The sequence below is a fragment of the Triticum aestivum genome, chromosome 5D (assembly GCF_018294505.1).
Source record: "Triticum aestivum cultivar Chinese Spring chromosome 5D, IWGSC CS RefSeq v2.1, whole genome shotgun sequence".
NCBI lineage: Eukaryota > Viridiplantae > Streptophyta > Magnoliopsida > Poales > Poaceae > Triticum > Triticum aestivum.
Window position 1 is genome coordinate 477,522,350 of NC_057808.1, and position 72,089 is coordinate 477,594,438.

General features: G+C 45.1%; 1 protein-coding gene across 1 annotated transcript; it reads left to right on the plus strand.

Annotated features, from left to right (window-relative positions):
* The first annotated feature begins 18,196 nt into the window (after positions 1 to 18,196).
* Positions 18,197 to 20,408, plus strand: LOC123125593 (probable N-acetyltransferase HLS1). The gene is made up of 3 exons (XM_044546068.1): positions 18,197 to 18,767; positions 18,969 to 19,138; positions 19,260 to 20,408. Exons 1-3 carry the CDS (start codon positions 18,552 to 18,554, stop codon positions 20,152 to 20,154), a joined length of 1,281 nt encoding a protein of 426 aa, XP_044402003.1. The 5' UTR covers positions 18,197 to 18,551; the 3' UTR covers positions 20,155 to 20,408.
* The last annotated feature ends 51,681 nt before the right edge of the window (positions 20,409 to 72,089 follow it).

Below are 72,089 nucleotides of genomic sequence, written 5' to 3' on the forward strand. Positions count from 1 at the left end.
TTTGGCACAATATGATCACTGTAAATTCTAATTACTCCATTTCGTCTTTGGAACTTGTAACTTGCACCATGTTTCTTTTGTACTAAATGTTGTTTTTGCGTAATCCATGTTTGAGCATTTATTTGAGTTATCTATAGCCATGGCCAGAAATAAGCAATTCCACATCAAACAGTCTCCTCCCTTTGATTTGCTAGGTGGCCTTTATGATGGTAAGTTTAATGAATTCCCATTTTTGCTAGATAGTACATTACTTAGTTGGTAACTTGGGTGCTTTGTGCTGGCCAAATAGTCGAGGGCAATTACAATTTTGCATCTATTTTGTGTTACGGCTATTCCGATGTGTTGTGAAGATCCTATTTTCATGGTCGGTGGATGGTGTGTGAGGGGATTGGTGGGGATTTGAGAGGATTACGTGAAGGGGAAGGATTCACCAAATCCCCTCCAAATCCCAACCCCTTGGGGGTTTAAAAACCCCTCATGCGAAACAAAACCTAAAGACTTCCTCAATATCCTTCATTTCCAAAAATGGATATTTGTACCTTTTTTTTTACTTCCTCATACCCAATCTTGTCGCTAAATGTATTTCATATTTATATCCATACACCTTTTATATATATTTGTGTAATATTTTTCTAGGTGTAAAAAGAAAATTTAGCAACGCAACAAAGTTTATGTATATTAAATACATATTTTCATCATTATTAATATATTTTATGTGCCAACATAAAATTATACTTTTGGCAAAAACATTTTTAAGGAAATAGGTAAGTGAAACCCCTGGAGTGTCTTTTTAAATAATAAGAACTCAAACTCATGTGTGTGAGGACTAGAATTTAGGTGATTGGGTCGTACATCAACTCCTCTAACTAAATGCAGTAGAGCTTACTTCTTATGTCAAAAACAATTATCTTTTGTATTTGTTTGTGGATGTGAGCAAAAAATTGTTTTATAGGCATTGGATTTTACCCTAAACAAGTAAATAATAAGCATCACATTGCTAAACAAAGTATTTTCTAACCCTTAAGGTTCTTTATTATTTATATGTGTCATTACCCACAATATACCTCAAAATATATAGAACTTGGTAGAGTCTTCGGAGTGTAAGAATCAAGCAACTAACTCGACATTGATTTCGAAAGCACAAGAGTATCAAGATTAATTTAACTAAATAAACATTTCTTGAGTATATGACCTGTCAATTAGTACATATAAGTTAAAGATACCCTGAATCCAAATATGCATTTAAGAGCGTAGGAAAAATATCAACGATCCACTTTATTATGTGTAAAACTTTCGTTGTTTTCCTTCTAGGTAAATACGTAGGCATAAGCTAAATTCATAATGAGGAGGTAAATATGAGCAATATAAGAAAATGTGCATCAAGTGAAAGTTTAGGAAGACTTGCATTATTTTGAGCATAGTTATAATAACATAAATTTTGGTTTGGTAAAATCTTGGTCATAAATTTTGAGCCATTGGACGGCACACATCTCGGTCCGGATGTTTGCGAGCGATTTGAGGGCCAGCCTTGGAGATGTGCCCTTATTATCTAGAGAAACTCCGGCCAAAGACAAGGAGTTAGAAAGGATGCGGAGAGGCATTTGGAGTGCTCCAAACCAGTTTTGCAGTTGTTTGAGTACCTGCAAAAATATGTGAGCCAGAGATCTTGTGGGAGGTGATCATGCACAATATGATCGTGAAGGATGAGGGTGAAGATGCTACTGGAGGTCTGAAATTTAAGAACATGAGTGATCCTATCAGATTTCCAAATCAGAATCTGACCACGTTTGATGAGTTTGTGCAAATGCATCAACAAATTCGATATCGAACAACTCATGACCAATTTAACAAAGATTTGATTTGACATCTATGGACACTTAAAGTGGACAACTATAACATATGTGCGAGTTGTATTCAAGTTTGAAGTGTTTTATTTTAAAACTTAGTTGGATTGTAATATTACATTTGAAATAGCGTGCAATTGAAATTTTCACTAATCAAAGATTCTATATGCTATTATTTTAGGTGTTGCGTACTTTAAATAAATATAGGTGCGAAAAATTTAGGGATAGGGTCGGCTCCCGTATCCTTGTCACGGACGAGTCCAAATTAGTCCACAGACATATAATGTGTCTGTTTTAAGGGTCAATGTTGGAGATGCCCAACAGCGACCCTCAAACCACTCGCATACGTCTGGATCGCGATGTCCGGACCGCAGAAGTCATCCAACGTGGCCGTGTATCGGTCGCATGGCGGTCTGGACGTCCTTTTTCTCGCAAACCAGAGACAAATGTGGGGGGCCTTTACGGGCGTCCGGACCGCTTCCATGTCCATCTGACCGCCCTGCCCCATCCAAACCCTCCACCCGCCCCTCCCGCACTTTCCATCCCACGCGCCGCTTGCCGTGCCACATTCATGCCGGCCCAGAGCATGCAGCGTCCAAAATTGATACGCAATTTGACCGGACGGGAGGGCGGCGTAGACGGACGCGACATGTCACTGTCGGCATTGAAGCGGGGTGCCAACCAGAGAGCGCAGCCCGTTGCTCACCCGGCTGAACACGCCTCCTCGCCGCATTCAAACGGCCACAGACTGCCCGCCTTCCTCCACTAAAACTCGTGCTTGTATCAAGAAACCTACTCCGGCCACACATCTATTCGCGAGCCGCCCGTCATTAAGCACAATGCCGGTTGACTCCGGCTGTCCACCCGCTATTTAAACGATGCCATACACCGGGCAAAAATCGCACCACACTCCGCTCCCATCTCCTTGCACACCATTTTCTCCACAAGCTCCATGGCATCCGACGAGCAGGAAGCCGAGTTCTCCGGCATACAAGCTAGCTAGATGGTCCGTCGAGCCCGCCGGATACGAGCCAGACAACTCTTTGATCCGCCTCAGCCGACGGTCCAGGAGGCTGCAGGCCAGCTCGCGGAGGCAGAAGCTCCAAGCCGGCATGTCGTACAGCAACTCGTCGCTCCAAGCTTGGTCGCCGAGGAGTGGCGTGTTACTCCAGGCTGGCAAGCGGTGGACCATGGCGGCACAGGCATCGTGGCTGACGTGGATGACGCCGTGTTGCACCGCTCCTCCCGTGCCTGCGACCGTGCCATCCGCCGTCAATGTGTCTACGACCGCGCCCTGCCGGCGGAGGTCAGCGACGCGGCGTCCAGCACGTCCGCGCCCGCCAAGGTCATTGAGGAGAAGTCGAACACGGTAGGCGGCCGCCGCTTGGGTCCCATGAAGGCCGCCGCCGAGGCTACGCCGATGTACACAACAGTTGTCTTGCATGGTCGCATGCCATCGTCTTCCCCTTCACCTCCGGCTGAAGCACATCACGACGGTTCCACTCCGATGACCGGCGTTGCCGAACATGGGGAAGCGGGCTGCCCTTCGCGCTAAAGCATATACCTCCGGGGCTCATGGCAGTCCGACGAGCGGACTTTCGGATATGGGGAAGACAAAAGGATCCGCCGCGGCCGGCTGTAGACTAGTGCAGTGTATTCGTGCCGTGGAAATGGAGCTGCGGGCGGCCGGACGTGCACCTAGTTTTTGCTATTTTAGCTAAAATATGTTCAAAATGTAATGAATTTCGTCCGTTTATATGAAATCTGCTGTGTTTACATAAATTTCATCTGGTTTGTTGAAAAAAATTGTTTGAAATGTATGCGGTCAGTGTTGCATGGCGGCCTTCCGGATCCGTGTCCGCGGACTGGTCCCATGTCCGCGGACGGATACGGGAGGGAATTTGCAGGTCGCCATTGGAGATGCCCTAAAATACATAATCTGTTCAGCATCACACCAGGCATCAAAAATATACTAAAGCAACGTATATTATCCTTTTTCTCTAGCGCAAACATCAAATTAAGGTCGTTCAGGGAAAACGATGAGATACGACAATGAGAGAAAATCTCATATCTTGCTACCAGTGACCCTTTTCTCTCTTCCTCCCCACAAATCCAGACCGAAACTGGGCCTCCCTTTTTTGAGAGATCACAAAAGCTTACGTGCAAGGGTGAACGAAAGAGACGGCAGTGATTGCCATCGACCCATGGAATTATCGATCAGCCACAGCGCCTCGTACATACCCACTAGAAAGCAAAAGCAAGCACCTCTCACCGTCTCGTTATGCACTGTACAAAACATAACAAGAAAATACGAACAAAAACCCTAGCGCATGCGCCCTATCCAGAGACTATACGACAAGACAGTCAGACATGATATCTACTACTCCATAACCATATGGAGATGATGCCAATAGTGTATCCATCGTAAGCCAGGCTTCTATGTCGGTCAAAAGATAATCTCGAATAGTAGTAGCAATGTAGCAGTGGCTAGTTGCTACAGGATTGGATGAAGTCCAAGTGCACCGGAAGCAAATCCATAGCGCCGCTGTATATCCCTATTAGTCAGTCTCAGAAATTAACGGGAGTTCCATCATATGAATAGGATGGAGATTTAAGACACTATACTGCTATTCAGTATCGATCATTATCAAGTCCCGCTCAAGAAAGCAAACTTGCCGAAACCCACCAGAGTCCTGCAAACAATATTGTCGAGTTAGTTTAATAAAAGATTTTGAAAACCTTAGGCCTCATTTGGTTCTAAGGGATCCCCCGGATCCGTTCCTTTTCCTCTTTGGTAACCCACGGGTTGAGTTGGCCCTGGGCAAGCAAACCATCCTATTTGGTTGCATGTGAGGGAGGAATATCCCTGGCCTTTCCACGGCCCACCCCCGGGTAGATCTTCATGTGTCGACAGCTCGGGGAGAAAACCCTCGACTTGTTTGTTCGCTCGTGAGTAGTGGCCCTCCAGCCTCTGTCTGCGTGATGCCCCCGCCCCTACCCCCTTCCCTCCCCTCTCGCCAGTCGTCCAAACTGAGCTGGTGTTCTCCCCATGGTGGGAGGGGATCCTCAATGACCATTGAAATTACCCCGAGGTGGATTAGCGCCCTGGGAAATATTACTCTTCCAACCAAATTAGGCCTTATTGTACTGACGTTCGCTAGAAAGCATGACAAACTAAATTGTTTTTATGGCCAAATCCTTTAACAAGCATGGCAAATCGGATCGATTTGTCATGAAAAGAAATTTGCCGTCATCACGACTACATAATTTGCCATGTCCTCCCAGCGGATGTTCGCTGGTTATCGAACTCCAAAATTATTGTGTTCATTAACAGCAACATTAAAAAAAACTTGGGGCGTAGCATACCGTGAGGCAACAACTTTGCTTTCGTCACCAGTGTATGGCTGCTGCACGTTACTATTGGCCACTTTCGTCTACAGTCATTTATATTTCAGTTACTAGGAGTAGTACTGAAGGCACCTTTGATGAGAGAATGAGTGGAAAGGAATATTGAAGGCCTGAAGTGATGCTGTGATTAGAAGGTGGGGTGATAAATTTCTGTGAGCGCATCATATCATGCATTAAATCGTGACGGCAATGGGTCGGAGAGGAACGGCGGATGAGAATGACGGCGCTGTGCTCTTGTTTACTGCGCATATCTACCCCAACGGCATCTCGTCCTCAACCGACTGGTCGTGCTGGCCCACGTGTCTCAGGTCATCTGTACACATTTTTAAAATTTCATTTTTAAATATTGAAAAGAAATGCTCTCTCTCTGTTCTAGAAAGTTGTTTTGGATTTATTTGCCGATTGAGTTAAATCGTCTATCTTTTTCAGTTTTTAATTTCAGCCCCATGCACCAATGCTCGTTCCCATCTGGCAGTACAGAGAACATCAGAAATATAAAAATATAGAATCAAATATATATATTTGTCCTTGGTAATTATAGCCTGCGGGGGTGTTTCTAAAATGAAATCGTTCTGCTTATAATGGTTTTTTGTCCAACATTCATACAACAAATACAGTAAACAGATGATTCATGATATGGCCCACAAACTGAATTTCAGTTTTGGATAGAAATTTGATGTATGCATAGCTTTGACGTTCCTAATGTTGAGATAAAGCATGTAGCCAATACGCCTTTCTTTGGCCATGCACGGCGTAGGGCACTGGCTGTAGTTAAACACGAGAAAGCTCAAGAGCATCATAACACGCAGACCGCGATATTTTTGAACACCCTTGTTTAACTTGCGTAGCGTAACTCTAATTATGAGCATATACTTATTGAAAAGGGCGCAATGTTGCATGTCAGTTACTCTTATTGATCCCTTTTCAAAGGGTCAACTACATTTTAGTAAATTTCACTTTCCGAGTCCATACTCCTTAGTAGGAACACCCCCTTGATGTTTCGGTTTCGGCTAACTAATGCCAAGTGAACATGAGATTCGACAATGAAAATACTATGTCTGGAGAGATTCGACAATGACAACAACGATAGATTCGACAATGACAACAACAAGAACAAAATATTGTTTTCCCTACATGCAAGGACAAAACCTAAATTCAAAGTAAAACAAATTTGTTGTCTTTTGATTTTATAATGAAAATGAATATACAACTAAAAAACATTTTTACCTTGAATTGTAGAGCAATGATTGCGTGATATGTTCTCAAATATCTTTCAAATATGTATTGATCAAAATTAAATAAAAATTGCTTGACAACGCGGTATTGACAAAAACAAATTACATATCACTTTTTCCCATTAAATAATCATTCATTCTCTTTCTCTCCCGTCCATCTGAACACATTTTCTACTTAACACCTAAAGATAAGGTTTGCGGTACATTGTAATGCCCTAAGCATAGAGCTGCCATGAACCTTAACCCTTACATACAAACACTATTAAAGTCAAGCACATATTTGGATTACTTCCTAACTTTTAACATAGGATGGTAGAAACTATGAGCAAAAGTTTGTTTAAAAATCTTTACATAGTATACTTGGAAAATCATACACATGATTATCTTAACAAATAAGTATGCAATAAATATTTTATTTGAATTTTTAGGTCACAGGGGACACACGTTCTTTCAGACTTAAAAGTTATACACCTGCCTATAAGACGATATGATAGGAACGAATCTAGTGGAGGAGTTTGTGCCCAAGGGTGGTTCAATCTTGACATTAGGATCAAATATGGGAGGCTACCTAGCCGCAATCAACTGATGTAACTAGTTGGATGCGACCCGTACATTGGGAAGGCAATCTGAAGTTGAAAAAACTTTGACACGTTATTCAAATGAGGACTAACCCACACAAACGACTGGAGTCGTAAAACCCAAATTATGGGGGACTAGAGGTTCCATCTCACGAATTTGGATGAACTTTGTCCCATTTGGCTGATTATTTGAATGACTTCATTGGGGAATAAGTTGTCAAAATATAAAGTTATTGAAGATCTTCTTGAATTTTGGCAACACCTTTAACATTCTGGATACCTCTCACTAAACTAGTCATTATTTTTTCTCCACAACCACAAACAATGCAAGGTGGTTAAGTTGGGAAATACATTTGAAGGGGCTTCTACAAAAGGAAATATGCCCTAGAGGCAATAATAAAGTTGTTATTTATATTTCCTTATATCATGATAAATGTTTATTATTCATGCTAGAATTGTATTAACCGGAAACTTAGTATATGTGTGAATACATAGACAAACAGAATGTCACTAGTATGCCTCTACTTGACTAGCTCGTTGAATCAAAGATGGTTATGTTTCCTAGCCATAGACATGAGTTGTCATTTGATTAACGGGGTCACATCATTAGAGAATGATGTGATTGACTTGACCCATTCCGTTAGCTTAGCACTTGATCGTTTAGTATATTGCTATTGCTTTCTTCATGACTTATACATGTTCCTATGACTATGAGATTATGCAACTCCCGAATACTGGAGGAACACTTTGTGTGCTACCAAACGTCACAACGTAACTGGGTGATTATAAAGGTGCTCTACAAGTGTCTCCGATGGTACTTGTTGAGTTGGCATAAATCGAGATTAGGATTTGTCACTCCGATTGTCGGAGAGGTATCTCTGGGCCCTCTCAGTAATGCACATCACTATAAGCCTTGCAAGCAATGTAACTAATGAGTTAGTTGCGGGATGATGCATTACGGAACGAATAAAGAGACTTGCCAGTAACGAGATTGAACTAGGTATCGAGATACCGACGATTGAATCTCGAGCAAGTAACATACCGATGACAAAGGGAACAACGTATGTTGTTATGCGGTTTGACCAATAAAGATCTTCGTAGAATATGTGGGAGCCAATATGAACATCCGGGTTCCGCTATTGGTTATTGACCGGAGACGTGTCTCGGTCATGTCTACATAGTTCTCGAACCCATAGGGTCCGCACGCTTAACATTCGGTGACAATCGGTATTATGAGTTTATGTGTTTTGATGTACCGAAGATAGTTCGGAGTCCCGGATATGATCACGGACATGACGAGGAGTCTCGAAATGGTCGAGACATAAAGATTGATATATTGGACGACTATATTCGGACACCGGAAGTGTTCCGGGGGTCACCGGATAATTATCGGAGTGCCGGGGGGTTATCGGAACCCCGGGGGGAACTAATGGGCCAACATGGGCCTTGTGAGAGAGAGAGGAGGGAGCCATGGGCTGGCCGCCCCCCCCCCCTGAGTCTGAATTGGACAAGGAGGGGGGCGGCGCCCCCTCTTTCCTCCCTCTCTCCCTCTCCTTCCTTCCCCCTTCCCCCTTCCTAGTTGGACTAGGAAAAGGGGAGTCCTACTCCTACTAGGAGGACGACTCCCCCCTCTCCTTGGCGCACCCCAAGAGCCGGCCGGCCTCCCCCTTGCTCCTTTATATACGGGGGCAGGGGCACCCTATACACAACAGACATTGTTCATAGCCGTGTGCGGTGCCCCCCTCCACCATAATCCACCTCGGTCATATCGTTGCAGTGCTTAGGCGAAGCCCTGCGCCGGTAGCTTCATCGTCACCGTCATCACGCCGTCGTGCTGACGAAGCTCTCCCTCGACACTCTGCTGGATCGTGAGTTCGTGGGACGTCACCGAGCCAAACGTGTGCAGATCACGGAGGTGTCGTACTTTCGGTGCTAGGATCGGTAAATCGTGAAGACGTACGACTACATCAACCGCGTTGTCATAACACTTCCGCTTACGGTCTACGAGGGTACGTAGACAACACTCTCCCCTCTCGTTGCTATGCATCACCATGATCTTGCGTGTGCGTAGGAATTTTTTTTAAATTACTACGTTCCCCAACAGTGACATCCGAGCCAGGTTTATGCGTAGATGTTATATGCACGAGTAGAACACAAGTGAGTTGTGGGCGATAATAGTCATACTACTTACCAGCATGTCATACTTTGATTCGGCGGCATTGTTGGATGAAGCAGCACGGACCGACATTACGCGTACGCTTACGCGAGACTTGTTCTGTCGACGTGCTTCGCACACAGGTGGCTGGCGGGTGTCAGTTTCTCCAACTTTAGTTGAATCGAGTGTGGCTACGCCCGGTCCTTGTTGAAGGTTAAAATAGCACATACTTGACGAAAAATCGTTGTGGTTTTGATGCGTAGGTAAGAACGGTTCTTGCTCAACCCGTAGCAACCACGTAAAACTTGCAACAACAAAGTAGAGGACGTCTAACTTGTTTTTGTAGGGCATGTTGTGATGTGATATGGTCAAGACATTATGCTAAATTTTATTGTATGAGATGATCATGTTTTGTAACGGAGTTATCGGCAACTGGCAGGAGCCATATGGTTGTCACTTTATTGTATGAAATGCAATCGCCATGTAATTGCTTTTCTTTATCACTAAGCGGTAGCGATAGCCGTAGAAGCAATAGTTGGCGAGACGACAACGATGCTACGATGGAGATCAAGGTGTCGCGCCGGTGACGATGGTGATCATGACGGTGCTTTGGAGATGGAGATCAAAGGCACAAGATGATGATGGCCATATCATATCACTTATATTGATTGCATGTGATGTTTATCCTTTATGTATCTTATTTTTCTTAGTTCGACGATAGCATTATAAGATGATCTCTCACTAAATTTCAAGGTACAAGTATTCTTCCTGAGTATGCACCGTTGAGAAAGTTCGTCGTGCCGAGACACCACGTGATGATCGAGTGTGATAAGCTCTACGTTCACATACAACGGGTACAAGCCAGTTTTGCACACGCAGAATACTTGTGTTAAACTTGATGAGCCTAGCATATGCAGATATGGCCTCGGGACACTGAGACCGAAAGGTCGAGCGTGAATCATATAGTAGATATGATCAACATAATGATGTTCACAATTGAAAACTACTCCATCTCACGTGATGATCGGACATGGTTTAGTTGATATGGATCACGTGATCACTTAGATGATTAGAGGGATGTCTATCTAAGTGGGAGTTCTTTAGTAATATGATTAATTGAACTTTAATTTATCATGAACTTAGTACCTGATAGTATTTTGCATGTCTATGTTGTTGTAGATAGATGGCCCGTGCTGTTGTTTCGTTGAATTTTAATGCGTTCGTAGAGAAAGCTAAGTTGAAAGATGATGGTAGCAACTACGCGGACTGGGTCCGTAACTTGAGGATTATCCTCATTGCTGCACAGAAGAATTACGTCCTGGAAGCACCGCTAGGTGCCAAACCCGCTGCAGGAGCAACGCCAGATATTATGAATGTCTGGCAGAGCAAAGCTGATGACTACTCGATAGTTCAGTGGGCCATGCTTTACGACTTAGAACCGGGACTTCAACGACGTTTTGAACGTCATGGAGCATATGAGATGTTCCAGGAGTTGAAGTTAATATTTCAAGCAAATGCCCGGATTGAGAGATATGAAGTCTCCAATAAGTTCTACAGCTGCAAGCTGGAGGAGAATAGTTCTTTCAGTGAGCATATACTCAAAATGTTTGGGTATAACAATCACTTGATTCAACTGGGAGTTAATCTTCCTGATGGTAGTGTCATTGACAGAATTCTTCAATCACTGCCACCAAGATACAAGAGCTTCGTGATGAACTATAACATGCAAGGGATGGATAAGACAGTTTCCGAGCTCTTCGCAATGCTAAAGGCTGCGGAGGTAGAAATCAAGAAGGAGCATCAAGTGTTGATGGTCAACAAGACCACCAGTTTCAAGAAAAAGGGTAAAGGGAAGAAAGGGAACTTCAAGAAGAATGGCAAGCAAGTTGCTGCTCAAGTGAAGAAGCCCAAGTCTGGACCTAAGCCTGACACTGAGTGCTTCTACTTCAAAGGGACTGGTCACTGGAAGCGGAACTGCCCCAAGTATTTGGCGTATAAGAAGGATGGCAAGGTGAACAAAGGTATATGTGATATACATGTTATTGATGTGTACTTTACTAATGATCGCAGTAGCACCTGGGTATTTGATATTGGTTCTGTTGCTAATATTTGCAACTCGAAACATGGACTACGGATTAAGCGAAGATTGGCTAAGGACGAGGTGATGATGCGCGTGGGAAATGGTTCCGAAGTCGATGTGATCGCGGTCGGCACGCTACCTCTACAACTACCTTCGGGATTAGTTTTAGACCTGAATAATTGTTATTTGGTGCCAGCGTTAAGCATGAACGTTATATCTGGATCTTGTTTGATGCGAGACGGTTATTCATTTAAATCAGAGAATAATGGTTGTTCTATTTATATGAGTAATATCTTTTATGGTCATGCATCCTTGAAGAGTGGTCTATTTTTGTTGAACCTCGATAGTAGTGACACACATATTCATAATATTGAAGCCAAAAGATGCAGAGTTGATAATGACAGTGCAACTTATTTGTGGCACTGCCATTTGGGTCATATTGGTATAAAGCGCATGAAGAAACTCCATTCTGATGGACTTTTGGAATCACTTGATTATGAATCACTTGGTACTTGCGAACCATGCCTCATGGGCAAGATGACTAAAACTCCGTTCTCCGGAACAATGGAGCGAGCAACAGATTTGTTGGAAATCATACATACTGATGTATGGGGTCCGATGAATGTTGAGGCTCACGGCGGGTATCATTATTTTCTCACCTTCACAGATGATTTGAGCAGATATGGTTATATCTACTTAATGAAACATAAGTCTGAAACATTTGAAAAGTTCAAAGAATTTTAGAGTGAAGTGGAAAATCATCGTAACAAGAAAATAAAGTTTCTACGATCTGATCGTGGAGGAGAATATTTGAGTTACGAGTTTGGTCTTCATATGAAACAATGCGGAATAGTTTCACAACTCACGCCACCCGGAACACCATAACGTAATGGTGTGTCCGAACGTCGTAATCGTACTTTACTGGATATGGTGCGATCTATGATGTCTCTTACTGATTTACCGCTATCATTTTGGGGTTATGCTTTAGAGACGGCTGCATTCGCGTTAAATAGGGCACCATCTAAATCCGTTGAGACGACACCTTATGAACTGTGGTTTGGCAAGAAACCCAAGTTGTCGTTTCTTAAAGTTTGGGGCTGTGATGCTTATGTGAAAAAGCTTCAACCTGATAAGCTCGAACCCAAATCGGCGAAATATGTCTTCATAGGATACCCAAAGGGGACTGTTGGGTACACCTTCTATCACAGATCCGAAGGCAAGACATTCGTTGCTAAGAATGGATCCTTTCTAGAGAAGGAGTTTCTCTCAAAGAAGTGAGTGGGAGGAAAGTAGAACTTGATGAGGTAACTGTACCTGCTCCCTTATTGGAAAGTAGTTCATCACAGAAATCTGTTCATGTGACTCCTACACCAATTAGTGAGGAAGCTAATGATGATGATCATGTAACTTCAGATCAAGTTACTACCGAACCTCGTAGGTCAACCAGAGTAAGATCCGCACCAGAGTGGTACGGTAATCCTGTTCTGGAGGTCATGTTACTTGACCATGACGAACCTACGAACTATGAGGAAGCGATGATGAGCCCAGATTCCGCGAAATGGCTTGAGGCCATGAAATCTGAGATGGGATCCATGTATGAGAACAAAGTGTGGACTTTGGTTGACTTGCCCGATGATCGGCAAGCCATCGAGAATAAATGGATCTTCAAGAAGAAGACTGACGCTGACGGTAATGTTACTGTCTACAAAGCTCGACTTGTTGCGAAAGGTTTTCGACAAGTTCAAGGAGTTGACTATGATGAGACCTTCTCACCCGTAGCGATGCTTAAGTCCGTCCGAATCATGTTAGCAATTGCTGCATTTTATGATTATGAAATTTGGCAAATGGATGTAAAGACTGCATTCCTGAATGGATTTCTGGAAGAAGAGTTGTATATGATGCAACCTGAAGGTTTTATCGATCCAAAGGATGCTAACAAAGTGTGCAAGCTCCAGCGATCCATTTATGGACTGGTGCAAGCATCTCGGAGTTGGAATAAACGTTTTGATAGTGTGATCAAAGCATATGGTTTTATACAGACTTTTGGAGAAGCATGTATTTACAAGAAAGTGAGTGGGAGCTCTGTAGCATTTCTAATATTATATGTGGATGACATATTGTTGATTGGAAATGATATAGAATTTCTGGATAGAATAAAAGGATACTTGAACAAGAGTTTTTCAATGAAAGACCTCGGTGAAGCTGCTTATATATTGGGCATCAAGATCTATAGAGATAGATCAAGACGCTTAATTGGACTTTCACAAAGCACATACCTTGATAAAGTTTTGAAGAAGTTCAAAACGGAGCAAGCAAAGAAAGGGTTCTTGCCTGTGTTACAAGGTGTGAAGTTGAGTTAGACTCGATGCCCGACCACTGCAGAGGATAGAGAGAAAATGAAAAGTTTTCCCTATGCTTCAGCCATAGGCTCTATCATGTATGCAATGCTGTGTACCAGACCTGATGTGTGCCTTGCTATCAGTTTTGCAGGGAGGTACCAAAGTAATCCAGGAGTGGATCACTGGACAACGGTCAAGAACATCCTGAAATACCTGAAAAGGACTAAGGATATGTTTCTCGTTTATGGAGGTGACAGAGAGCTCGTCGTAAATGGTTACGTCAGTGAAAGCTTTGACACTAATCCGGATGACTCTAAGTCACAAACCGGATACGTGTTTATATTGAACGGTGGAGCTATCAGTTGGTACAGTTCTAAGCAAAGCGTCGTGGCGGGATCTACACGTGAAGCAGAGTACATAGCTGCTTCGAAAGCAGCAAATGAAGGAGTCTGGATGAAGGAGTTCATATCCGATCTAGGTGTCATACCTAGTGCATCGGGTCCAATAAAAATCTTTTGTGACAATACTGGTGCAATTGCCTTGGCAAAGGAATCCAGATTTCACAAAAGAACCAAGCACATCAAGAGATGCTTCAATTCCATCCGCGATCAAGTCAAGGAGGGAGACATAGAGATTTGCAAGATACATACGGATCTGAATGTTGCAGACCCGTTGACTAAGCCTCTCTCACGAGCAAAACATGATCAGCACCAAGACTCCATGGGTGTTAGAATCATTACTGTGTAATCTAGATTATTGACTCTAGTGCAAGTGGGAGACTGAAGGAAATATGCCCTAGAGGCAATAATAAAGTTGTTATTTATATTTCCTTATATCATGATAAATGTTTATTATTCATGCTAGAATTGTATTAACCGGAAACTTAGTACATGTGTGAATACATAGACAAACAGAATGTCACTAGTATGCCTCGACTTGACTAGCTCGTTGAATCAAAGATGGTTAAGTTTCCTAGCCATAGACATGAGTTGTCATTTGATTAACGGGATCACATCATTAGAGAATGATGTGATTGACTTGACCCATTCCGTTAGCTTAGCACTTGATCGTTTAGTATATTGCTATTGCTTTCTTCATGGCTTATACATGTTCCTGTGACTATGAGATTATGTAACTCCCGAATACCGGAGGAACACTTTGTGTGCTACCAAACGTCACAACGTAACTGAGTGATTATGGAGGTGCTCTACAGGTGTCTCCGATGGTACTTGTTGAGTTGGCATAGATCGAGATTAGGATTTGTCACTCCGATTGTCAGAGAGGTATCTCTGGGCCCTCTCGGTAATGCACATCACTATAAGCCTTCCAAGCAATGTAACTAATGAGTTAGTTGCGGGATGATGCATTACCAAACGAGTAAAGAGACTTGCCCGTAACGAGATTGAACTAGGTATTGAGATACCGACGATCGAATCTCGGGCAAGTAACATACCGATGACAAAGGGAATAACGTATGTTGTTATGCGGTTTGACCGATAAAGATCTGCGTAGAATATGTGGGAGCCAATATGAACATCCGGGTTTCGCTATTGGTTATTGACCGGAGACGTGTCTCGGTCATGTCTACATAGTTCTCGAACCTGCAGGGTCCGCACGCTTAACGTTCGGTGACGATCGGTATTATGAGTTTATGTGTTTTGATGTACCGAAGATAGTTCAGAGTCCCGGATATGATCACGGACATGACGAGGAGTCTCAAAATGGTTGAGACATAAAGATTGATATATTGAACGACTATATTCGGACACCGGAAGTGTTCCGGGGGTCACCGGATAATTATCGGAGTGCCGGGGGGTTATCGGAACCCCGGGGGAACTAATGGGCCAACATGGGCCTTGTGAGAGAGAGAGGAGGGAGCCATGGGCTGGCCGCCCCCCCCCCCCCTTGGGAGTCTGGATTGGACAAGGAGGGGGGCGGCGCCCCCTCTTTCCTCCCTCTCTCCCTCTCCTTCCTTCCCCTTCCCCTTCCTAGTTGGACTAGGAAAAGGGGAGTCCTACTCCTACTAGGAGGAGGACTCCCCCCTCTCCTTGGCGCGCCCCAAGGGCCGGCCGGCCTCCCCCTTGCTCCTTTATATACGGGGGCAGGGGGCACCCTAAACACACTACAGACATTGTTCTTAGCCGTGTGCGGTGCCCCCCTCCAACATAATCCACCTCGGTCATATCGTTGCAATGCTTAGGCGAAGTCCTGCGCCGGTAGCTTCATCATCACCGTCATCACGCCGTCGTGCAGACGAAGCTCTCCCTCGACACTCTGCTGGATCGTGAGTTCATGGGACGTCACCGAGACGAATGTGTGCAGATCGCAGAAGTGCCGTACTTTTGGTGCTAGGATCGGTAAATCGTGAAGACGTACGACTACATCAACCGCGTTGTCATAACGCTTCCTCTTACGGTCTACGAGGGTACGTAGACAACACTCTCCCCTCTCATTGCTATGCATCATCATGATCTTGCGTGTGCGTAGGAATTTTTTTTAAATTACTATGTTCCCCAACATTTACTGGTTCACCCCATTGTCAAGTTGCACTTCTAGCATAGTGATGAAACAACAAAGTATACGTTAAAAGCATAGCAATATTACCATAAGACGTCACATGCAGATGTTTTTTATTGGCTAGGCTTAGTAATTCTTTCCAACTAATTTGTGCGCCTTGCTGAAATGTGAGGTGTGTTGTATCCATGTGCTCTTCAAATTACTTTACTTAACTTAGAGGTTGTTGAGAGTATCCACGGTACATGTAAGTGGGTGGCAGCAATCTCGTGTCGGTCTCAACCGTCGGTAGTAAATTAGATGGTTCGTATGTATGAGTTATGGGAAGTGAACCATCACCACTAGCTTGACTGTTTATAGGAGTGAAGATATTACACTACAAAAATTAGTGATCAAAGTTGGATATGAAAATCGTGTCGATATTCAAATCAAAAAACCTTTCAAGCGTGAGATGGAGTAAATAAACTAATCATGTTTTAGTAGCTAAAGTGACTAACGGGTTCCGAATGAAGCTAAGTGGCTAGTGTTTTTTATTGGATATTCGTCAACATCGAGCACCCAAACCCCCCTACAACGCCACAGGCGCCTGTGCGGGAGCTACCACTTGGTAACCATGGATACTAGAGTACTAAGAAATACTACAATAGAAACATTCGTTGTGGTGAAAATATAGAAAAAACAACTTAATCAAATTGGGGATTATGTGCGTGGATATTTCCAGTTTCCACCGACTAGTTACAAAACTTACAAACACATGTAAGTTTGTTGTTTTGGACCAGAAAAAAAGGTTTATTGTTTTTCAGAAGAATATCAATGGAGTTATGGAAATGTTAAAAATTTGATCTTAGATTTTTAACATTTCCCAGCTAACGCCCATATTTGCCATGCGAAAACAGATAAATTTGCCATGTTTGTGTATAAGGATTTGCCATGTTCTAAAGTGAAAATTGTCATACAGTGTAAAAATTTGTCAGAAAATTATCATGCCGTCGCGAGTAATTGCCATGCGCTCGATCGGAATCCGACGTACCTAAGGGAGTCAACCCTAAAAATATGACATCGGGTGTATATTGGAGTCCTATATAAAGTTACAAAACTTAGACCGACAAGTTACAAAACGTAAAAAATGATCTGGATGGTGCATCTCCAATCCGATGATAAAGTTGTTTTTTTCTTTTCTTTCACCACAAATGATGCTCTTACTCTCATCGTCACTAGGGTAGTAGTGAGGGTTCGTTTAGCTCACATATCCCTTTCCGCGGTGCCCCCAACTCCGTGGTCGATCGAGGATAAAATCTCTGTTATAAGTAGCAGCCCTGTCAGAGCGGCAACTTGGCCGCTTGCTCGCCTCCTTGGAGGCAGCTTGTCCTGGGTCTGGCAAGGCGATTGGCTGCTTCCTAGCGGAAGAGGTTTCTACGGGCACAATAAAGAAAAGGAAGATGGCTCTCAGGACCATAGCACGAAGAGTGACGCCATTGATAAGGCGTCAGTGGCTGCTTAATGGAGGGTACTCAGTCCCATCGTCCTCCATGTGTGTCTGGCTCATCTCCATGGATTTGGTGGCGTCCTATGTATTCAACCTTAATTTTGTTGAGGGTTTCTTTGAGACATTGAAGTGCGAGGGTTCGTGGTTGTTACATATTATGTATGTTTGTCGGGTTAACCGTGAGGTCATGGAGTTTGTTTCTTAGCAAGTACTAATTAAAATACAAAAGATAATTGTTTTAGAGAGTAGTCCACGTGTGTTCTATATGTATCGTTTTTTGTCTGGTTTTCTGTTAATTAAGTGGGTAATTCTCTTCTTCTTAATTACTAATTGATGCTTTTGCGTCCTTTTCCAATAAAAACAAACAACCAGTAGGCAGCATCGGAGCACTGAAGCAGTGTGGCCACCCAGCCACACTCCCGCTCGTCCTTTTTGCGCTTCCTGTGGCCAGATCGCTACTCTGATCCATCTAGTCGTAGCTGCCCTTCCTCCTCGTCGCCAATTAAAAGGCCTACGGCCCCGGAGGGCCTCGCTCCGAGCTCCACAGCCTTTATTCCCCAATTAAACCCTTCGCTTCCCAAGCTTTTAAGATGCGACTAGTGGCCACTCCTCTCCGAATCGGCCGTACCGATTCCTAATAACCATTTCAGTGTATGCGTCGTGGTAACTGAGACGGCGGCAGGCAGGCACGCAAAAGAGCGCCTCCGCCTTCCCCCGCTCTCACGTGGTTCACACCCGCGCCCTCCCCTCCTCGCTTGCCCCGCCGCCTAGCTATATATCCAGTCTCGCCAAGCCAAGCCCTCAGCTCCTCTGCTACCTCTCACTTTCTCTCGAACCTGGCCGTCTGTCTGCCTGCCTGCCACCCATCCTTGCACTGCTTACAGTGAGGAGAGTGAGCTCGATCGGTCGGCCATGGTTGAGGCGGCAGCTGCAGTGGCGGAGGAGGAGCATGACGCGGCGGTGCGGGAGTACGACGACGTCCGCGACCGCGGCGGCGTGGAGGAGGTGGAGCGGGAGTGCGAGGTGGGGTCCAGCGGCGGCGGCGGCGGCGGCCAGATGTGCCTCTTCACGGACCTCCTCGGCGACCCGCTCTGCCGCATTCGCAACTCGCCGGACTTCCTCATGCTGGTACGTATTATTTTTCTTTTTGAGGAAGTATTCGTACGTGCCTACAGAACAATGGCTGCGTTCTCCGTTCGTACTGTATATCCGTTTTGCCTTTTTCCTCCGCTCGTTTAATTTCCTGTCGCTTCGGCGTTGGCCCACTCCCGCCTCTCTCGAAAACTAATTAACTCGAAACGCATGTTTGAACCGCCCTGATATGGAAAGGTCGCGGAGACAGCAACCGGCAGCGCCGGCGGCGGCGGCGGCGGCGCCGAGATAATCGGCCTCGTCCGCGGCTGCGTCAAGTCCGTCGTCTGCGGCGGCTCCCACTCCAAGGACCCCATCTACACCAAGGTCGCCTACATCCTCGGCCTCCGCGTCTCACCCAACCATCGGTACGTGCATAATATACCATCATCATCATCATCATCATCATCGACATGCAGCTATTTTCACTGGATTCCAATATTCGTACGTATACCAGCCTTCTGTAACTTTGGAATGCTATGTGCGCAGGAGGAAAGGGGTGGGGAGGAAGCTCGTGGAGAGGATGGAGCAATGGTTCCGGCAGAAGGGCGCGGAGTACTCGTACATGGCGACGGAGCAGGACAACGAGGCGTCCGTGCGCCTCTTCACCTCCCGCTGCGGCTACTCCAAGTTCCGCACGCCGTCCTTGCTCGTGCACCCGGTGTTCCGCCACGCCCTCAAGCCCTCGCGCCGCGCCTCCATCGTGCGCCTCGAGCCTCGCGACGCCGAGCGCCTCTACCGCTGGCACTTTGCCGCCGTCGAGTTCTTCCCCGCAGACATCGACGCCGTGCTGTCCAACGCCCTGTCACTCGGCACGTTCCTGGCACTGCCGGCGGGCACGAGTTGGGACGGGGACGTCGAGGCGTTCCTCGCCGCGCCGCCGGCATCGTGGGCGGTGCTGAGCGTGTGGAACTGCATGGACGCCTTCCGCCTCGAGGTGCGTGGCGCACCCCGCCTGATGCGCGCCGCGGCCGGCGCAACGCGGCTGGTGGACCGGGCGGCGCCGTGGCTCCGGATACCCTCCATCCCGAACCTCTTCGCGCCGTTCGGGCTCTACTTCCTCTACGGCCTGGGCGGCGCCGGACCGGGGGCGCCGCGGCTGGTGCGCGCGCTGTGCCGGCACGCGCACAACATGGCCCGACGAGGCGGCTGCGGCGTGGTGGCCACCGAGGTGGCCGCCCTCGAGCCCGTGCGCGCGGGGGTGCCGCACTGGCCGCGGCTCGGCGCCGAGGACCTCTGGTGCATCAAGCGGCTCGCCGACGGCTACAACCACGGCCTGCTCGGCGACTGGACCAAGGCGCCGCCCGGGCGCTCCATCTTCGTCGACCGGCCTGCTCCTTCCAGAGCACTCTGCCGTGCCAGTGTTCCCTCCCGAACCTTCTGAGTTCCAAGGACGCGGTGCATCACATTTTGCCGTACGTACGTAGAGTGCTCTCTGTTTCAACTTGGTCAAGTTCAGATAGATGTGCGGTTACAGCTCTCTGGTCGAGAGAACATGAGCTGACTTTGTCGACAGAGCTTTTTTTTTTTGAGAAACTTGTCGACAGAGCTGAGTAGCAGACCAGAGTGAAAACCTGGCGACCTTTTTGGTGCCTTTGGGCCGCTTTTTCGGCTTTCCGTGGCAATTACTGGCTGAAACTTAGGCCCGCTTCGTAGATTTGCTGCTTTTCTGCGCTCTGCGTCGACGCATCCCCTTCCCCGTCTATGTCAGATCCTGCTTTTGTTGGTTCGATGATGAGCCCGGGACAGGGCTCCGGACTCCGGACTTGTTCTGGATTCCGCTGCGTGGTTTACGTGTGACCCGCAGGCTTGGCTTCACCGGCCGGCCCCCCCCCCCGTTGGAGGTCGACCGCGGGGATTCACGACACATATCAGCCGACAACAGAGCAGGATAAGAGCCCGGGACATTTGCTAGTGGGGTGAAATTCGATAATGATTCCACTTTATGTCTTTTAGTACTCCGTACATAGTACCGGTCCCTTTTTTTCACCGCATATGTCGAGTTTTTCACACATGTTATCAGTGTGTCTGGCTCGGTTTGGTTCAGAAAACCACTGCTGCTAGAATCAGCAACGTCCAGGCTGCTCTGGTCGTAAGCCCAAACCGGACGTACCAGAGTAATGATTGGCCCCGTACCGTGCAATGGACACACAGAGAGCGATGCATGCTGGTAGTAGTACGATCCGGCGGCTGATACTGTTCCCGCGCTACAGATTTGCAGGTGTCATTGCTAGCAGTAGTACTGCAACAGACTGAACTCCCTGGCAGTATGTCCAAGACTTTCCCCGGCGGGGGGTCACGGCGAATTGACTCCACAGAGCAGCCAGCAGACGTGAGCGCACGGACTCCACACGGCGGCGAGCGCGAAAGGGACGCCGGATTTATCAGGAGGTGGCTGCCGTGCGCCACATACGTAAAGATCGACCGCGATCGCTTGCTCATCGGGTCGCCGTCGTGTGTCTCCCAAGTGGATCCGGGTTAAATGAAGCGCGGATGTTGACGACGAGGAGAAGGCCCCGGGCCCCTGGCCGGTGCGTGCACTGTGGGTGTGCCCTGGTCGACCGACTGCCGTCGCGTCGGGACGTGCGCCGTGCGTGCTGTAAAGGCTTTCACCGCACTGTGCCCGTCCGTCCGGCGGTTACTGTCTGCCGACACACAGCCGCCTCCGAATTTACGACGGTGTCGTCGCGCCGGTCAGGACCGCCGCCGGATTTAAAGTCCACCGTCTTTTACCTACTAATCATTCGGGTTCATCCTATTCGCTAGCGGGAGGAGTAGCTTGGTACCGTGGTCGGCTCGTCTGCCAAATGGCGAGCGAGCGAGCGCTGCTCAAAGTCAAGAAGAGCTTACTTTTTGCATGGGCGCATGCACCAGGCCAGCGACTAGCTACTGGGTGTGGGAGCAGTGTGATGCAACCGTCACGACCTCAGCTGTGAAAGTGAAACTGTTTTCCGGCAGAATCATCTATGTGGTTGACCCTTAATCAACGAATTTTGTAATTGGTAAACCACAAGGATTTTGTAACAAAACCGAACGACCCGGATCCCGTCCATTCTGGATCGAACAGTCAGCTCATCGAGTTGTTGCAATGAGAGTGAGCCGCACGGTGCCTCGCGTGCTTCTAGCCGTGCCCCCTTCGCGTGTCTCCGTCAGGTGGGTTATATTTGTCATATTACTCTCCATCTCACATTCATCCGCGGCTGAATCGGCGGGACTGTGGTCTGTTTCTCCGGCTGGCGGTTAGCAATCATTCACACCCCTTGATTTCTGTTAGCGCAATCCACCCCCCCCCCGTCCTTTCCTCCGCTGGTTATGGTTGTCTTCGCGTTTGCGCCGGTTTCTGGACATTGGAGCACAGCGTGGTGTTGTTAGCTTTCGCGGGATGGCTGGTGGCAGAGGAAGTATGAACTGAGGTCGGTTCATCCAGATTTGGTCGGCGGTGGGTGGTGGTGATGTTTGGGGGCTTAGAGTTTCTAACCCCTCAAGATGATTTCGGATGACATGGTCGTTTTATTGCTTAATCCGTCCGTGCATGACGGATTTATTGTGTGAGTGCACGGATTTCGGATGACATGCAGATTTAGACTAATGGAAGGTAGTTTTGACATTTTGTACCAAGAAATTCATTGTTCAAGAGCTTCGGATCCATGTTGCTGACAAGGGCACTGGTAAAAAAGCATTCCACCCCCACTCGGAAGAAGCAGGATCCGCGTAGGTGATCTATCACTGTCTTTTCACTTCTTTGTTTCAGTTTTATCTTTTGTCATTTTTTATATGATAACTGTAGTGGTCACTGCGTGGTAGGTTTAGTTATTGTTGTACGGTATTTCCGGTAGTATAACTTATGATAACTTGCGCCTCTATTTGTTCCCCTCTTGTTTCTACTTTTTTTTTGCTCCAACCACTTTTTTGACTTCTTTTATGCACTGGTGTCTCAAGAACAAGGTATTTTCATTTCCGAGTTTCCATTTTTTCCCTCTCTTTTTCATATAAAAGATGTATTGATTTTGCTTGCAATAGGTCTCATGTAAGCACCGCAGCAGATGAGGAATTGTGATATGACATCGAGGTGATTCTCACGTTCTCTGTCCTTTTTAGTGTCACCTGTTCTCTTCAACATAGATAACTTAGTCAAAAATAGGCTGATATTTTACCTTACTAGCATGATAACTTATTTATTCAACATAGGTAACTTAGTTAAAATAGGCTGATAATTTACATCACTAATATCTGATATCTTGTTTTCTTCAACATATATAACTTAGTCAAAATTGTCTGGTAATTTACATTACCAGCATCTGAGAACTTGTTTCTTCAACATAGATAACTTAGTCAAATTAGGCTGTTAATTTTCATTACTAGGATCTGATAACTGATTTTCCTTCTCCCCTTTTTTATTTTTTGCAGCCAGACAAAACATAAGAATATTGTGAAAAAGGTTCGTCCTACCAAGACTAGGTCTTCTCCTCGGTTCAAATCCACATCATCACAGCCGAGGGGGGGTGTTGGTCTTAAAGAACTACCCACGTCGATGTCTCTAGTTGCGGTCGCGCAAGCTAGTGTGATAGGCTCTTCGCTAGCCTTTGTTGAAGGTCCAACAGGGTGTGAAGGCGCATCTGATGTGCTCGCGGCCACCTCACCAGCTGAAGTTGTAGAATGGCTTGTTGTAGCGCCCACCATCGCTGCAGTTGTAGAAGAACTTGTCGATGTGGTCGTTATCACTAAAGTTGAAGATTCTGAAGTTGTTATCGCTCGCCCATTGCGGAAGCGGTTGAAGATCGAGCGCAAGATGTCCAAATTCCTGGTAAACCAAGTGTTGATGAAGATCAAGCAGAAGACAAAGTTGTCCATTCCTCTATTGCAACCCCAGGTGTCGAGAAGCCAGTGTCGAAGCTTCCCAAGTCGCCACTTCAGCGCCAAGTGTCCAGGCCGAAGCTCAAGTTGAAGCTGTCCAAGTTCAGCTGAAGAACAAAAAATGTTCACATCCAAGCTTAAGCTCAAGTTGTACAAGTTCAAGTCCCTGAGGCGGCACTAGACATTGTTGAAGCCAAAGTTGTCCCCGCTAGAGAATTCAACACCCTTGAAGCTAGAGAAGACGTCGTTGTACATAGAGTGGTTGGTGATTTCACCACACCAAGTTGCTCTCGTGGCCTCTGATACATCGCCAACGTATCTATAATTTATGAAGTATGCATGCCATGTTATTATAATTTTGTATGATTTTGGTGCACTTTTATATGTCTTTTATATGATTTTCATGGACTAACATATTGAACTAGTGCCCACTGCCAGTTGCTGCTTTCTGCTTGTTTTAGGTTTTTCCAGAAAATCTATATCAAATGAAGTCCAAATGCAGCGAAACGTTTTGACAATTTTTTCTGGAAGGAAAGGGACCCAGGAAGCTTCGGGAGAGTACCAGAAGACCCACAAGGGCCCCACAAGCCACCATGGCGCGCCCAAGGGGGTGGCCACGCCCTGGTGCCTTGTGGCCCCTCTTTGCGTGATTCCAACGCCAAAAAATTATATAAATACAAAAAACCCAGAAATAACCCTAGAACTTTGACTCCGCCGCCGCAAGCCTCTGTACCAAATAGATCCCATCTGGAGCCCAGTTCGGGCACCCCGTCGGTGGGGGAAATCATCACCGAAGGCCATCTTCATCATCCCTGCGGTCTCCATGACGAGGAGGGAGTAGTTTACCCTCGGGGCTGAGGGTATGTACCAGTAGCTATGTGTTTGATCTCTCCCTCTCTCTTTCTCTCTCTCTCTCTCTCTCTCTCTCTCTTGTTCTTGATTTGGCATGATCTTGATGTACCACGAGCTTTGTTAATATAGTTGGATCATATGGTGCTTTCCCCTCTCACTACTAGGGAAAAGCCTAGCAGTAGCGCGGGTTTTAGGTATATCAGTAGCGCGGGTGCCCGCGCTACTGATACGACGCTACAGCTAACTGGTAGTAGTAGCGCGGGTGCCACCCGCGCTACTACTACGTCCGTTAGTACTAGCGTGGATACCACCCGCGCTACTACTAACTAGTAGTAGCGTGGTTCTGGACCCTCGCTACTGCTAACTAATTAGGAAATAAAAAAATAAATTCCAGCCATGGCTGCTGCTGCTAGGCATCATCGTCCTCTTCATCCATGGCCGATGCTAATCCTGGAAGGGATGAAGTCGTCCATGGAGATGGTGCATCCCCATCCAACTCTTCTCCAGAACTCTCCTTTGCTGCAGCTACAAAAAAAGAGATAAGGATTAGAAGAGGAAGAGAGAGATAGAGAGGAGTAGGTGCAGCAACTCACCAGTGGCCACCGGAGTTGGAGCCGAAACCCTAGATGACGCCATGGGTTGCGTCCATCAGAGATCTGGCCATCATCATGGGCGGCGCTCTGCTGGATCTTCCTCTCCTTCTAGCAGCGGAGGAGGAGGAGGAAGGAGGGGCTACGGTGGAAGAGGAGGTCGCCTGATTTGAGGGAGATGTCGAGGAGCGAGGCTGGCAGTTGTGGTGGGCGAGGAAGGGCATCGCAGGTGGGAGGAAGAAGTGAAATCGAGAGAGTGTGGGTCTGGGATTGGGCCTGAAGGAAATATGCCCTAGAGGCAATAATAAAGTATTATATATTTCCTTATATCATGATAAATGTTTATTATTCATGCTAGAATTGTATTAACCGGAAACATAATACATGTGTGAATACATAGACAAACAGAGTGTCACTAGTATGCCTCTACTTGACTAGCTCGTTAATCAAAGATGGTTATGTTTCCTAGCCATAGACATAAGTTGTCATTTGATTAACGAGATCACCTCATTAGGAGAATGACGTGATTGACTTGACCCATTCCGTTAGCTTAGCACTCGATCGTTTAGTATGTTGCTATTGCTTTCTTCATGACTTATACATGTTCCTATGACTATGAGATTATGCAACTCCCGTTTACCGGAGGAACACTTTGTGTGCTACCAAACGTCACAACGTAAATGGGTGATTATAAAGGTGCTCTACAGGTGTCTCCAAAGGTACTTGTTGGGTTGGCGTATTTCGAGATTAGGATTTGTCACTCCAATTGTCGGAGAGGTATCTCTGGGCCCACTCGGTAATGCACATCACTATAAGCCTTGCAAGCATTGTGACTAATGAGTTAGTTGCGGGATGATGTGTTACGGAACGAGTAAAGAGACTTGCCGGTAACGAGATTGAACTAGGTATCGAGATACCGACGATCAAATCTCGGGCAAGTAACATACCGGTGACAAAGGGAACAACGTATGTTGTTATGCGGTCTGACCGATAAAGATCTTCGTAGAATATGTGGGAGCCAATATGGGCATCCAGGTCCCGCTATTGGTTATTGACCGGAGACGTGTCTCGGTCATGTCTACATAGTTCTCGAACCCGTAGGGTCCGCACGCTTAACGTTACGATGACAGTTTTATTGAGTTTTGATGTACCGAAGGAGTTCGGAGTCCCGGATGAGATCGGGGATATGACGAGGAGTCTCGAAATGGTCGAGACGTAAAAATCGATATATTGGACGACTATATTCGGACTTCGGAAAGGTTCCGAGTGATTCGGGTATTTTTCGGAGTACCGGAGAGTTACGGGAATTCGTATTGGGCCTTAATGGGCCATACGGGAAAGGAGAGAAAGGCCTCAAAAGGTGGCCGCACCCCTCCCCATGGTCTGGTCCGAATTGGACTAGGGAAGGGGGGCGCACCCTTCCTTCTTTCTCCTTCCCCCTTCCCTTCTCCTACTCCCACAAGGAAAGGAGGAGTCCTACTCCCGGTGGGAGTAGGACTCCCCCCTATGGCGCGCCTCTCCCCTTGGCCGGCTGCCTCCCCCTTGCTCCTTTATATACGGGGGCAGGGGGGCACCCCAGAGACACAACAATTGATCCTTGAGATCTCTTAGCCGTGTGCGGTGCCCCCCTCCACCATATTACACCTCGATAATACCGTTGCGGAGCTTAGGCGAAGCCCTGCGTCGGTGGAACATCATCATCGTCACCACGCCGTCGTGCTGACGAAACTCTCCCTCAACACTCGGCTGGATCGGAGTTCGAGGGACGTCATCGAGCTGAACGTGTGTAGAACTCGGAGGTGCCGTACGTTCGGTACTTGATCGGTCGGATCGTGAAGACGTACGACTACATCAACCGCGTTGTGATAACGCTTCCGCTGTCGGTCTACGAGGGTACGTGGACAACACTCTCCCCTCTCGTTGCTATGCATCACCATGATCTTGCGTGTGCGTAGGAAATTTTTTGAAATTACTACGTTCCCCAACAGTGGCATCCGAGCCTGGTTTTATGCGTTGATGCTATGCACGAGTAGAACACAAGTGAGTTGTGGGCGATATAAGTCATACTGCTTACCAGCATGTCATACTTTGGTTCAGCGGTATTGTGAGATGAAGCGGCCCGGACCGACATTACGCGTACGCTTACGCGAGACTGGTTTCACCGTTGCGAGCACTCGTTGCTTAAAGGTGACCGGCGGGTGTCTGTCTCTCTCACTTTAGTTGAACCGAGTGTGGCTACGCCCGGTCCTTGCGAAGGTTAAAACAGCACCAACTTGACAAACTATCGTTGTGGTTTTGATGCGTAGGTAAGAACGGTTCTTGCTAAGCCCGTAGCAGCCACGTAAAATATGCAACAACAAAGTAGAGGACGTCTAACTTGTTTTTGCAGGGCATGTTGTGATGTGATATGGTCAAGACATGATGTGATATAATGTGTTGTATGAGATGATCATGTTTTGTAACCGAGTTATCGGCAACTGGCAGGAGCCATATGGTTGTCGCTTTATTGTATGAGATGCAATCGCCATGTAATAGTTTTACTTTATCACTAAGCGGTAGCGATAGTCGTAAAAGCAATAAGTTGGCGAGACGACAACGATGCTACGATGGAGATCAAGGTGTCGCGCCGGTGACGATGGTGATCATGACGGTGCTTCGGAGATGGAGATCACAAGCACGGTGCTTCGGAGATGGAGATCACAAGCACAAGATGATGATGGCCATATCATATCACTTATATTGATTGCATGTGATGTTAATCCTTTATGCATCTTATCTTGCTTTGTTTGACGGTAGCATTATAAGATGATCCTTCACTAAATTATCAAAGTATAAGTGTTCTCCCTGAGTATGCACCGTTGCGAAAGTTCTTCGTGCTGAGACACCACGTGATGATCGGGTGTGATAGGCTCTACGTTCAAATACAACGGGTGCAAAACAGTTGCACACGCGGAATACTCAGGTTAAACTTGACGAGCCTAGCATATAACAGATATGGCCTCGGAACACGGAGACCGAAAGGTCGAGCGTGAATCATATAGTAGATATGATCAACATAGTGATGTTCACCATTGAAACTACTCCATCTCACGTGATGATCGGACATGGTTTAGTTGATATGGATCACGTGATCACTTAGAGGATTAGAGGGATGTCTATCTAAGTGGGAGTTCTTAAGTAATATGATTAATTGAACTTAAATTTATCATGAACTTAGTCCTGATAGTATTTTGCAAATTATGTTGTAGATCAATAGCTCGCGTTGTTGCTTCCCTGTGTTTATTTTTGATATGTTCCTAGAGAAAAATTATGTTGAAAGATGTTAGTAGCAAAGATGCGGATTGGATCCGTGATCTGAGGATTATCCTCATTGCTGCACAGAAAAATTATGTCCTTGATGCACCGCTAGGTGACAGACCTATTGCAGGAGCAGATGCAGACGTTATGAACGTTTGGCTAGCTCAATATGATGACTACTTGATAGTTTAGTGCACCATGCTTAACGGCTTAGAATCGGGACTTCAAAGACGTTTTGAACGTCATGGACCATATGAGATGTTCCAGGAGTTGAAGTTAATATTTCAAGCAAATACCCGAGTTGAGAGATATGAAGTCTCCAACAAGTTCTATAGCTAAAAGATGGAGGAGAATCGCTCAACTAGTGAGCATGTGCTCAGATTGTCTGGGTACTACAATCGCTTGAATCAAGTGGGAGTTAATCTTCCAGATAAAATAGTGATTGACAGAATTCTCTAGTCACCATCACCAAGTTAGTAGAACTTCGTGATGAACTATAGTATGCAAGGGATGACGAAAGTAATTCCCGAGCTCTTCGTGATGCTGAAATCGACGAAGGTAGAAATCAAGAAAAACATCAAGTGTTGATGGTTGACGAGACCACTAGTTTCAAGAAAAGGGCAAAGGGAAGAAGGGGAACTTCAAAAGAACGGCAAGCAAGTTGCTACTCAAGTGAAGAAGCCCAAGTCTGTACCTAAGCCTGAGACTAAGTGCTTCTACTGCAAAGGGACTGGTCACTGGAAGCGGAACTACCCCAACTATTTGGTGGATAAGAAGGATGGCAAAGTGAACAAAGGTATATTGGATATACATGTTATTGATGTGTACTTTACTAGTGTTTATAGCAACCCCTCGGTATTTGATACTGGTTCAGTTGCTAAGAGTAGTAACTCGAAACGGGAGTTGCAGAATAAACAGAGACTAGTAAAAGGCGAGGTGACGATGTGTGTTGGAAGTAGTTCCAAGATTGATATGATCATCATCGCACACTCCCTATACTTTCGGGATTAGTGTTGAAACTAAATAAGTGTTATTTGGTGTTTGCGTTGAGCATGAATATGATTTGATCATGTTTATTGCAATACGGTTATTCATTTAAGTTAGAGAACAATTGTTGTTCTGTTTACATGAATAAAAACCTTCTATGGTCATACACACCAACGAAAATGGTTTGTTGGATCTCGATCGTAGTGATACACATATTCATAATATTGAAGCCAAAAGATGCAAAGTTAATAATGATAGTGCAACTTATTTGTGGCACTGCCGTTTAGGTCATATTGGTGTAAAGCGCATGAAGAAACTCCATACTGATGGGATTTTGGAATCACTTGATTATGAATCACTTGATGCTTGCGAACCGTGCCTCATGGGCAAGATGACTAAAACGCCGTTCTCCGGAACTATGGAGAGAGCAACAGATTTGTTGGAAATCATACATACAGATGTATGTGGTCCGATGAATATTGAGGCTCGTAGCAGGTATCATTATTTTCTGACCTTCACAGATGATTTGAGCAGATATGGGTATATCTACTTAATGAAACAGAAGTCTGAAACATTTGAAAAGTTCATATAATTTCAGAGTGAAGCGGAAAATCATCGTAACAAGAAAATAAAGTTTCTACGATTTGATCGTGGAGAAGAGTATTTGAGTTACGAGTTTGGCCTTCAGTTAAAACAATGTGAAATAGTTTCACTACTCACGCCACCTGGAACACCACGGTGTAATGGTGTGTCCGAACATCGTAACCGTACTTTATTAGATATGGTGCGATATATGATGTCTCTTACCGATCTACCACTATCGTTTTGGGGTTATGCATTAGAGACAGCTGCATTCACGTTAAATAGGGCACCATCAAAATCCGTTGAGACGACGCCTTATGAACTGTGGTTTGGCAAGAAACCAAAGTTGTCGTTTCTTAAAGTTTGGGGTTGCGATGCTTATGTGAAAAAGTTTCATCCTGATAAGCTCAAACCCAAATCGGAGAAATGTGTCTTCATAGGATACCCAAAGGAGACAGTTGGGTACAACTTCTATCACAGATCCGAAGGCAAGACATTCGTTGCTAAGAATGGATCCTTTCTAGAGAAGGAGTTTTCTCTTGAAAGAAGTGAGTGGGAGGAAAGTAGAACTTGATGAGGTAACTGTACCTGCTCCCTTATTGGAAAGTAGTTCATCACAGAAATCTGTTCCTGTGACTCCTACACCAATTAGTGAGGAAGTTAATGATGATGATCATGTAACTTCAGATCAAGTTACTACCAAACCTCGTAGGTAAACCAGAGTAAGATCCGCACCAGAGTGGTACGGTAATCCTATTCTGGAGGTTATGGTGAGCCCAGATTCCGCAAAATGGCTTGAGGCCATGAAATCTGAGATGAGATCCATGTATGAGAAGAAAGTGTGGACTTTGGTTGACTTGCCCGATGATCGGCAAGCAATTGAGAATAAATGGATCGTCAAGAGGAAGACGGACGCTGATAGTAGTGTTACTATCTACAAAGCTAGAATTGTCGCAAAAAGGTTTTTTCGACAAGTTCAAGGTGTTGACTACGATGAGAGAGTTTCTCACTCGTATCTATGCTTAAAGTCTGTCTGAATCATGTTAGCAATTGCCGCATTTTATGAAATATGGCAAATGGATAAACAAAACTACATTCCTTAATGGATTTATTAAAGAAGATTTGTATATGATGCAACCAGGAGGTTTTGTCAATCCTAAAAGTGCTAACAAAATATGCAAGCTCCAGCGATCCATCTATGGACTGGTGCAAGCATCTCGGAGTTGGAATATACACTTTGATAAGTTGATCAAAGGATATAGTTTTATACAGACTTGCGGTGAAGCCTGTATTTACAAGAAAGTGAGTGGGAGCACTACAGCATTTCTGATAAGTATATGTGAATGACATATTGTTGATCGGAAATAATGTAGAATTATTCTGCAAAGCATAAAGGAGTGCTTGAAAGGAGTTTTTCAAAGATAGACCTCGGTGAAGCTGCTTACATATTGAGCATCAAGATCTATAGAGATAGATGAAGACGCTTGATAAGTTTTTTCAATGAGTACATACCTTAACAAGATTTTGAAGTAGTTCAAAATAGAACAGTCAAAGAAAGAGTTCTTGCCTGTGTTACAAGGTGTGAAATTGAGTAAGACTCAAAGCCCGACCACGGCAGAAGATAGAAAGAGAATGAAAGTCATTCCCTATGCCTTGGCCATAGGTTCTATAAAGTATGCCATGCTGTGTACCAGATCTATTGTATACCCTACACTGATTTTGGCAAGGGAGTACAATAGTGATCTAGGAGTAGATCACTGGACAGCGGTCAAAATTATCCTTAGTGGAATAAGGATATGTTTCTCGATTATGGAAGTGACAAAAGGTTCGTCGTAAAGGGTTACGTCGATGCAAGTTTTGACACTAAATCTAGATGACTCTAAGTCTCGGTCTAGATACATATTGAAAGTGGGAGCAATTAGCTAGAGTAGCTCCGTGCAGAGCATTGTAGACATAGAAATTTGCAAAATACTTACGGATCTGAATGTGACAGACCCGTTGACTAAAATTATCTCACAATCAAAACATGATCACACCTTAGTACTCTTTGGGTGTTAATCACATAGCGATGTGAACTAGATTATTGACTCTAGTAAACCCTTTGAGTGTTGGTCACATAGAGATGTGAACTATGGGTGTTAATCACATGGTGATGTGAATTATTGATGTTAAATCACATGGCGATGTGAACTAGATTATTGACTCTAGTGCAAGTGGGAGACTGAAGGAAATATGCCCTAGAGGCAATAATAAAGTATTATATATTTCCTTATATCATGATAAATGTTTATTATTCATGCTAGAATTGTATTAACCGGAAACATAATACATGTGTGAATACATAGACAAACAGAGTGTCACTAGTATGCCTCTACTTGACTAGCTCGTTAATCAAAGATGGTTATGTTTCCTAGCCATAGACATAAGTTGTCATTTGATTAACGAGATCACCTCATTAGGAGAATGACGTGATTGACTTGACCCATTCCGTTAGCTTAGCACTCGATCGTTTAGTATGTTGCTATTGCTTTCTTCATGACTTATACATGTTCCTATGACTATGAGATTATGCAACTCCCGTTTACCGGAGGAACACTTTGTGTGCTACCAAACGTCACAACGTAAATGGGTGATTATAAAGGTGCTCTACAGGTGTCTCCAAAGGTACTTGTTGGGTTGGCGTATTTCGAGATTAGGATTTGTCACTCCAATTGTCGGAGAGGTATCTCTGGGCCCACTCGGTAATGCACATCACTATAAGCCTTGCAAGCATTGTGACTAATGAGTTAGTTGCGGGATGATGTGTTACGGAACGAGTAAAGAGACTTGCCGGTAACGAGATTGAACTAGGTATCGAGATACCGACGATCAAATCTCGGGCAAGTAACATACCGGTGACAAAGGGAACAACGTATGTTGTTATGCGGTCTGACCGATAAAGATCTTCGTAGAATATGTGGGAGCCAATATGGGCATCCAGGTCCCGCTATTGGTTATTGACCGGAGACGTGTCTCGGTCATGTCTACATAGTTCTCGAACCCGTAGGGTCCGCACGCTTAACGTTACGATGACAGTTTTATTGAGTTTTGATGTACCGAAGGAGTTCGGAGTCCCGGATGAGATCGGGGATATGACGAGGAGTCTCGAAATGGTCGAGACGTAAAATCGATATATTGGACGACTATATTCGGACTTCGGAAAGGTTCCGAGTGATTCGGGTATTTTTCGGAGTACCGGAGAGTTACGGGAATTCGTATTGGGCCTTAATGGGCCATACGGGAAAGGAGAGAAAGGCCTCAAAAGGTGGCCGCACCCCTCCCCATGGTCTGGTCCGAATTGGACTAGGGAAGGGGGGCGCACCCTTCCTTCTTTCTCCTTCCCCCTTCCCTTCTCCTACTCCCACAAGGAAAGGAGGAGTCCTACTCCCGGTGGGAGTAGGACTCCCCCCTATGGCGCGCCTCTCCCCTTGGCCGGCTGCCTCCCCCTTGCTCCTTTATATACGGGGGCAGGGGGCACCCCAGAGACACAACAATTGATCCTTGAGATCTCTTAGCCGTGTGCGGTGCCCCCCTCCACCATATTACACCTCGATAATACCGTTGCGGAGCTTAGGCGAAGCCCTGCGTCGGTGGAACATCATCATCGTCACCACGCCGTCGTGCTGACGAAACTCTCCCTCAACACTCGGCTGGATCGGAGTTCGAGGGACGTCATCGAGCTGAACGTGTGTAGAACTCGGAGGTGCCGTGCGTTCGGTACTTGATCGGTCGGATCGTGAAGACGTACGACTACATCAACCGCGTTGCAATAACGCTTCCGCTGTCGGTGTACGAGGGTACGTGGACAACACTCTCCCCTCTCGTTGCTATGCATCACCATGATCTTGCGTGTGCGTAGGAATTTTTTTGAAATTACTACGTTCCCCAACAGGGCCTCCGTGCGCTATGTTTATACATGTGTCGGTGGGTTGATAATAGTAGCGCTGTGTTTATACCCACGCTACTACTATGGCATCTCCCGGGGTGCACGGTGGAGACCACTTAGTAGTAGCGTGGGGTTTATAACCCGCGCTACTACTATCAACTTAGTAGTAGCGCGGGTTGGGGTTTATAACCCGCGCTAGTACTATCAACTTAGTAGTAGCGTGGGTTTATAACCCGCGCTACTACTATGGCTGGTCCCGGAAGGCACGGTGGAAATCACTTAGTAGTAGCGAGGGGTAAAAACCCACGCTACTACTATCAACTTAGTAGTAGCGAGGGCTAAAAACCCACGCTACTACTATCAACTTAGTAGTAGCGTGGGTTTATAACCTGCGCTACTAGTAATTAGCAGTAGCAAGGGGTATAAACCTACGCTACTAGTAAGCGTCTGCCTATAAGCTTTTCCCTTGTAGTGTCTCTATCTTGTTGTGATGAATTTAGTATTTACCTTTGAGATTTCACTATTATCGGATTGAATATTTTGGATTTGAGAACACTTGATGTATGCCTTGCATGTGTATACTCATGGTGACAACAGGGCGTTCTATTGATTCACTTGATATATGTTTTGGCAATCAACTTGAGGATTCCCGCGGTGACATTGGGTAATCTAGGCATATATGCCGATGCACGTTTTCGTCCAAGTTTCTCTAGTAGAAACTTTGGGGCACTCTTTGAAGTTATTTGTGTCAGATTGAATATTATGAATCTGAAGTTGTTTGATGCATATCGAATAATCAACTCACGGATACTTGTGGTGACATTGGAGTATCTAGGTGACATTAGAGTTGGTTGATGCGTATCATATGGTGTTATTTTAGTACGAACTCTAGGGCTGTTCGTGACACTTATAGGGATAGCTCAATAGATTGATCGGAAAAGATAACTTTGAGGTGGTTTCATACCCTACAACAATTTCTTCTTGTGTTCTCCGCTAGATAAGGACTTTGGAGTGATTCTTTGTCGCACGTTGATGGATTGTTATATGATTCAATTATGTTAGCACTGTTGAGAGATTACACTAGTGAAAGTATGAACCCTAGGCCTTGTTTTCAAGCATTGCAATACCGTTTGTGCTCCGTTTTCTCACTTGCTACCTTGATGTTTTTATATTTTCAGAATACAAAAACCTATATCTACTCTCCATACTACTCTTGTATCACTATCTCTTCGCCGAACTAGTGCATCTATACAATTTGCCATTGTATTGGGTGTCTTGGGGACACAAGAGATTTCTTGTATTTGGTTGCAGGGTTGTTTGAGAGAGACCATCTTCATCTTACGCCTCCCACGGATTGATAAACCTTAAGTCATCCACTTGAGGGAAAATTTCTACTGTCCTACAAAACTCTGCGCTTGGAGGCCCAACACGAGTCTATAAGAATAAGTTGTGTAGTAGACATCAAGCTCTTTTCTAGCACCATTGGAGGGGAGGTGAGTTCTTGAAGGTATATCTTTAGATCTTGCAATTGAATCTTTTAGTTTCTTGTTTTATCACTAGTTTGGTTTATAAAATAAAACTACAAAAAATATGGAATTGAGGTTGCCTCGTATTATTCATCTTTATAATGTATTTCTTGAAAATGATGGATCAGAAAATTGTGCTCAATTGTTAGAAGAAGAACTCAATAAAATGTTTGGCATAAAATCTTTGAATGATGAGCATGATTGCAATGTTGTTAGCATGGATTCTATGAATATCCAAAATACTAATGATGATTGCACTAGTCGGGACAACAATGTTTCTTATAAGCATGTCAATTTTTGTGGAGTGCATAAAGTTTGTGAAGACATGCCTTATAGGGATGATAGATTTTGTAAGAAGTGTAAACATGATAAAACCAACTGGTGGCTTAAAGTGATAGATGAATTTTCTACAAAATTATGCTCTCTTCATCCCATTACTTGTGAACTTTGCAATAGGATTGGTCATCTTAATTTCCAGTGCAAACTTTTTCATGATCGAATCGTGTCCAAATATAGCAATAACTTGATCACCCTTGAACTTTATAATGAACTTTGTTTATTTTTTTGGGTGTGAAGAATTGTCACATAAAAATAGTTGGTTTGAAGCATTCATATTCACAGACCATGTTGAAACTAGTTTGAAAGAAATCTATATATTTTGTGTGGTAAATTGCAATGATAATGCTTATATTGCCAACTATAGAAAGACGAGAAAACCAATAGAATATAAAGGTATACTGATGAAAGGGTAAAGATTTCCACTTTCCATCCTATTGTCTCACATGATGAAATAGGTGACGAGAAGGAGCACCCTATTCAACCAATCTTATCAATAAGAAGCTCGGAAAAATTGATTAAACCCACACATGATGTGGTGAAGAAGAAGAAAAGAAGAAAGAGTAGAGGTAAAGAGGTATCCCTCCCAAACGATGTTGCTCCTATTATTGTTGTGCCGCATGAGAATGAATCAAAAATAACTGTGGAAGATGATACACTGATGATGATATTGCTTCTTTGTCTTATGGCACAATGACCGAAGGAACTATTGAGGATGATTTTGTCATGCCTATTACTTGTTGTGATAATTATGATTGGGAAGATAGTGACACTTCTTATAATCTTGAGAATATTTTTGGCGCCAAATTGGAAATTATGATGATAGTAATTGTTATACTTTTGTTGCTATTCATACTATTAATGATGAGAGTGATTATGCTTATGATATGCAAAACCACAAGCTTGGGGATTGTCGTGGTGATCTCACGACAGATGCCATGGGATGGCTAAAAGTGGGGATAGACACAAGGGCACCGGTGGGTTCCAGAGGCGAGGTTGGCACGCGCAGGTGTGTGACACGAGACGTACCTAGGTTCGGGGCTCTCCGTATAGATAACACCCCTAATCCTGTTGAATATGGTCGATATGAAGTGGTTACAGGTTTGCTCCTGGAGCTGTTCGAGGGGGAAGGAAGACAGGCCAGTTCATGCTCTACCTCTCTGAAGGTGGGTGGACGTGTGTTCTAATAATGCTCAGCCCTTTGCATGGAGGGGCACCGGGGGGTCTTATAGGCTGCCCCCTCGGGGTTACAATGGTAATATTACATGGGCGTGGGGCCCTGGTGTCATCCTCTGGGAGCCAGCAGTGGGGGCCGCTGGGCCTATCGGGTCCGCCGGATGCGGGACTCACTGGGTCTGCCGAGTAAGGGCCATACCGGGGCCGTCGGGTGTAGGTACGGACAGCTGCTTGATACTGTGGCACGCCTTGCCAGGCGTCATGGGACGGTCAGCGCTGCCCGCTACAAGGCAGCGCCTCCAGGACACCGCCTGCCTGGGCGGGGGCGGGGGATGCGCCGTTGCCGCACCGTCGGGGATGGGGTAAAGGAGGGCGCGTTGTAGCCGCGCCTGCTTGCCGCTGGGGCTTGACTTCTCGTGGACGGCCGGCATACGCCAGCCGACCGACCGGGTCGCGGCACCCGGCCGGCCCGCGCTGGGGAGCCGGCCAGGGACGAGCCAGAACGAGGGGCTTTGTCAGCCCTGGATTTTTAAAAGGGGATCCGGGTTCCGTTGCCTGCCCGGGGGCCATCCCCACAATAGTAGTCCCCGAAGCTATGAAGGCTCGCCAGCTCCGAGCAGGGGGGCCTTCGCAGCTTATCCCCCTAAGGCGATGGTTGTGTTGGTGAAGCATGCGGGCGCCGGGTCCCAGCAACACCCACTGTGTGCCGGCTTCCGGAAGCCAGATCGCGGCATCCCGGCCTGGGCGGGAAACCGAAACGCCAACCGTGTGTTGACTCGAGATGGAAGGAAGCTTTCCGCGGCCCGATGCAGCGCCATATGGTGAACAGCGGCGGGCGAGGCCCTGCTAGGCCAGGCGCTCAACGGGACATAACGGCGGGCTGGGCCCCTCCACGCAGCGCCCTCGGCCCGCGCTATTGGGGAACGTTGCATGGCAAACAAAAAATTTCCTACGCTCACCAAGATCAATCTAGGAGAAGAACATCTATGAGAGGACAGATTGCATCTACATACCCTTGTAGATCGCTAACCGGAAGCGTTAAGAAACGCAGTTGATGTAGTCGAACGTCTTCGCAATCCAATCATGACCCGTCCCGCGAACTCCCGATCCAAGTGCCGAACGGACGGCACCTCCACGTTCAACACACGTACGGCTTGATGACGCCTTCACCTCCTCGATCCAGCGAGCGATGGTGAAGTAGTAGCTCGATTCCTCCGGCAGCACGATGGTGTGGTGGCGGTGGTGGTGGAGAAATCTCAGCAGAGCTTCGCTAAGCACTACGGAGAAGAAGATGGACTATGAGGGAGAGGAAGGGCAGCGTCGTGGCGTGGAGATGTGTTCTTGGGGTGCGGCTGCCCTCTCTCTACCTCTCTATATATAGGGGGAAGGGAGGAGGAGGGGGCACCTTAGATCCCATCTAGGGGGTGGCGGCCACAGGGGGAAACCCTAGATGGGTTTTGGGCGCCTCCAACCCCCCGGGAGCCTTGGCCCCCAAGGCAAAAGGGTGGGAACCCTAGGGAGGGCGCCCCCACCTCCTCTGGTAACGTGGGATGGGGTGTGGGGAGCGCACAACCCCTTAGTGGGCTGATGTGCCCCCTCTCCTAGGCCCACGAGGCCCCCCAACACTTGTCGGGGCCCCGAAACCCCTTTCGGTGATGCTGGTCATCGCCCGGTACCCCTGGCACAATTCCAGACTCCAATACCCTTCGTCCAATATATCGATCTTCACCTTCGGACCATTCCGGAGTTCCTCCTCACATCCGGGATGTCATCCGGGACTCCGAACTACCTTCGGTAACAACCATAATGACTCAACTATACTTATATCGTCACCAAACGTTAAGTGTGTAGACCCTGCGGGTTCGACAACTATGCAGACATGACCGAGACACCTCTACGGTCAATAACCAATAGCGGGACCTGGATGCCCATATTGGTTCCCACATATTCTACGAAGATCTTATCGTTCGAACCTCGATGTCAAGGATTCAGCTAATCCCGTATGTACTTCCCTTTGTCTATCGGTATGTTACTTGCCCGCGATTCGATCGTCGGTATCTCCATACCTAGTTCAATCTCGTTACTGGCAAGTCTCTTTACTTGTTCTGTAATACAAGATCCCGTGACTGACTCATTGGCCACATTGCTTGCAAGCTTATTGTGATGTTGTATTACCGAGTGGGCCCTAAGATATCTCTCCGTCATACAGAGTGATAAATCCCAGTCTTGATCCATGCCAACTCAATAGACACCCTCGGAGATACCTGTAGAGCACCTTTATAGTCACCCAGTTACGTTGTGACGTTTGGTACACACAAAGCACTCCTCCGGTGTCAGTGAGTTGCATGATCTCATGGTCATAGGAACATATACTTGACATGCAGAAAAACTATAGCAATAAACTTGATACGATCATATGCTACGTTCATAGTTTGGGTCTTGTCCATCACATCATTCTCCTAATGATGTGACCCCGTTATCAAATGACAACTCATGTCCATGGCTAGGAAACCATAGCCATCTTTGATCAACGAGCTAGTCCGGTAGAGGCTTACTAGGGACATGTTGTTGTCTATGTATCCACACATGTATTTGAGTTTCCGGTCAATACAATTTTAGCATGGATAATAAACGATTATCATGAACAAGGAAATATAATAATAACCACTTTATTATTGCCTCTAGGGGATATTTCCAACAGTCTCCCACTTGCACTAGAGTCAATAATCTAGCATTACATGGTAATGAATCTAACACCCATGGAGTTCTGGTGTTGATCGTGCTTTGCCCGTGGAAGAGGTTTAGTCAACGGATTTGCAATATTCAGGTCTGTATGCACTTTGCAAATGTTTATGTCTTCCTCCTTGATGTAATCACGTATGGAATTGAAGGGTCGCTTTATGTGTCTGGTCCTCTTGTGAAACCTTGGTTCCTTCGCTAGAGCAATGGCACCAGTGTTGTCACAGAACAGAGTCATCGGGTCCAATGCACTAGGCACAACTCCAAGATCTGTCATGAACTGCTTCATCCAGACACCTTCCTTTGCTGCCTTCGAGGCAACTATGTACTCCGCTTCGCATGTAGAATCAGGTACCACGCTTTGCTTAGAACTGCACCAGCTTACCGCTCCCCCATTTAGAATATATATACGTATCCGGTTTGAGACTTAGAGTCATCCGGATCAGTGTCAAAGCTTGCATCGACATAACCCTTTACGACGAGCTCTTGATCACCTCCATAAATGAGAAACATTTCCTTAGTCCTTTTCAGGTACTTAAGGATATTCTTCACTGTTGTCCAGTGATCCACTCCTGGATTACTTTGGAACCTTCCGGCCATACTTATGGCAAGGCTGAAATCCAGTCTTGTGCACAGCATCGCATACATGATAGAGCCTATGGCAGAGGCATAGGGGATGACACGCATATTTTCTCTATCCTCTGTAGTCATTAGGCATTGAGTCTGACTCAACTTCACACCTTGCAAAACAGGCAAGAACCCCTTCTTGGACTGATCCATTTTGAACTTCTTCAAAATCTTACCACGATATGTGCTTTATGAAAGTCCTATCAAGCGTCTTGATCTATCTCTATAGATCTTGATGCCTGATATGAAAGCAGCTTCTCCTAGGTCCTTTATTGAAAAACTCTTGTTCAAATATTCCTTCACATTTTCCAAAAGTTATATATTGTTTCCAATCAGCAATATGTCATCCACATATAATACTAGAAATGCTATAGAGCTCCCACTCACTTTCTTGTGATACAAGCTTCTCCATAAACTTGTATAAACCCAAATGCCTTGATCACCTCATCAAAGTGAATATTCCAACTCCGAGATGCTTGCACCAGCCCATAAATGGATCGCTGGAGCTTGCACACTTTGTCAGCATTCTCTGGATCGACAAAACCTTTCGGTTGCATCATATACAACTCTTCCTTAAGGAAACCATTAAGGAACGCTGTATCTGCCAGATTTCATAATCGAAAAATGCGTCTATTGCCAACATGATTCTGATGGACTTAAGCATCGCTACAGGTGAGAAAGTCTCATCGTAGTCAACTCCTTGAACTTGTGAAAACCCCTTTGCCACAAGTTGAGCTTTATAGATGGTGATATTACCATCCGCGTCCGTCTTCTTCTTGAAGATCCATTTATTCTGAATGGCCTTTCGCCCTTCACGTAATACTTCCAAAGTCCATACTTTGTTTTCATACATGGATCCCATCTCGGATTTCATGGCCTCTAACCATTTGTCAGAATCCGGGCCCACCATCGCTTCTCCATAGCTCATAGGTTCATCGTTGTTGTTGTCCAATAACATGACCTCCAAGACAGGGTTACCGTACCACTCGGGAGCGGTACGTATCCTTATCGACCTACGAGGTTCGATAGTAACTTGATCCGAAGCTTCATGATCATGATCATCTGCTTCCTCTTCAACTGACGTAGGTGCCATAGGGACATCTTTCTGTGCTGTGCTACTTTCTGGTTGAAGTCAAGGTTCAAGAACCTCATCAAGTTCTATCTTCCTCCCACTCAATTCTTTTGAGAGAAACTCTTTCTCGAGAAAGGACCCGTTCTTCGCGACAAACACTTTGCCTTTGGATCTGAGATAGAAGGTATACCCAACCGTCTCTTTTGGGTATCCAATGAAGACGCATTTGTCCGCTTTGGGTTCGAGCTTTTGCGGCTGAAGCCTTTTAACAAAAGCATCGCAGCCCCAAACCTTAAGAAACGACAACTTAGGTTTCTTTCCAAACCATAGTTCATACGGTGTCGTCTCCACGGACTTAGATGGTGCCCTATTTAAAGTGAATGCAGCTGTCTCTAATGCATAACCCCAAAACGATAGTGGTAGATCGGCAAGAGACATCATAGAATGCACCATATCTAATAAGGTTCGATTACGACGTTCGGACACACCATTACGCTGTGGTGTTCCAGGTGGCGTCAACTATGAAACTATTCCACATTGTCTCAAGTGATTGCCAAACTCATAACTCAGATATTCTCCCCCTGGATCGGATCGTAGGAATTTAATCTTCTTGTTACGATGATTCTCAACTTCACTCTAAAATTGCTTAAACTTTTCAAACGTTTCAGATTTATGCTTCATTAAGTAAATATACCCATATCTACTCAAGTCATCGGTGAAGGTGGGAAAGTAACGATATCCACCGCACGTGTCAACTCTCATTGGACCACACACATCAGTATGTATGATTTCCAACAAGTCACTTGCCCGTTCCATGTTTCGGAAAACGGGGTTTTAGTCATCTTGCCCATGAGGCATGGTTCGCATGTGTCAAGTGATTCAAAATCAAGTGACTCCAAAAGTCCATCAGCATGGAGTTTCTTCATGCGCTTTACAACAATATGACCTAAGCGGCATTGCCACAAGAAAGTGCTATTACCATTATTAACTCTACATCTTTTGGCATCAAAATGAACATGTGTATCATCACTATCGAGATTCAACAAGAATAAACCCCTCACAATGGGTGCATGACCACAAAATATATTACCCATATAAATAGAACAACCATTATTCTCTGATTTAAATGAGTAACCGTCTCGCATTAAACAAGATCCAGATATAATGTTCATGCTCAACGCAGGCACTAAATAACAATTATTCAGGTTCATCACTAATCCCGATGGTAATCGAAGAGCGAGCGTGCCGACGGTGATCACATCAACCTTGGAACCATTTCCCACGCGCATCGTCACTTCGTCCTTTGCCAGCCTCCGTCTATTCCGTAGTTCCTGCTTTGAGTTGCAAATGTGAGCAACCGAACCGGTATCAAATACCCAGGCACTACAACGAGAGTTGGTAAGGTACACATCAATAACATGTATATCATATATACGTTTGTTGACGTTGGCCCCCTTCTTGTCGGCTAGATACTTGGGGTAGTTCCGCTTCTAGTGGCCAGTTCCTTTGCAATAGAAGCACTCAGTTTCCGGCTTGGGTCCAGCCTTGGGTTTCTTCACGGGAAGAGCAACTGTTTTGCCACCCTTCTTGAAGTTTCCCTTCTTTCCCTTGCTCTTCTTGAAACTAGTGGTTTTATTCACCATCAACACTTGATGCACCTTCTGGATGTCTAACTCAGCGACTTTCAGCACCGCGAACAGCTCGGTGAGTGACTTGTTCATCCCTTGCATGTTATATTTCAACACAAAGCTCTTGTAGCTAGGTGGTATAGCGATTGAAGAACTCTATCAGTGACAGCCTCTGGCGGGAGCTCAATTCCCAATTCAGCCAGACGGTTGTAGTACCTAGACATTCTAAGTATGTGCTCACTGACAGACCCGTTCTCCTCCATCTTGCAAGCATAGAACTTATCGGAGGTCTCATACCTCTCGATCGGGCATTCTTCTCAAAGATAAACTTCAACTCTTGGAACATCTCATATACTCCATGACGTTCAAAACGCCTTTGAAGTCCCGTCTCTAAGCCATACAACATGGCGCACTGAACTATTGAGTAGTCATCAACACGCGACTGCCAGGCGTTCACAACGTCCACAGTCGCTAGAGGGGGTGGCGCACCAAGCGGTGCATCAAGGACATAATACTTACGGGAAACCGCGAGGATAATCCTCAGATTACGGGCCCATTCCACAAAGTTACTTCCATCATCTTTCAGCTTAGCTTTCTCTAGGAACACATTGAAATTCAAGGGAGCTACTGCGCGAGCCATTGATCTACAACATAAATTTGCAAAGGCAACTTTAGACTATTATTCATGATAATGAGTTCAGTTAATCATATTACTTAAGAACTCCCACTCAAATCAACATCCCTCCGGTTGTCCGAGTGTAACACGATCCAAATTCACCAACCCAAGTCCGATCATCACGTGAGATGAGGTGGTTTCAATGGTGAACATAACCATGTTGATCATATCTACTATATGACTCGTGTTCAACCTTTCGGTCTCTTGTGTTCCGAGGCCATGTATGTACATGCTAGGCTTGTCAAGTTTAACCCAAGTGTTTCACATGAGCAACACTGGCGTGCACCCATTGTATGTGAACGTAGAGTCTATCACACCAGATCATCACGTGGTGCTTCGAAACGACGAACTTTCGCAACGGTGCACACTTGGGGAGAACACAATTTTATCTTGAAATTTTAGTGAGGGATCACCTTATAATGCTACCGCCGTCCTAAGCAAAATAAGATGCATAAAAGGATTAACAACACATGCAAATCATAAGTGACATGATATGGCCATCAACTCCTGCTTTTGATCTCCATCTCCAAAGCACCGACATGATCTCCATCGTCACCGGCATGACACCATGATCTCCATCATTGTGTTGCCATCGGGGTTGTCACGCCAACCATGCTTCTACTACTATTGCTACCGCTTAGCGATAAAGTAAAGCATTACATAGCGCTTAATGATTGACACGCAGGTCATACAATAATTAAAGACAACCCTATGGCTCCTGCCGGTTGCCGTATGCATCGACATGCAAGTCGATATAAACTATTACAAACATGATCATCTCATACATCAAATATATTTCATCATGTCTTTGGCCATATCATATCACAACGTACCCTGCAAAAACAAGTTAGACTTCCTCTAATTGTTGTTGCATGTTTTACGTGGCTGCTATGGGTATCTAGCAAGAATGATTCTTACCTACGCAAAGCCACAACGGTGATATGCAAGTTGCTATTTAACCTTCTACAAGGACCGCCTTTATCGAATCCGATTCAACTAAGGAGGGAGAGACAGACACCCGCCAGCCATCTTTATGCAACAAAGTCACATGTCTGTCGATGGAACCGGTCTCATGTACGTGGACATGTAAAGTTGGTCCGGGCCACTTCATCCCAAAATACCGCCAAATCAAGAGAAGACCAAGAAAGGAAGCAATCTGAATATCAACGCCCACAAAATCCTTTGTGTTCTACTCGTGATGCCATCTACGCATAGGCCTAGCTCATGATGCCACTGTTAGGGAACGTTGCATGGGAAACAAAAAATTTCCTACACTCACCAAGATCAATCTAGGAGATGAACATCTACGAGAGGACAAATTGCATCTACGTGCCCTTGTAGATCACTAAGCGGAAGCGTTAAGAAATGCGGTTGATGTAGTCGAACGTCTTCACGATCTAATCACGATCCGTCCCGCGAACTCCCGAACCAAGTGCCGAACGGACGACACCTCCACATTCAACACACGTATGGCTTGATGACGCCTTCACCTCCTAGATCCAGCGAGCGATGGTGAAGTGGTAGCTCGAGTCCTCCGGCAGCACGACGGCGTGGTGGCGGTGGTGGTGGAGAAATCTCAGCAGAGCTTCGCTAAGCACTACGGAGAAGAAGATGGACTACGAGGGAGAGGAAAGGCAGCGCCGTGGCGTGGAGATGTATTCTTGGGGTGCGGCTGCCCTCTCTCTACCTCTCTATATATAGGGGGAAGGGAGGAGGAGGGGGGAACCCTAGATCCCATCTAGGGGGGCGGCGGCCATAGGGGGAAACCGTAGATGGTTTTTCGGCGCCTCCAACCCCCCCGGAGCCTTGGCCCCCAAGGCAAAGTGGTGGGAACCCTAGGGAGGGCGCCCCCACCTCCTCTAGTAACGTGGGATGGGGTGAGGGGAGTGCACAACCCCTTAGTGGGCTGATGTGCCCCCGCCCCTAGGCCCATGAGGCCCCCAACACTTGTCGGGCCCCCCAAAACCCCTTTCGGTGATGCTGGTCATCGCCCGGTACCCCCGGAACAATTCCGGACCCCAATACCCTTTGTCTAATATATCGATCTTCACCTTCGGACCATTCCGGAGTTCCTCCTCACATTTAGGATCTCATCCGGGACTTCGAATTACCTTCGGTAACCACCATAATGACTCAACTATACTTATATCGTCACCAAACGTTAAGTGTGTAGACCCTGCGGGTTCGAGAACTATGCAGACATGACCGAGACACCTCTACGGTCAATAACCAATAGCGGGACCTGGATGCCCATATTGGTTCCCACATATTCTACGAAGATCTTATCGGTCGAACCTCGATGTCAAGGATTCAGCTAATCCCATATGTAGTTTCCTTTGTCTATAGGTATGTTACTTGCTCGAGATTTGATCGTCGGTATCACCATACCTAGTTCAATCTCGTTACTGGCAAGTCTCTTTACTCGTTCCGTAGTACAAGATCCCGTGACTAACTCATTGGCCACATTGCTTGCAAGCTTATTGTGATGTTGTATTACCGAGTGGGCCCTAAGATACCTCTCCGTCATACAGAGTGACAAATCCCAGTCTTGATCCATGCCAACTCAACAGACACCCTCGGAGATACCTGTAGAGCACCTTTATAGTCACCCAATTACGTGGCGACGTTTGGTACACACAAGGCACTCCTCCGGTGTCAGTGAGTTGCATGATATCATGGTTATAAGAACATATACTTTCATGCAGAAAAACGATAGCAATAAACTTGATACGATCATATGCTACGTTCATAGTTTGGGTCTTGTCCATCACATCATTCTCCTAATGATGTGATCCCATTATCAAATGACAACTCATGTCCATGGCTAGGAAACCATAGCCGTCTTTGATCAACGAGCTAGTCCGGTAGAGGCTTACTAGGGACATGTTGTTGTCTATGTATCCACACATGTATTTGAGTTTCTGGTCAATACAATTTTAGCATGGATAATAAACAATTATCATGAACAAGGAAATATAATAATAACCACTTTATTATTGCCTCTAGGGCATATTTCCAACACGCACGTGGGGGATTTATTATGGCAGCAGCGGGCGGTTGCACTTCTCCTCGCAGTTATGTCGTGCGGGAAACGTGCCCGCGTGATGCGGGGAAGTTGGATCATGGGCACAACCGATCCCACTTCCCCATGATTTGTCATGGTATAAAACGGAGGGAGGGCGTGGCGGAGACGCCCTTGCACACTCCCCGCGCTCTCCCTTCGTCTTCCTCCTCTCCTCCGAGCTTCGAGCGTTCCCCAGCCGCAGTGCCCAGCTGTCGCCCGGGCGCTTGCTCGCAACGCACACACCGCGCTTCTTTTCCATCGTCGCGCCCGTGCCCCCGAAGAGCTCCGCCGATGGCGCGGCCGAAAGGATCTTGGGTGGGCTCTGAGACCACCGAGGCCAATATCTAGTATCTTTGTGGCACCAAGCGCCTGCCGCCGGCGCCGGTGGTGGCAGCGTGCGCGGTGGGCGAGGAGATGGAGCCGGCACCGCAGGAGGGCGAGTACGTGGTATTATTCTCCCACTTCGTGCGCGGGTTCGGCCTCCCCGCGAGCCTCTTCCTTCGCTCCTTCCTCAACTTCTTCGGGCTGTAGCCGCACCACCTCGATGCCAATGCCGTGTTGCAATTCGCCGGCTTCGCCACGCTCTGCGAGGGCTACTTGGGCGTGATGCCGAACATGGAGCTCTTGGCCCGCCTCTTCTTCCTGAAGCCGCAGGGGCCGGCGGTCGGCGTCATGTCTGACTGCGGGGCCGCCGTTGTCATGGTGCGGACGAACGGGCGTTCCCCAAGATGCCCATTGAAGATTCCGCCAAGAAGTGGCAGAACATGTTTTTTACGTGCGCAACGTCGACCCAAAGGTGGACTGCATCAACCTGCCGCCATTCCTCGACGAGCCGCCGCTCGCCAAGAAGAACTGGGGCCACCAGCCCAAGAACCCTCCGCAGGAGGTTGTGAACATCTGCACCCGGATCGCCCAAATGACGGCGCGCGAAGGGCTCACCGGGACGGACCTTGTCGCCGCCTTCGTCGCACGCCCGACGCACAAGATCGCCGAGATGAGCAACCCGCCTCTTCTTGTTGTGGTAGTACCGTAGGTTTTGCTGGTCAAAAATGCCCAAAATAGGCGAATCCAAAAGCCGCAAAAATAAACGACCTGGGGTGCACGTTTTCAGCTATTTTCCATGTTACACGCATAATAGGAACCACCGCTCGCACGTGCCCACTTCAGGACTGAACATCACTATTTATCGCCTAATGCGAGGCAGAGCTCCGGCTCGCCTCTGACACAATCCTACTGGGTCGGCAAATACTATAGATGCCGATACAGTTTTTTTTTTCTTTCCGTGTTGTTTCTTATCGAATTTTCATTGTTTGCATCGATTTTTTTCAGGTTTTGTTTCTTTTTTCGTTTCTCTTTATTTCTTTCACTGGTTTTCATCAAGATTTCTTTGATTTTATTGAACACATGTCTACATTTTTCGTACACATTGTACATTTTTTTACATCATGAACATTTTTAAATACATGTTTAACATTTTTCCAAATAGAATTATTTTATCTACATTTTACATTTCTGGAATAAAAATAAGATTTATACATGTCTAACACTTCTAAATACATGTTCGACAGTTTCTAAATATATGTTTCTGAACATTTTATGAATGCGTGTTAAAAGTTTTACAAATACGTGTTGAATATTTTATTTGAATGACATAGAACATTTTTTAAAACTATGCGGATTTTTTGTACGTTGTTAAAGGCTTTTCTAAAAAAGGCAGAAACATTTTAAACGTGTGAACATTATTTTGTGAATGGTGCGAAAAATTTTGGGGTACATAACAAATTTTATTTTTTAATATTCTTAAAAACTTAAGGTACATTATTCTGGAGCACGTGGACATTTTAAACAGCCACAAATAAAAATTACACACTCTTACAATTTTAAAAATATGTCATGAACAATTATAAAAATAAAGTAAAATGATTTTGAGAAATTTGTATAATTAGTGTTTTCCAAATATATATATATATATATCTATATCTATCTATCTCCACCTAATAATAAAGCAACTAGCGCTTCTGGCGGCACGTCATAAGATTTGCACCCCAAATTACCAATAATTACCCCCCCCCCCCCCCCCCCCCCCCCAGGCAACCGGTAAGTGGGGAAAGGATCCGTTTTTTCTTTTACAATTCATTACACCGGACTTATTTCATAAGCAAGCGGCCAAGCAATGTACTACTATCAGGCAAGCAAGGCAATGGTTGGAGCCCGACTCTTCCACCCAATAGACCTGAGTTTGATTCCTGGTGAGCGCAACTTTCTTTCTTTTTGGTTTAAATTTTCTTTTATCAAGCATATCTTTTTAAAATATTCATATCTTTTGAATCCTAACTCGAAATCTTACATGTTATATATGAAAATTACTCAGAAAAATGTATCATTTCTAAAATTAGATTTAGGATGCAATCTTAATTAATACCCTTTTCATATGAGGTATTTTGAAAATGCCTATTATATATGTTCCTACACTATTTGAATTGGCACAAAAGCTATTATTGGTACTATATGGGATGTTGATTACAAGCAGCCCTATTACATATGTTCCTGCACCATTTAAATTGGCACAAAAGCTATTATTGGCACCACAGGGATGTTGATTCCAAGCAGCTACCATCTGCTAAAGGTTACAACAAGTATATAATTATCCTCTCTATTTTGCACAGTGCACAATAAACGACCCATATACAATAATGTACACTAAACTACTAATATCTTGTACTAAAGTTGAGACACTTATTTTAGGACGAAGGGAGTACTTCTCAATTTTCATCCCAATGCAAATATTTGTTAGAAATCACTAAGGAGGAACGACAACAAAGGCGTAAAAAGATAGTAGCAGCTATGTAGATATTTTGGTAGTCTAATAAATCGGAAACACCTTGAGTACACGAAAAATCATTACGCCTTGTCGTGCAGCATCGTGAAAGATTTTAAAGAATATGCTGATGTCGTCGGGTGTGTGCATGAGGGATCATTTTTTTTTTCTCCAGGTGCAATGCACAGGCATATTTGCTAATACCTAATAATAAAAGGGCTATTGCTTTTGGTGGTACGTCACGGAAATTGTTCCTCAAGTTGCAAAATATTACCCAACAATGCGATCTATAAGTGGTAAAAAAACGTTTTACACAGGGAATTCCACGCATGGGCCGGCCCATGTAGCAGGGACCTCCTATACTGTGCTCTGTGCAGAGAGATGACACTACGAGCCCATTTAGTCCGGCCCATGTCCGGGGGCGGCCTATTTTTCTTAATTTCTTTTTTTTGATTTTCAGTTTTTATGTATTAAATAGTTTGGGACTTCAAAAAAATAAAAAATATAAGAATTTTAAAATAAAATGTGTAATAAATCCTAAAATGTTTGTGGACTAAAAAAATGTTCGTGATTTTACAAAAAATGACTGAAATTCTGAAAACATGGGAAATCGAAAATGTTCATTATTTCAAAAAACAAATTGTGCATTAAAAATGCTTATGAAATTGAACAAACTTTTGCCAATTCAAAAAATGTTCATGAAAGGATAAATATCCTAAAAATTCAAAAATTGTTTCGTGACTTATAGAATAGTTTATTTATTCATAAAATATTCACAGATTCAAAAAATGATATTTAAATCAAAATACCTTCGTGAATTTCAAAATTTGTTTCACCAATTTCCAAAAAAATATTTGTTGATTCTAGAAATGTTCGCCGATTAAAGAAAATTGTTTAAAAAATGTTTGGAAATAGTATAAAATATTCATGAATTCAAAAAATGGATTTTAGAAAATGTTTGAAAATTGGTATATGTGATCATGAATTTGAAAAATGTTGGCGATTTAAAATATGTTCACAATTTTTAAAAATGTTCACGATTTCAAAAATTGTTCATGAGTTCACGAAATTTACAGTGATAGTGTATTTCAGTGATGCAACAAAATATGGTCATGGCCATTGAAGATTGTGATTTTTTCCGTTGCAACACACATGCCCTTTTTGCACCCGTCAGGCCAAAATCCTATCCAGCGCCATTTACAGCTGCTTGCGCAAATTGCGAAATCACTAATTAAAGGGTACCCATTGCAAATGTCACTTCCATCTTCTCAAGTTGAGACGAGCGGTGCACTGCATGTGCGCCATGTGCGCCATTTCAATCTTCTCAAGTTGCGAAATCACTAATTAATGAGTACTCATTGCAAATCCTACTCGTTTATTTTTTAAACCGCGCATCCGAATAGCGAACCGTTTTAACCACTAGATTTCTCACTATCGGATTCAGGGCTCCGCAGACCCAAGATAGATGCGAACTCTGGGGTGCGTGCGAAGAACTCAACCTCCTCGGTCTGCCAACTCGTCGATCCCACGGCCAAGCTCGATGAACTGGAAGGAAATGGGACAAGGCAATTTACCCAGGTTCGGGCCACCTTGCGGTGTAAAACCCTACTCCTGCTTTGTGGTGGATTAGCCTCAAGGTGGGCTGAGGATGAACAGTATAGTGGAAGAACAACCTCAGGAGGTGTGTTCTTGTGTTTGGGTGAGCTGGCGAAGGTGTGGATCGACTGGATCCCGATCCCCCTTTATGGTGGTGGCTAGGCTATACTTATAGTGGCCTTGGTCCTCGTCCCAAAATGAAGGCGGAAAGGGATCCCACAACGGCCAAATTTGAAGGGAGACAACTAGTACAATTGTAGGATCGAAAGTAGGTCTAGAGGGGGGGGGGGGTGATTAGACAACTTGACCAAATAAAAGTCTAGCCTTTTCCCAATTTTATGTCTTGGCAGATTTTAACAACTTAGCACAAGTCAAGCAATCAACCTACACATGCAATTCTAAGAGTATAGCAGCGGAATGTAAATCATTGCATATGAAGGTAAAGGGAGGGGTTTGGAGCAGCAAACGCAATGTAGACACGAAGATTTTTGGCGTGGTTCTGATAAGTGGTGCTATCGTACATCCATGTTGATGGAGACTTCAACCCACGAAGGGTAACGGTTGCGCGATTCCACGGAGGGCTCCACCCATGAAGGGTCCATGAAGAAGCAACCTTGTCCATCCCACCATGGCCATCGCCCACGAAGGACTTGCCTCACTTAGGTAGATCTTCACGAAGTAGGCGGTCTCCTTACCCTTACAAACTCCTTGGTTCAACTCCACAATGTTGACGGAGGCTCCCAAGTGACACCTAACCAATCTAGGAGACACCACACTCCAAAAGATAATAGATGGTGTGTTGATGATGAACTCCTTGCTCTTGTGCTTCAAATGATAGTCTCCCCAACACTCAACTCTCTCTAACACAGATTTGGCTATGCTGGAAAGATGATTTGAGTGGAAAGCAACTTGGGGAAGGCTGGAGATCAAGATTCTTGTGGTTGGATTGGAATGTCTTGGTCTCAACACATGAGTAGGTGGTTCTTTCTTAGAAAATGAATGATGGAAGTGTAGGCACATTCTGATGGCTCTCTCACTTATGGAGAGGAGGGTGGAGGGGTATATATAGCCTCCACACAAAATCTAACCGTTACAACAAAAGAGCCAACTCGGCCAGACAGAATGTATGAACTCGGTGAGACCGATTCAGTCCAAAATGTGACGTTAGGATTTTAGGTGGGACCGACATGATCAACTCGGTGGGACTGATGCGCTAGGGTTAGGGCATAACTTGATCAAGGTTTGACCGATTACTTCAACTCGGTGAGACCGATTTCAGTAATAAGCAAGCAGAGAGTTGGTCAGGCAAACTCGGTGGGACCGATCGCTCCTTTTGGTAAGACTGAAACGTTATGAAAGGGAAATAGAGAGTTTGCATTGCGAACTCGATGGGACCGATCGCTCATTTCGGTAAGACCGAAACGTTACGAAGGGAAACAGAGAGTTTGCAATCCCATCTCGGTGAGACCGAGATCCCTATCGGTGAGACCGAACTGATTAGGGTTTGTGGCAGTGGCTTTGTCAAGTGAACTCCGTGGCGCCGGATGGATCAAATCGGTGGGGCCGAGTTTGACTTTAGGTTTAGGACATATTTGGATATGAGAAAGTGGTTCAGGGTTTTGGAGCATATCACTAAGCATTTTGAGCAAGTAGACCATTAAGCAACACCTCATCCCCTTTAATAGTATTGGCTTTCCTATGGACTCAATGTGATCTTGGATCACTAAAATAGAAAAGAAGAGTCTTGAGCTTTTGCCAATATTTATCCTTAGCATTTTGAGGGGTCCACATCTCTAGTCCATGCCATGCCAATCATTGAACTTTCTGAAATAATCATCTTGAAAGATATTAGTTCAATGAGCTATATGTTGTTATGAATTACCAAAATCACCTAGGGATTAGTTGCACTTTCAATCTCCCCCTTTTTGGTAATTGATGACAACATATAGATCAAAGCTTCGACAAATGATAATAAGAATGAAATACATCGTCGCTTTGAGAAGTATGTGATAAGCAAGAGCTCCCCCTAAATTCGTGCATTATTAAAATTTTGCTTTTGAATGCAAATGCACAATCGATTAGGCTCATGAGTTACTCTTCCATGTCACATACATCTTGGTGGAGCGCTCAAAATGATAGAACATATATAACATGCACTCATCACCAAGACAAATATGATAGATCATACACAAGATATAAGATAGCATCATTCAAGCATAGCATAATAAAGCATAGTATGATCAACCACATGATTATAGAAGTATCTCACACACAAGCACAAATATTGTAGCAAACACAATCAAATAAGTAGCAAGAGAGACCAATAAAAAAGCAAAACACACACACTCTCTCTCTCGAAGCCTATGATCTATACACTTTCTCCCCCTTTGGCAACAAGTTACCAAAAAGCTCGAAAATGCATAGTGCTATACGGCACTCTAAGCATTATTTCTGGGAGCTCCGGAGTGCGAAGATGGCGTGGAGATAAGAACATCTATGAAGACTTCGGCTGACGTCTGAGGAGGTGGAGGGGTTTCCACTGGAGGGGCAACTGAGGCTGTGGCTGCAGGAGCTGAGGTTGTGGCCCTAGAGTCAATCACTGGCACTGCTGCAGACCTGTGTCTTCTAGGCACCCTCTGATAAGCATCTGTCGTTGTCCTGTCACTCCTGTCCTCAAGGTCTTCTTGTATCTTCTCAACAGAAGTCTGAATCTTAGTGACTTTGACATCCAAGTCATGTAGCTTTGTCTCAAAGATCCTTTCAAGGCTTTCTTGATTTCGAGTCGGGGTAGCTAGTCCTTTCTCTATTCTCACAGTGGCCTCAAGCAGATAGCTGAGCTGGTCCTGCTTGGTCTTGAGATTGACTGCTGAAGGATTTGGAATCTTTGAAGCTTTTTCAGCTTGTGCCTTCTCTCTCTTCTCTTGAGCCTCAACAGAAGTTGGATGTGAAGCATCCATCACAACAGTGTTATCCTCAAAATCAGGCCTCAAGGGAAGGTGATCTCTGTCCAACAAATATGTGCCTATGCCCATCTTCGAATTTATGAGCATCTGAATATGTGGAGCATAGCCACATGATCTCTTCTGGTCAGCTGCAGTCCTAGTCTCGACAATCAAACTCGTCACTTTGAATTTCTCTGGCACATCAAACATGTGTAGCAAGTTGATGGAGTTCCCTCTGATCATCCTGTGATCTCCAGACTTGGGCAACAATGTGTGCCTGAGGATAGTGTTGATTGTTGGAAGCCCTGACAGAAGGTAATAAACAGATCCAAACTTGTGTTTTCCAAGGCATTATCTGGAATTTCTTTGTACATGTGTGCCATGGAGTTGTGATCTTTTCTGGGCTTGGCATACACATCAGTATCATCATCTGCGAGCATTTATCAACTTTGCCCACTCAGCAATGGAAGATTGGTACCTAGTACCCTTAGTCATCTAGACAATCTTGCCATCTGGGTAGAAGTGAGCTGTGGAATAGAACTGCATGATCAACTCATCATTCCATTTGGTCAATTTCTGACCCACAAAAGCATCAACTCTATTCATTCTGAAGCTCTCATGAACTCCAGGAAAGTGATCTTCATTGTTGTCAATGAACTTCCAATCAATCTATCTCATGTCACAAACAATGGGCTTCTTGTCCAGGAGGACAGTCTCATAGAAATCCTGATGTTCCTTAGTATGAAACCTGTAGTCTACAACAGTCCTTCTTCTTGTAGCATAGGGGTCTGACTGTCTCCACAATCTGAGACCTGCATCTTTCCTTATCTTCATGTTTTCAGCTACTGGATGAGTGTCATCATGGTCAGGAATCTTGGGCTTGAGCTTTCTAAGCACTTGGGCCTCTTCATCTTCTTCAACTTCAGGCACTGGGGCCTTATTATTTTCTGCAGCAGGGATGTTTCTAGTACTTCTCTTTGGTGCAGTATGCTTTGGAGCTTGTGCAGAGGACTTGGGAGCAATCTTGGGCTTGGATGGAGCAGCCCCTGACTTGATTGCATCTCCCAGGAGCTTCAGAGCTTTGGGAGCTGGTACAACATCCTCTTCCTCATCAGATGAATGCTCCTCAAATTCAGCCATAGGATCTACAAGCTTCCACCATCTTCCTCTTTTCCTTTCCTTCTTTTCCTTCCAGCACCACTTGCTGACTGGGCTTTCTCCTGAGTAGAAGCTCTAACTTTTGACATGGGCTTCCTCTGAGCAGGAGCCTTCACTTTCATGCCTGGCTTGATGCCAGCAGCAAATACAGCAGTTTGCTCTTTCTTGAGCACTTTCTTCTTTGAGGTGACCTCCTCATCAACAACAAAATCCTCATCTTCTGATTCTGAGGTTCTCTTCTTCCTTGTCCTAGTTGCTACTTTGGGCAGGTTGCTTGGGGTGCGTCTGCTACCCTCATCATAGCTGCTTGAGGGACTAGTGCCCTCACTGAGATTTTGGTGCTCCTCAGACTTGTTCTGCTGTCACTCTGGTCTGACATCTCTGACACTGAAAGCTGACCCTATGAATAGATAGGTTGAGATGGAGTAGATGAGTATCACAAAGCACAACCATTTTGCAAAACAAATGAGTCAAAAACTTAGTTTTAGTTTTCTACAGAAAGCATTTCAGAGCTACCAATATTACAAACTCGGTGACACCAAAGCAGCTTTAGAGTCTAAATTGGTGAAATCGGTCAGACCGAGACACAGTTCGGTGACTCCGAGATGCTAGGGTTTCACATAGAAAGTAAACTCGGTCACACCGATTTGTACACTTTGGTCAGACCGAGTAGTACATGTCCAATGGCCTGGGCCAAATCGGTGAGACCGAAATCCTAATATCGGTCGGTCCGAGATGAGTTCGGCGGAAACCTAAACCTAAATTTTTGCATCAAATCTGATCTAACGGAGTTTTGCAGTGGATAGAGTCGTTTCAATCATGGCAAGAATATTGGCATTGATCTTTGTGCTAAGAATCGGAGTTGGGAAAGCACAAAGGGTTGAGTTCATACCCTAGCTTGGTGATGAACCCGCTACGGCGACAACGACATTGAAGATTCTCGTTGACACCGAAGGGCACCAGCGGCAGGAGGTTGCGGGCGACGAGGCGATGATCCAGAGACCACGAGACGGCAGAGCTGGACAGGCGCGGGCGAAGGGGTTTGGAGAAATTTCCAAATTTTCAACCCGGGTATATATATCCAGACACTGTCGGTGTGACCGAGTGGAACAACTCGGTGGCACCGAGATGAAGAATCGCAAGCGGTTGCTGCAGCTCGGTGAGACCGAAAGGTTCTAATCGGTTGCACCGAGATCAAAAACCTAGATCAACTTAATGAACTCGGTATGACCGAATGGAATGGGTCGGTCAGACCGAAATACACTAAGAGGTTTTGGAAGTTTAAGCCCTTGACGGATCGGTGACTCCGAGTGCTCCTCACCCGGAGGGTCCGAATTCGACTTGTTCAAACTTTGTGATGTAGCATGAATAGAGTTTGAGACGAGAAAATCATAGATAGCTAGAGGGAGTTCTTAGGCATTCTTGTCCATCCATTTGGCCAAAAGAAAAGGACCAATCAAGCAAAGCAACAAATGGATGTCATCGAATGAGAAAAATATGCACTCAACATGCTCACACAATAAGATAGCAAATAAAATATGTGACAAAGCATGCACAAACACTCTAGCATCTATCAAGCAATTGGCGATGACTAGGTCATCTATATATGAGTATATTGACTGAGGAGTCAAATGAGAACATTTGATCATAGGTCATACACATCGTTTAAGCACAAGTGGGGTTACCACTTTTACATAAAGCATTGTTGTGTTCACACCATTAGAGTTGCTTTAGCTCAATTCTTTAGAGCAAAGCTCCCCTAGATGTGATATCCCCCCTAACAGGGATGAACTAACCTTGGGTTTTGTCGATGATCACTTCATGTAGGTGTTGAAGATGTAGATGCTCAATGTTGATGTAGATCATTTGGAGCAATCCATTGGAGTGAGTTGCACTTTCAATACCTACATGGGTTAGTCCCACAAGGAACATACAAGGATATCCATAGAGATAGAGTGAAATTCACACATGATGTTGTCCATGAAAACATTAGGTTGCCTTGTCCCTTGTCTTACCAACAAGAGAGTTTGTGACTCCTTGAACTAGTGCAAGATGTGAAAGTTGATTGCACTTGTCCTTGCCAAATGAATATGAGTGAAGTATGTTGGCGGAGTCACCCTCAAGAACTCTCTAGTTCTTCTTCTTAGCCATCCACATCATCTTGATGGGAATCCTTGGAGTTTTAGTCGTACTTGATGAAGTAGAACTTGATGTAGTCTTGGGAACCCACTTGACCAAGGCCTTAGGAGCTTCTTCAAATGCATCGATCTCCTCTTGAAGCTTGCCCTTGCCTTTTAGCTTGTGGTCTTGTGGTGGAAGATCATATTGAGCTTGTGTTCCTTTGAAAGAAGTGGGATCATACTTCTCTTGTTGAGGAACAAAGTTCGTCTTGGGGTATTGATCTTCTTCCCACTCAACTCCATTGGCATTGAACTTGCGTTCAAAACCAACACCTTGATTCTTCTGGTGCCTTCCTTGCTTGCGTACAATTTCCTCAAATTGCTTACTCCCGGCAAGGCTCTTGTAAACACCTTTCTCTATAATTCCCTTCAATAAGCTATTTTCTTGCTCAAGTGTAACTTGGCTAAGAGAATCATTAGTGGAATCAAGAGAACTACTAGAAGCAACAATATTGGATTTAACATGATCATTGTTACTACTGGAAGAAGAATCTTTCTTACTCTTGTTGCTAGATTTAACTTGTGGTATGTAAGTAGACAAGAGTGAATGCTTGGCAATGTAAGAACTTTTCTTACGAAGATCATCATTGATTGCTTTTAAGAACCCATGCTCTTGCTCTAGATTGAGCTTTTCAAAGCGTAGCTTCTCATGAGTCTTTAAAAGCTCTCGATGACCTTCTAAGGTAGTTTCATGACTAACTTATGAATGTTTAGTTTCAATCTCCTTCTTATCGTTGTCATTCGTTTTATCTTGATTAGCATCATTAATAGCAAGTTCATCATAGTTTTCATCACTAGAGTTGTCAACAAGTAAATCATCATCACCTAGCAAATCATCTTCATCACTATTGAAATCAACATATTCGGGGTGTGATACCTTTGGGCCTTTAGCCATGAAGCATCTTCCAATCCCTTCATTTGGTGAATCAAATATGTCGTAGGAGTTGGATGACACAGGTGCTAGACCGGCAACATCTTCATCTTGAGTATATTCAGAGTCGGAGTGATAACTTCTTTTGGAGTGGTTGTCGAAGTCGGAACCGGATACCCATTCACCAACATGAGCTTGATGTCTTCGTCTTGTGTAGCTCTTTGATGACTTGTCCTTCCTTTCGAAATCCTTGCCTCTGCGAGAGGATCTTCGTTCATAATGATCATCTCTAATCCTTCTTTCTCCTGGTGGTGATTCTTCTCTTTTGCTTCTCGTTTTAGGTGAGTCTTCTTTTCTTTTGTAGGGAGTCGTATACTCACTTGAGTAGTGTCCGGGTCTTCCACAATTGTAGCAATTGCAATCACGACTAGAAGATCTTTTGTCATTGTAGGACCTTGACTTGGAACTTCTCTCTTTGCTTCTACTCTTGTAGAACTTGTTGAAGTTCTTCACCATTAGGCTCAATTCCTCACTGAAGACTTGTTTCTCACTTGATGATGTAGGAGCATCACATGAAGCTTTGTAAGCACCACTAGACTTGTTGTGAAGCTCTTCTTTATCCTTAAGTGACATCTCTTGAGCAACAATTCTACCAATGACTTCCGTTGGCTTGAGATCTTTCTAATTGGGCATCATTTGGATCAATGTGCACACAATATCATATTTTCCATCCAAGGCTCTTAGGATCTTCTTGATGATGAATCTGTCGGTCATCTCTTCACTTCCTAAGCCGGCAATCTCATTTGTGATGAGAGCAAGCCTAGAGTACATTTCAGCGACACCTTCACCATCCTTCATTTTGAACTTGTCAAGTTGACTTTGAAGCACATCCAATTTGGATTCCTTGACGGAGTCGGTACCTTCGTGCATATCAATCAAAGTATCCCAAATTTCCTTTGCATTCTCAAGACGGTTGATTTTGTTGAATTCTTCGGGGCATAATCTGTTGAAGAGGATATCGCAAGCTTGAGCATTGTATTGCAACATCTTCAATTCTTCCATGGTAGCTTCACGATTCGGTTCCCTTCCATCGGAGAATTCACCTTGCAAGCCAATACACACAATAGCCCAAACGGCGGGGTTATGTCCAAGAATATGCATTTTCATCTTATGCTTCCAACTAGCAAAATTAGTACCATCAAAGTAAGGACCTCTACGGTGGTAATTTCCCTCACCAGACGCCATACTCTCCTAGGTTGCGAAACCAAGGCTATGATCACCAAAGCTATGGAAATCAAGGCAAATGGAGACCAAATCTCTGATACCACTTGTAGGATCGAAAGTAGGTCTAGAGGGGGGGTGATTAGACTACTTGACCAAATAAAAATCTAGCCTTTTCCAAATTTTAAGTCTTGGCAGATTTTAACAAGTTAGCACAAGTCAAGCAATCAACCTACACATGCAATTCTAAGAGTATAGCAGCGGAATGTAAATCATTGCATATGAAGGTAAATGGAGGGGTTTGGAAGGAGCAAACGCAATGTAGACATGGATTTTTGGCGTGGTTCCGATAGGTGGTGCTATCATACATCCATTTTGATGGAGACTTCAACCCATGAAGCATAACGGTTTGCGGAGTCCATGGAGGGCTCCACCCACGAAGGGTCCACGAAGAAGCAACCTTGCCTATCCCACCATGGCTGTCGCCAATGAAGGACTTGCCTCAATTCGGTAGATCTTCACGAAGTAGGCGATCTCCTTGCCCTTACAAACTCCTTGGTTCAACTCCACAATCTTGACGGAGGCTCCCAAGTGAGACCTAACCAATCTAGGAGACACCACTCTCCAAAAGGTAATATATGGTGTGTTGATGATGAACTCCTCGCTCTTGTGCTTCAAATGATAGTCTCCCCAACACTCAACTCTCTCACACAGATTTGGCTATGGTGGAAAGATGATTTGAGTGGAAAGCAACTTGGGGAAGGCTAGTGATCAAGATTCTTGTGGTTGGATTGGAATGTCTTGGTCTCAACACATGCGTAGGTGGTTTTCTCTTAGAAAATGAATGGTGGAAGTGTAGGCGCGTTCTGATGGCTCTCTCACTTATGGGGAGGAGGGTGGAGGGGTATATATAGCCTCCACACAAAATCTAACCGTTACACACAAAAGATCCAACTTGGTCAGACCGAATGTATGAACTCGGTGAGACCGATTAGTCCAAAATGTGAATGTTAGGATTTTAGGTGGGACCGACATGATCAACTCGGTGGGACCGATGAGCTAGGGTTAGGGCATAACTTGATATCGGTTTGACCGATTACTTCAACTCGGTGAGGCTGATTTCAGTAATAAGCAAACATAGATTTGGTCAGGCAAACTCGATGGGACCGATCGCTCCTTTCGGTAAGACCGAAACATTACGAAAGGGAAATAGAGCGTTTGCATTGCGAACTCGGTGGGACCGATCGCTCATTTCGGTAAGACCAAAATGTTACAAAGGGAAACAGAGAGTTAGCAATCCCATGTCGGTGAGACCGAGATCCCTATCGGTGAGACCGAACTGATTAGGGTTTCTGGCAGTGGCTATGTCAAGGGAACTCAGTGGCGCCAGATGGATCAAATCGGTGGGGCCGAGTGTGACTTTAGGTTTAGGACATATTTGGATATGAGAAAGTGGTTCAAGGTTTTGGAGCATATCACTAAGCAGTTTGAGCAAGCAGACCATTAAGCAACACCTCATCACCTTTTAATAGTATTGGCTTTCCTATGGACTCAATGTGATCTTGGATCACTAAAATAGAAATGAAGAGTCTTGAGCTTTTGCCAATATTTGTCCTTAGCATGTTGAGGGGTCCACATCTCTAGTCCATGCCATGCCAATCATTGAACTTTCTGAAATAATCATCTTGAAAGATATTAGTTCAATGAGCTATATGTTGTTATGAATTACCAAAACCACCCAGGGATTAGTTGTAGTTTCAACATCTTATCCTGACGAAAGGTGGTCTTCGCCTGCAAAGCTTATGGTTGTGACGTTGTGGTGGGCTCGGCGATGACCTCCGTCCTGCCGTCCTAGCGGTATTGGTCCTGTAGCATGGAAATGGAAACCTTTGGTTGATGCCTCGGGACTCCGCGCCTGCGCTTGCCTCTTTAGCACCAAAGAGGAAACCTGCTGTGCTGCGCCGGCTGGCGCCCACTTGGCCTTGGTTGTTATGGCTTGCGTCATTTGAACCTCACGAGGTGAGGGCCTGTATAGAAATCTCCGCTCCTCAGGAGGCAGCCTAAGAAGGCACCCCCTTCTAGAGGTCTTGGCATCGTCCTCCTCGCGAGGGTCTTGTGTTGTTGGTGCTGAAGATGGGCCGTACCAGGCCGTCGATGGAGCCACGCGGTGGGCCGCAGGCAGGCAAGTCTGGGTACCCCGGTTACGAGGACGCCGACACTCACGTCAAGATCTTTAAAAATAGATCCCATGTTAATAGTTTTCAACAAATTTTTTCATGAAAAAATAGAAAAAACAACCAAGCCCGAAGCACGATTTTCTCCCACTTTTTTCCATTTCCCAAGAGGCACGCCTCCACGCGTCGCAAATCTGTGTGTCTCTCAGAAGGAAAAAATGCAATTTTTTTTCTTTCGGGACGCACAGACATACCCCTCGAGGAAGCAAACTTGCGGGATCTCAAAGAAAAAACATGTGCCTCTACGAGAAGAAAATCTAGGGCTCTTGCGAAAAAATGAAAAAACATGCATTTTTTCTTATTCTGAGAAGCATAGTTGTGCCTTTCGCGGAAGCAAAACTATGTCTACGAGAAGCAAATATGTGCCTCTTGCCGAAGAAAGAAAACATTTTTTTCTCTTTCCGAGAGGCACAGCTCGCAGGAACAAAACATGTGCCTCCACGAAAATCAAACCTATGTCTCTTGTGGAAGAAAAAAATGTATTTTTTTCTTTTTGAAGAGCCACAACTATGCCTCTCGCGGAAGCAAAACTGTGCTTCCACGTGAAGTAAATTTGTGTCTCTTACGTAAGAAAAAACATGTTTTTTCTCTTTCCGAGAGGACAGTAACTCTCGCGGAGGCAAACTTGTGCTTCTCGCGGAAGAAAAGGAATGCTTTTTGATGTAATTTTTTTTGAAATCGTTTTGGGTCCTAAACATAGGGAAAACAAAAAAAACCCATCTAAAACATGAAAACATGTACACAAAATATTAAAAACAAATCCGAGGTAGCGCCCAACACGCGACATGTGGCGACCGCTGAGAGCGTAGGGCTACCCCTCAATTAGTTGCTCTCGGTAAACTCGCGCATACCCCCTTCAACCTTGGGCTCGGTCCATTACATACTTTTTTCGTTGTCATTCGCTCATGCGGGCTAGGTTCCTGATCGATTGGTCCACATTTTTTTGTCACCGGTTTCAAAACCTTCTAAAGGGTACCATCAGTTTTTTTAGGACGGTTTACCCAGCTTTTTCCGGCACGAGATTTGGGCAATTTTTCCTTTAATTTTTCTCCCTTTTCTTTCTTAATTTGATGAAATTCGTCAACTTTCACATCAAATTTCTTTTGATTTTTTTTTTCAGAATTCTCTCGAATCTCGTAAAAAATCAAATTGCGGGAAATGTTTTTGATTTTTTTTTAAACCTTATGAATTTTTTTCTTCATTTTTTGAACTTTTTTTTGAAATAATGCAAATTTTCAAGTCTTGAACTTTGTTTCAAAGCTGTGAACTTTTTTCCAAATTTCATGAAGGTTTTTCAAATTTACTGAAACCTTTTCCATTTCTGGAACTTTTTCTTTTTCGAATAGACAACCGTCAACGGTTGCTGGCCACCAGTTAATAAATTCAACCAACACACAGTTTTTTTTGTTTTAGCAAAACCAGCATGCAGCTGCACCGACACATTATCTACCGCGTGTGACCGCCGGTTAGGTCAACTATATACTTTTTATAAAACGAAAGCTCGTGGAGAGCCCAGCTTTGAATTAACAAAGCCATCAACATGTCAGGAATTACAAACACACACAGAAAACATCAGCGAAACGATACAAGGGGACACTCTAGGAAGCTTACAACTCAACTGAACGCACAAGCTCAAAAAGAATATAGGAAAAACAAAGCTCATTGCTTGTCCTAGCCGAAGACTATAGCTTACAGACATCTAGGATAGGGACACACACAAGCACGACGAGGACCTGCATAAAACAAAGTGTAGAAGTGAGCCCGACCGACGCCCAGGGAAAAAGACACCACACATCCTCCGCCTCTCTCGCCACAAAGGGAGCCTTACCTCTCGCCAGGGATCGCAAGGCGCCGCACCGTCGGATTTGAGAGACGCTCACCCTAGAGCAGGAGAAGTGCTAGCTTCGAGACCTGGAGCAGCCGCAACACACATCCACTTGAACATTCGAGCACTCCGCAATTGCCGCACCGCCACATCCTAGAACACCCGAGAATTGCAGCAAAGCCACAAGGCGCAACTACTGAAGAAATGCAGTAAGGGCATCAAGTAGAACCAACAGGTCACCGAGGAGTATTGCCTGGCGGCCGTTGAAGAAGAGAACCGGGGTTCCACCACTGGCGAGGCACGGGTCCAACCGGGTAGGGAAACCCTATCCCCTACCGCCGGGTCGAGGCGCTGCACCGCCGGAAGTGGACCAGATGCGACACTGCAAAGAACACCACCCATGAAGAAAACAGGAACGCCTTGAACCATGTAGAACCTCGCTGACACCGCCGTCACCGGACAACCCTAGCCACCCAAAGCTCCGACTTTTGAACCCCTCACCTGAACACAACCCTCCCAAAGATGGCGCCCACAAGGAAGACACGACGCACACCACACCCTCGCCGCCCAATCCAAGCCACATTTTTGGCTTTCACCCAGGAGGAGGAAAAGGGGTGGAAAGGGGAAGGACCTCTGCAGCACCTCCAAGGAGGAAACACGGCGTCAAGGACGTCGCTGCCGCTGGGCCGGCCAAGCCGACCAATGTTTCCTGCGGCCCAAAACAAAGTCACCGCTCACCCACCAACACCAAGGCGGTAAGACCGGTGCCCGGAGGGAAGCCGGCTGGAAGCGGAGGGGATGAGGGGACAGGGGAAAGGAGCCAAACCTCAGATCTGATGAGGAGGGGAAGAACTCCGCGCCGCCGCCACCACCCGCGTGGTCGAGGCCGCCGACTAGAGAGCACCCGCGAAAGACGCCAGCCGAGATGGCGCCGCCGCCTTGCAAAGGAGGGTCGCCGCCCCATATCCGAGGTCCTCCTCGAGGGAAGGAGCGACCGAGGCCTCGCCGCCACCATCACCGGCGCCCACGAGAGAGATTCCGGCAACATCCTCGGGTAGTGGCGAGGAAGGGATGGTAAGGAAGAGGCGGTGCGATGGGGAAACCCTAGTCGCCACCTGTGTCGCCCGAAGCAGACGACGCGGGGGTCGAGGGGGAGGGGGTGTGTGTCGTCAACTGTATACTAGTTTGGACTGGGCTGTACATGTAGTAGCATACTCACATTTTTGGATTTATTTTGGTTTTGTCTTTTGTTTTCTTTCTCTGTTTTTCCTACTGCACAAAAATCCTAAAATGTACGCAGTTTAAAAATATTCAAAAAACGTTGATAATTTGAAAAAATATTCGTGCATATAAATATATTTATGAATTTATAAAATTGTACTTGAATTTGAAAAAAAAATTCATGAACTAAAAAAAGTTTAGCAATTCAAAAGAATTCACGAATTTCAAAAATGTGAGAGAATTTAAAAAAATCACAAAATTTAAAATAATGCTCATCAAGTTGAAAACATCTTCAAATTTGAAAAATGTTCACAAATTCAAGAAATGTTTGTAAATTTGATAAGGTTCACAAATCTAAATATTTCATAAATTCCCCAAAAGATAATTAATTTGAAAATTTACCTGCAAATTTGAAAAGTGTTTCTGATTTCAAAGAATATTTGGGATTTCATAAGAATATGAATTGAAAACTTTTGAACCTTCCCAAAACTAGGGGAAAGGTTCCAGAAGTTTCCCAAAACCGACTCCCAATGAAGTTACATGTATACTAGGAAATGGGCCAGCCTAATGTGATTGCTAGTGAGCAATTTGGCCGTAGCGCTCTTTATTAGCGCTATTACACATGTGCCCCAACTTTTCCCCGTTATCGCGCACGCCCGTGCTCCACCTGCTGGAGAACACCCACGCTTCACAGTGAAGCACACCTATGCTATTGGACGAAGCACATGTGCTTTACATTTTCTCTCTCTCAGTTGCACGTGCTTCACCGCGGGGAGCATAGTTATGCTTCGCGGAAAGCACACCTGCGCTCCACCCCGTGTGCCTGTGTTTTGCATGGAGTACCGTCTGTGCTGCATCGTCCGAGCACACTAGGGAACCGCAAATGGCGCGCACATGTGTTATGTCGTCAGAGCACACGTATGCTACATGGTTGGACTACACTAGGGATGACACACGGCGTGCTCCTGTTCCCCCCTGCGCTTCACTATTGTGACCTTTGTGGGGGTGGTTCCAAGGGTTACCCTCTAACTAGTTGCTCTCCATGAACTGGCGTGGTGAACGACGAGAGAAGAGGCCCACATTTTTACTGCACCGGCCACAACTTTTTCGGTGCCCACAAGTATTCGGGGAACTTGTACCGTGTGATTGATTTTAAGAGAGCGCCTTCATGGCTAGTGTTATTATTAGTATTGAAAAAATCACACAACTTTGTATTTTCTTGAGACATAGCGACAAAGCAAGCAAACGAGAAAATATTTTTTTGTGTCTTTTGTATTTTTTATGAGAAGTGGGGGAGATAAAAACAAGAGGCAAAGGCAAATAAAAAGTAGAGGAAGTAGATGATAGTTTGTGCGAAGGTACTTGATAGGCTTTGATGATGTCTCCCCGGCAATGGCGCTAGAAATTATTTCTGCTACTTGTGAGCTGCGTTGGGATTTCCCCCGAAAAGGAGCGGAGATGCAGTACAATAGAGATAAGTATTTTCACTCAGTGAGAACCAAGGTTTATTGAACGAATAGGAGAATCCCGCGAAGCCTCATGAACACCACCTGCACACACGAAAGCAAATACTTGCACCCAACATGGTCGGGTTGTAATCCCCTTGAACTCGTTAATTGTAAGGATCAAATCTCATAGTGGTAGATAGATAAATTGCAAAATAAAATAAAAGAACTAAAATTGCAGCAAGGGTATTTTGGTTTTTATAATATGATAAAATTAGACTCGGGGGCCATAGTTTGCACTAGAGGCTTCTCTCTTGAACACATAGCATACGGTGGGTGAACAAATTACTATTGGGCAACTGATAGAAAAGTGCATAGTTATGACGATATTCAAGAAAATGATCATGTATATAGGCATCACATCCGAGACGAGTAGACCGACTCCTGCCTGCATCTACTACTATTACTCCACCAATCGACCACTATCCAGCATGCATCTGTGGTATTAAGTTCATAAAAACAGAGTAATGCCTTAAGCAAGATGACATGATGTAGACAAAGTAAACTCAATCAATATGAATAAACCCTGTCATTTTACCCTTAATGATAGCAATACAAATATGTGTCTTGTCCCTTTCTGTCACTGGGATATAAAGCACCGCAAGATTGAACCCATCACAAAGACCTCTCCCACTGAAGATAAATCAATCTAGTCGGCCAAACCAAATGGATAAGCCGGAGAGAAATACAAAGCTATAAACATCATGCATAATAAAGTTCAAAAAAGAGTCAACTACTTCTCATGAATACTTAGATCGTAAACCCACAATTCATCGGATCCCAACAAACACACTGCAAAGGAAGATCACATCGGATAGAACTCCAAGAACATTGAGGAGAACATTGTATTGAAGATCAAAGAGAGAGAAGAAGTCAACTAGCTACTAGCTATGATCCCATAGGTCTGTGGTGAACTACTCATGCATCATCGGAAGGCAAGAAGGGTGATGTAGAAGCCCTCCATGATTGATTCCCCCTCTGGCAAAGTACCAGAAAAGCCCTCCACATGGGATCGCGGAAGAACAGATGCTTGCGGCTGCGAAAAAAGTGTTTCGGGCGGCTCTTGTTGGTTTGGGGATATTTTTGAATTTATAGAAATGAAATTAGGTGAAACGGAGCTGAGTGGGGCTCACAAGCTCGGGGGGGGGGGGGGGGGGGGGGGCGCACCCCAGGCGCACCCCTCGAGCTTGTGGCTCTCCCGTATCTCGTCTGGTCTCCTCCTGAAGCTTCCAGGGTCCCTTCTGGTCCAGAAAAAATTAATCCAAAGTTTTTTTTTCCATTTGGAGTTCGTTTGATATTGATTTTCTGAAAAGACAAAAAACCATCTAAAACAAGAACTGGCACTAGGCACTAGGTCAATAGGTTAGTCCTAAAAAATGATATAAAAAGCATATAAATGCATATAAAGCATCCAATATTGATAATATAATAGCATGGAACTATCAAAAGTTATAGATACGTTGGAGACGTATCAGTGGGGCTCCCATACAGTGGATGATTTGGGCTGCCTCATGGGGCCCCCCACCTAACCAAAACGTGCTCCACAACTTTAGGTTACCCCAATGTCACCTCAGGAATCCGTGAGTTGAGTGCCAAAACACATATCAAGTGAATCAATATGATACCCCATTGTCACCACGGGTATTCATAGCAAGACATTCATCAAGTGCTCTCAAATCCATAAAAGTATTCAATCCGATAAAACGAAATCTCAAAGGGAAAACTCAATTCACAACAAGATAGGGAGGGGAAAACACCATATGATCTAACTATATTAACAAAGCCCGCGATACATCAAGATCGTGACATCTCAAGAACACGAGAGAGAGAGAGAGATTAAACACATAGCTACTGGTACAAACCCTCAGCCCCGAGGGTGGACTACTTCCTCCTCATCATGGCGGCTATAGGGATGATGAAGATGGCCACCGGTGACCATTTTCCCCTCCGGCGGATTGCTGGAACGGGGTCTAGATTGGTTTTTTGTGGCTACAGAGGCTTGCGGCGGAGAAACTTCTGATCTAGGGTATTTCTAATGGTTTCTCTATTTATAGGATTTTTCAGCGTTGGAATCACGCGAAGATGGGCCTCGAGGTGGGCACAACCCACCTGGGCGCGCCTGGGCCTCCTAGCGCGGCCAGGTGTCTTGTGCTCACCTCCTTCACCTTCTGGTCCTCCTACAAAACTTCTAGTCCTCTTTTGTTCAAAAAAATCGTAAAAAAGTTTGTTGCATTTGGAGAACTTTTATTTCTGCACAAAAAAACACCACGGTAGTTCTGCTGAAAACAGCGTCAGTCCGGGTTAGTTCCATGCAAATCATACCAAAACCATATAAAATTATTGTGAACATGGCATGAATACTTCATAAATTATAGATACGTTGGAGACGTATCTGGAACCAAGCCCCAAAAGGCGGCTTTCAAAGAAAGCCACCAAACATGGCAATAGTGTTTCCTATATCATCCCATGATTCGTGGGATCTTGTCCCCTCAGACAGGGACAAGATTTTTTCATGATCGTTTAATCTAGAAAAACTCTCGAAGGTCCAGAACATTTCCAGCACCCCCTAAAATAATTCTGGACGTGATCCGGAACATTTCTGGTATGAAGTTTTTATCTCCGAAACACTTACGGTGACCCCGAAACATTTCTGGTTTTCTCTTTGAAACTTTTCCCGTCATCTCCGAAATTTTTCCAGAAACAATCTCTCTGGCTCCCTATCTATTACTTAGCAGTTAGATGACCCTTAAGTGTGTGATCCTATAGGTTCGTTGAAGTATAGACATGACCGGACCTGTTTCCGACCAATGATCAATAGCGGAACTGTGGACATCCATATTGACCCCTATACCCACACGAATGAATATTCGAGTGAACCTGCAGTTATGGGATCTTGTTCCTGTTGCTTTGTGATATGTTACAAACACCCGGGGTGAGACTTAATGGCATCCCCGTGAATCAACAACTTGTTCACTATGTTAGTTACCTCGTTACCGGTTTTGTTCTCTTTTCTTGTTCCCACATTTCGACATCCCGTGATCAAATCATGATGTGTCTGGACAAACAATGATGCATACCATAACACCAAGAGAGCCCGAATAATATCTCTCCATCGTCGGAGGAGCGAATCCCAATCTTGAGCTATCAAGTAGCTCGTCATACTTTTCCATGAACCCGAAAGTCACCGTAATAGCCACCTTGTTACAGATGACATTTAACTAACCCCAAACTTCATGAAGCAAGTATGAAGGAACTCGATACTCTCATGGTCTAAGGAATTATGCAAATGATAACTTTCTCTGTGTTGTAAAACTATTAACTTTTGATGAATGTATCTAATAGCATAAGATCAATTAGGGTCGATCCAACACAAGTGTTCTTCTAACAATGTGTCCTTAAAGTTGCCTGCATAGACATGCGCATGATCAGGAAAACATAATCATCATGCAATACTTACCCTCCCTCCCTCATCGCCACTTGAGGAGGTCGCCAGATTCGCTCTCGTGGCTGCTGGTGATGGTGGCGGCTGACGGTGTCCTGGAGTAGGGGGTACTCACCATGTCGTCTCCCGACCAGCTGGATCGGGCCGAGGACCCCCATGGCGGTTCACTCATGGGCCACTTCGGGCAGCCCATGCCGCATACAAGGAGGTTTCCACAAGACTTGGCGCACAAGACAAGAACTCTCCTAAACCCTAGGCCTCTGGTTCATTATATAAACTGAGGCTAGGCTAGTCAATAGACCAACTTATATTCATTACTACAATCTCGTGGTAGATACATGTACTCTGTACTACACCCATATCAATACAATCAAAAGCAGGATGTAGGGTATTATCTCTTCGAGAGAGCCCGAACCTGGGTAAAACCCCGTGTCCATGTTACCATCGCTCCAAGATGCCTAGCTTAGGACCCCTACTATGAGATACGCCGGATATAGAACTGACATTGGTGCTTTCATTAAGAGCCTGCTGGGTGATCGTCATGGATCGATGGGATGATCAGGTGATATTTCTTCAGTTAGATCTGTTCTACATATATTAATTCCCTAGTAAATTATCTTCAGTTGGACTGTGTTATTCGCAGGTGTATTCTAGATCGAAACAGTAAGAACCGAAGGCAAACATTAAGATCGGCAGCGTGCTCCTGTCCGAGGACACTTCATCTAAATTGATTCCACGTATACATATACTGGATATACGGCGGCAGCGTAACGCAGCAACACAACTGGCAGGAGCACGTGTATGGACGCTAAAAGGCTCAAAGCCCTGGCGAAATCAGGGGAGCAGGGCGCAGGGCAGGCCCACACGACATTATTCCCTGATTCAAAAAGAATCCCACATTGATGGGATGGCAACTTTTCCTCTCGTGAAGATTGCTTCATCTACTAATCGGTCAGCCCGGACGCAGTCTGGAGTCACTCCGGTCAGGGCGTCCCTCGTGGAATCCTGACGTTTATGATCATCTCGTCTGCCATCAGTTTTATGAATCATCAGGTGCAATTGTTCTAGTTTTCCGCATTGTACATATTAATAATATTTCAAAGAGTATTTTTTGCTTGCCATCGTTTTTGGTGCAACAGATTTTGCAATCCAGTCTATGCCGCGGCCACTGTTTCAGGGTGATCTGATATGCCATTGGTGCCCCACGCGCATCACATCTGTAATTCGGGCAACCCTGCGAATTCGGATTTGTCACCTCGTCGCGCCGACGCCCTGTGTCGACGACAGCCTCGCCCCAGGCCACATCTATCTTAAATAATTTATTTCACATAAATAGTTTTTCATCTAGATCTGTTCTATACAGATCAAATTCTTTGAAGATTATTGTTCTTGGTTCGCTGTTTTATTCAACAGGTTCGTCCGAGGTTGATTTTTTTATCTAAGATCGGATCAAGAACCTTTTTGCGCCGGCTACGGCCTAACATAAAAAATAAGCATGGCCAAGAACCGCATGGCGGCGACATATAGACCACATCAATACGCGTCTTGAGAAGTTCGGCTGAGTGTTGGCTTCACCCACACAACTTCTCAGGCCCCCAAGCAACCACGAGGAGCCGAGAACGGCCTGGCTCAGATCACGCTTACACAGGGATAATCTTTTGCCTTTTTTATACCTTTTGTTTAACTACTTGAGCTACTGATAGATAGCTACTACTTTATGCATACAACTAATGAATGCTGGTTTGCAGTAGTTTTTAATTGCTCCATGGCTGCTACATCACGTGGAGATCAAGTCATCCTGGTAAAGGATTAGTACTTCCCATGTTGACTGGTCCGCAGATGATCAGTGTTGCCAAAACACATGCTTCCGGCCAATTGGCTTCATCTATAGTTCGGCGGACATCACATCGGCAGACTGGCCTGCCACATGAACCTGAACTACGTCACGTGGTCACATTCACCGCATCACACCGACGCCCTGCATCGACATTGATTCGGCGCCAGGCCACATATCTTTAAATAAATTATCTTGCGGAAATTAACTATGCGAGGATTTTTTATATATTTATATTATTATTTTTGGACTGCACTATTTTACATGTGTAGGTAATCGACTTCAACTGCGTCACGCGGTCACTTCGGCAAGCCGACGTCGTCGTCCCAATCGGCATAAATCGGCTCGCGTGATCACCTTGTTGGTCGAATTGCCATACCGACATGTTCGGTTGCCTCGGGGACTTCGGTATCGCTGAGAGAGCTCTACCTCATCGAGTGTTCGGCATAGGGGCCATATTTCTTTCATTACTCACTTTGCATAAATTATTAATTATGCAACAAATTTTTTTAATTTATTATTATTACTATTATCTCCGGTT

Coding starts and splice junctions, on each gene's coding strand:
- LOC123125593 (XM_044546068.1), top strand. CDS start 18,552: ATGGTTGAGGCGGCAGCTGCAGTGGCGGAGGAGGAGCATGACGCGGCG. Junction 18,768..18,968: donor CGCCGGACTTCCTCATGCTG/GTACGTATTATT, acceptor TGATATGGAAAG/GTCGCGGAGACAGCAACCGG. Junction 19,139..19,259: donor CGCGTCTCACCCAACCATCG/GTACGTGCATAA, acceptor CTATGTGCGCAG/GAGGAAAGGGGTGGGGAGGA.